This window comes from Arachis ipaensis, chromosome B8 (assembly GCF_059453495.1).
Source record: "Arachis ipaensis isolate K30076 ecotype BB chromosome B8, ASM5945349v1, whole genome shotgun sequence".
Lineage (NCBI taxonomy): Eukaryota > Viridiplantae > Streptophyta > Magnoliopsida > Fabales > Fabaceae > Arachis > Arachis ipaensis.
Window position 1 is genome coordinate 31,648,246 of NC_142443.1, and position 69,570 is coordinate 31,717,815.

Here is a 69,570-nt window from a genome sequence, read left to right on the forward strand (position 1 = left end):
TGCTAATGCTGTTGGATTCTGACCTCCCTGCACTCAAATTGGATTTTCTGGAGCTACAGAACTCGAAATGGCATGCTTCCAATTGCATCGGAAAGTAGACATCCAGGGCTTTCCAGCAATATATAATAGTCCATACTTTGCACAAGGATAGACGATGTAAACTGGCGTTCAACGCCAGTTCTCTGCCCAATTCTGGCGTCCAGCGCCAGAAAAGGATCAAAAACTGGAGTTGAACGCCCAAACTGGCATAAAAACTGGCGTTCAACTCCACAAATGGCCTCTGCACGTGACTCACTCAAATCTCAGCCCCAGCACACACCAAGTGGGCCCCAGAAGTGGACCTCTGCATCATCCATCATAGTCCACTCATATTTTGTAACCCTAGGCTACTAGTTTAGTATTTAAACAACTTTTAGAGACTTATTTTGTATCTCATGACATTTCAGATCTAAACTTTGTATTCTCTGACGGCATGAGTCTCTAAACCCCATTGTTGGGGGTGAGGAGCTCTGCTGTGTCTCGATGAATTAATGCAAGTATTTCTGTTTTCCATTCAAACACGCTTGTTCCTATCTAAGATGTTCATTCGCGCTTAACTGTGATGGAGGTGATGATCCGTGACATTCATCACCTTCCTCAAACCATGAACGCGTGCCTGACAACCACCTCCGTTCTATATACGATTGAATGAGTATCTCTTAGATTCCTTAATCAGAATCTTCGTGGTATAAGCTAGAACTGATGGCAGCATTCATGAGAATCCGGAAAGTCTAAACCTTGTCTGTGGTATTCCGAGTAGGATTCAAGGATTGAATGACTGTGACGAGCTTCAAACTCCTGAAGGCTGGGCGTTGGTGACAGACGCAAAAGGATAGTAAATCCTATTCCAACCGGATCGAGAACCAACCGGTGATTAGCCGTGCTGTGACAGAGCACGTGAGCGTAGTTTTCACTGGAAGGATGGAAGGTAGCCATTGACAACGGTGATCCACCAACACACAGCTTGCCATAGGGGGACGTGCGTGCGTGAACAAGAAGACAGAGGAAAGCAGAGATTCAGAAGACAAAGCATCTCCAAAACTCCAACATATTCTCCATTACTGCACAACAAGTAATTTTTAATTTATGCTCTACTGGTTACTCACAATTCAATTGATAAACATAATTGACTTCCTGACTAAGATTTACAAGATAACCATAGATTGCTTCAAACCAACAATCTCCGTGGGATTCAACCCTTACTCACGTAAGGTATTACTTGGACGACCCAGTGCACTTGCTGGTTAGTGGTACGCGTTGTGAAAAGTGTGATTCACAATTTCGTGCACCAAGTTTTTGGCGCCGTTGCCGGGGATTGTTCGTGTTTGAACAACTGACGGATTATTTTGTTGCATAGATTAGGAAAAATCTTTCTTTTTTTTTGGTTTAGAGTCTTTTATTATTTATCCCTTGTTAAAATACTTTAAACTTATAGCTCAGTTATTTAGAACGTGGTGTTTATGTTCATGGTAATTGGCTATCATATTTTTTAAAACCTTTTTCAAAAATAATTTTTCTATTAAATCCTGTGCCAAACTTTAAGTTTGGTGTTTTCAAAAATAATCTTTCTTAAAATTTTTGAAGGTCCCATAACTCATTTGGCTAGAGCGTTAATCTGTGTTCTTGGTAATTGGGTTAGAATCTTTTATACTCTTTTCAAAACCTTCTTTTTCAAAAATATTTTTTTTTCTATTAAATCTTGTGCCAAACTTTAAGTTTGGTGTTTTCTTGTTGATTTCCCTTTGATTTTCGAAAATTTTGGTTTGGTTTTCTAAAAATTTTAAGTTTGGTGTTCTTCCTTCATGTTCTTGTGTTCTTGTGAGTCTTCAAAGTGTTCTTGAGTTTCCTTGTGTCTTGATCTTAAAATTTTTAAGTTTGGTGTTCCTTGGTGTTTTCCCTCCAAAATTTTCAAAAACAAGGAGCATTAGATCTAAAAATTTTAAATCTTGTACTATCTTATTGTTTTTCTCTCTCCTCACTAAATTCAAAAATATCTTTTCAAAATATCTCTTCTAACTTCCTAACTTCTTATCTTTTCAAAATTTGTTTCAACTAACTAACTAACTTTTTGTTTGTTTCTTAACTTTTTCAAAACTACCTAACTAACTCTCTCTCTCTAATTTTCGAAAATATCTTCCCTCTTTTTCAAAAATTTCTTTTTTTTTTTTTAACTAATTATTTCTAATTTTTTTTACGAAAAAAAAATTTATTATTTCAAAATTCAAATTTTTTTTAGTTATTTTATTTTATTTAAGTATTTACTTCTTATAAAATAAAATAAATAAAAAGATAAATCAGTCCAAGTTATATCCATATATCCATCATGGACATAAGTGGAGATGGACAGTCCAGGAGGACTTTGGGGTCATATTCTAACCCCTCTACTGCTTCGTATGGGAGTAGCATATGCATACCCTCCATTGGAGTTAGTAGCTTTGAGTTGAATCCTCAGCTCATTATCATGGTGCAGCAAAGTTGCCAGTATTCCGGTCTTCCACAGGAAGAACCTACAGAGTTTCTGGCACAATTTTTACAAATTGCTGACACAGTACATGATAAGGAAATAGATCAGGATGTCTACAGACTATTACTGTTTCCATTTGTTGTAAAAGATCAAGCTAAGAGGTGGTTAAATAACCAACCTAAGGCCAGCATAAGAACATGGAAACAGCTGACAGAAAAATTCCTGAATCAATATTTCCCTCCAAAAAGGATGATACAGCTAAGGCTGGACATCCAAGGCTTTAAACAAGGAGATAATGAATCTCTTTATGATGCCTGGGAGAGATACAGAGAGATGCTACGAAAATGCCCCTCTGAAATGTTTTCAGAGTGGGTTCAGTTAGACATCTTCTACTATGGGCTTGCAGAAGGAGCTCAGATGTCTTTAGATTACTCAGCTGGTGGATCTATCCATATGAGAAAGACAATTGAAGAAGCTCAAGAGCTCATTGATACAGTTGCCAGGAATCAGCATCTATATCTAAGCAGCAACCCTTCCATGAATGAAGAGGTTAAAACAGTAACTGCTGAATTCAGTACTGTAAAACAAGCTGCTGAATTCAATCAGCAATTAGATTTTCTAACAAAGCAGCTAGCTGAATTCAAAGACAGGTTACAGGAGACAAGGATAGCTAATATACATATGGAAGAATAGTTTAAGCAAACAAAGCAGCAGCTATCAAAGCAAATAGCAGAAGAATGCCAAGCAGTTCAATTAAGAAGTGGGAAAACATTAAATACCCCACCTCAAGGCATCAAAAATTCAAGAAATGAGCAACCCACCAAAGATTCCCCTGAGGACAGTAAGAGCCCAGGGAAAAATAATTCTGGCACTAAAACGCCAGAAAATGGGTGGAAGGCTGGCGCTGAACGCCCAGACCATGCCCAAAACTGGTGTTCAGCGCCAGAAACAAGGCAGGATTGGCGTTCAACGCCAGAAATGGGCAAGAATCTGGCGTTGAACGCCCAAAGGGGGCATAATCCAGCGTTGAACGCCCAAAATGGGCACATTTCTGGCGTTCAGGCGCCAGGAACAGACAGTGAGTTGGCGTCTAACGTCACTCCAGCTTCTGACTCTGGCATTCAATTGCCAGTGAGGGATCAGACACACACAAGTGCTGACAACAACCCCTCTAAAAAGGCTTCTTTAACCACTAAGGTTGAGGAATATAAAGCCAAGATACCTTATCCTCAAAAACTCCAGAAAGAGGAGCAGGATAAGCAATTTGCTCGCTTTGCAGATTATCTAAGGACTCTTGAAATAAAGATTCCTTTTGCAGAGGCACTTGAGCAAATACCTTCTTATGCCAAGTTCATGAAAGAGATCTTGAGTCATAAAAAGGAGTGGAGAGAAACAGAAAGAGTTCTCCTCACTGAAGAATGTAGTGCAGTCATTCTGAAAAGCTTTCCTGAAAAGCTTAAAGACCCTGGGAGTTTTCTGATACCATGCATATTAGAAGGTGATTGCACCAAGACAGCTTTATGCGATCTTGGGGCAAGCATCAACCTGATACATGCATCCACTATCAGGAAGCTTGGCTTAACTGAAGAAGTTAAACCAACCCGGATATGTCTCCAACTTGCTGATGGTTCCACTAAATACCCATCAGGCGTGATTGAGGACATGATTGTCAGAGTTGGGCCATTCGCCTTTCCCACTGACTTTGTTGTGCTGGAAATGGAGGAGCACAAGAGTGCTACTCTCATTCTAGGAAGGCCCTTCCTAGCAACTGGACGATCCCTCATTGACGTCCAACAGGGGGAAATAACCCTGAGAGTCAACGATGACGAGTTCAAGTTGAACGCTGTCAAAGCCATGCAGCATCCAGACACATCAACAGACTGCATGAAACTTGACCTTATTGACTCTTTGGTAGAAGAGATCAACATGGCTGAGAGTCTCGAATCAGAGTTGGAAGACATCTTTAAAGATGTTCAGCCTGATTTGGAGGATTCCGGGGACATGAAAGAGCCTCTGAACTTTCTTCTGAAAGAGGAAAAACCTCCTAAACCAGAGCTCAAGCCACTGCCACCATCCTTGAAATATACATTTCTAGGAGAAGGTGACACCTTTCCAGTGATCATAAGCTCTGCTTTAAATTCACAGGAAGAGGAAGCACTTATTCAAGTGCTAAGGACACACAAGACAGCCCTTGGGTGGTCCATAGGTGACCTTAAGGGCATAAGCCCAGCTAGATGCATGCACAAAATCCTACTGGAGGATAATGCCAAACCAGTGGTTCAACCACAGAGGCGGCTAAATCCAGCTATAAAGGAAGTGGTGCAGAAAGAGGTCACCAAATTACTAGAGGCTGGGATTATTTATCCCATTTCTGATAGCCCCTGGGTGAGTCCTGTTCAAGTCGTCCCAAAAAAGGGAGGCATGACAGTGATTCATAATGAAAAAAATGAACTGGTTCCTACAAGAACAGTTACAGGGTGGCGCATGTGTATTGACTACAGAAGGCTCAATACAGCCACCAGAAAGGATCATTTTCCTTTACCATTCATAGACCAGATGCTAGAGAGACTAGCAGGTCATGATTATTACTGCTTTTTGGATGGCTACTCAGGCTATAACCAGATTGCAGTAGATCCCCAGGATCAAGAGAAAACAGCATTCACATGTCCATCCGGAGTGTTTGCTTATAGAAGGATGCCCTTTGGGCTATGCAATGCACCTGCAACCTTCCAGAGATGCATGCTCTCTATTTTCTCTGATATGGTGGAAAAATTTCTGGAAGTCTTCATGGATGACTTCTCAGTATATGGAGACTCATTCAGCTCCTGTCTTGATCACCTGAAACTTGTTCTGAAAAGATGCCAAGAAACCAACCTAGTTTTAAACTGGGAAAAGTGTCACTTCATGGTGACTGAAGGAATTGTTCTTGGGCATAAAATCTCAAACAAGGGAATAGAGGTGGATCAAGCAAAAATAGAGGTAATTGAAAAATTACCACCACCTGCCAATGTTAAGGCAATCAGAAGCTTTCTGGGGCATGCAGGATTCTATAGGAGGTTTATAAAGGATTTTTCAAAAATCGCAAAACCTCTAAGCAATCTGCTAGCTGCTGACACGCCATTTGTGTTTGACACAGCATGCCTGCAGGCATTTGAAACGCTGAAAGCTAAGCTGGTCACAGCACCAGTCATTTCTGCACCAGACTGGACATTGCCATTTGAGTTAATGTGTGATGCCAGTGATCATGCCATTGGTGCAGTATTGGGACAGAGGCATGACAAGCTTCTGCATGTTATTTATTATGCCAGTCGCGTTCTAAATGATGCCCAGAAAAATTACACAACCACAGAAAAAGAACTACTTGCAGTGGTTTACGCCATTGACAAGTTCAGATCATACTTAGTAGGATCAAAAGTGATTGTGTATACTGACCATGCTGCTCTTAAATATCTACTCACAAAGCAGGATTCAAAACCCAGGCTCATCATATGGGTATTGCTTCTGCAAGAGTTTGATATAGAAATAAGAGACAGAAAAGGGACAGAGAACCAAGTGGCTGATCATCTGTCCCGGATAGAGCCAGTGGAAGGGACGTCCCTCCCCTTTCTTGAGATCTCTGAGACGTTCCCTGATGAGCATCTATTTGCCATTCAGGAAGCACCATGGTTTGCCGATATTGCAAACTATAAAGCTGCAAGGTTCATACCCAAGGAGTACAATAGAATACAAAAGAAGAAATTAGTTACTGATGCAAAGTACTACTTGTGGGATGAACCCTATCTCTTTAAGAGATGTGCAGACGGAATTATCCGTAGGTGTGTCCCCAGAGAGGAAGCACAGAGAATCCTATGGCATTGCCACGGATCTCAATATGGAGGCCATTTCGGAGGTGAGCGAACAGCCACCAAGGTCCTCCAATGTGGCTTCTATTGGCCCACACTCTATAAAGATTCCCGAGAGTTTGTACGTAATTGTGACAGTTGCCAAAGAGCTGGTAACCGGCCTCATGGTTACGCCATGCCTCAACAAGGGATCTTGGAAATAGAGTTGTTTGATGTATGGGGAATTGACTTCATGGGACCTTTCCCACCATCATACTCAAACACTTATATTCTGGTGGCAGTTGACTATGTATCAAAATAGGTTGAGGCTATTGCCACACCCACCAATGATACTAAAACAGTGCTGAAGTTCCTCCAGAAACATATCTTTAGCAGGTTTGGTGTCCCTAGAGTGTTAATCAGTGATGGGGGCACTCACTTCTGTAATAAACAGCTTTACTCTGCCATGGTTCGGTATAGAATTCGCCACAAAGTGGCCACTCCATATCATCCACAAACCAACGGGCAAGCTGAAGTCTCTAACAGAGAATTAAAGAGAATCCTGGAACGGACAGTAAATACCCGTAGAAAGGATTGGGCAAGGAGCTTGGATGATGCTCTGTGGGCTTACAGAACAGCATTCAAGACCCCTATAGGGACCTCTCCATACCAACTCGTGTATGGTAAGGCATGCCACTTGCCCGTGGAACTGGAACATAAGGCCTACTGGGCAACCAGATTCCTAAACTTAGATGCCAAATTAGCAGGAGAAAAACGATTGCTCCAGCTAAATGAGCTAGAGGAATTCAGATTCACAGCTTTCGAAAATGCCAAGCTTTATAAAGAAAAATCAAAAAAATGGCATGACAGAAAGCTGTCATCTAGAATCTTTGAACCAGGACAGAAGGTCCTGTTGTTTAACTCTAGACTCAGGCTATTCCCCAGGAAACTGAAATCCCGGTGGAGGGGACCATACGTGATTACAAGTGTGTCACCATATGGTTACGTGGAGCTTCAAGATATTGATTCTGATAAGAAGTTCATTGTCAATGGACAAAGAATCAAGCATTATCTTGAAGGCAACATTGAGCAAGAATGCTCAAGGCTGAAGCTAGATTAAAAGCTCAGCAAGTTCCAGCTAAAGACAATAAAGAAGCGCTTTCTGGGAGGCAACCCAGCCGTGGGGCAACAATCCTCTAAGCATTTTGCCCTATTTCTATCTTTATTTTTTATATAGAGTTCATTGACAACAAGGTAAATAATCATTTACAGAAGACCTCGGCACACAAAACAGAGTAAAAGAGCTCAATGGCAAGAAAACGCCAGTAAAGGGGCATTTTGGGCGTTCAGCGCCCAAAATGGGCACCCACTGGGCGCTGAACGCCAGTAATGGCAGCATTTGGGCGTTCAACGCCAGAAATGGCCACCCACTGGGCGTTGAACGCCAGGAATGGCAGCAACTGGGCGCTGAACGCCCAGGAGATCAGCATTTGGGCGCTGAACGCCCAAAACAGGCAGTGTTTGGGCGTTCAAACGCCAGGAGGACAGGGAGGAGCCAAATCCAGTAATCCCACATGTATTTCCATTCTAATTTATAATTTTATGATTCAATACATGATTTTATTTACATAAACATGTCAAGAACCCTGATTTCTAAAAATCCTACCCTCAAAATATCAAATGTATCTTAATTCATAAGCACACACCCTCTTTGCAAAATCAATCCAACTCTTTTCAAATCTTTTCCAAAAACAAATCTATCTTTTTCACCCAAAAATCTTTTCAATATCTTTTTCATATTATCTTTTTCAAAAACCCATATTTATCTTTTTCAAAAATCTATCATATCTTTTCAAAATCAAACTATATCTTCTATCTTATCTTTTTCAACTCAATCTTTTTATCTTATCTCTTCCAATTTTTCAAAAATCCACCCCCTACCCCTTTAAATTGGGTTCGGCCTCCCCCCTCCTCCATCAACAAGTGCACCTCAATCTCCTTCTATCCCTCTCCTTTCTTTTCTTTTGCTTGAGGACAAGCAAACCTCTAAGTTTGGTGTGTTTATCCGAGATCACTACTAAGATTATGGCTCTCAAAGGGAAACAATACACTCCAAGAGGCAAGAAAGAGAGCGTTCCAAAACCACTTTGGAATCAAGGAAAGTTCTTATCTAAAGAACATTCAGACCATTATCTTAAAGTAATGGGTCTGAGATCAGTAATCCCGGAAGTTAGATTCGATCTGAAAGAAGACGAATATCCGGAGATCCAGGAGCAAATTCGAATCAGGAACTGGGAAGTCCTAGCTAATCCTGAAATGAAAGTAGGAAGGAACATGGTCCAGGAGTTCTATGCTAATATGTGGCAGACTGACAAGCAAAGACTATCTGGAACTGCCTGCTACGAATTTTGGACCATGGTCAGGGGAAAAATTGTTCATACCACCCCTGATAAGATCAGAGAGATACTAAAGCTACCTCAGCTAAAGGATGATCCAGACTCCTTCAACAGGAGGATGATGAGAGCAGACATTGGCCTGGATAAGATTCTAGAGGACATCTGTATCCCTGGAGCCAGGTGGACCACCAACACAAAGGGCGTCCCAAATCAACTCAAGAGGGAGGATCTCAAACCAGTTGCCAGAGGATGGCTGGACTTCATTGGGCGTTCTCTGTTGCCCACCAGCAATCGTTCTGAAGTCACAGTTAAAAGAGCAGTGATGATTCATTGCATCATGATGGGAAAGGAAGTGGAGGTTCATCAGCTGATTTCAACAGAGCTCTATAAGATTGCTAACAAAAATTCAAGAGAGGCCAGGTTGGCTTATCCAAGCGTGATTTCTCTGCTCTGCAAGGACGCTGGAGTCAAGATGGGAATAACTGAATATATCCTAATTGAAAAGTCAATCACCAAAGCATCAATGGAGAGACAACAAGCACAGGAGGAACATATCAAGAAGAGAGCACAGGAATTCCTCCCAGAGATTCCTCAAGCGGAATATTGGGAATATCTTGAGACGTTTATCACCAAGATACAGGAAGCTATGGAGCAAATAATAAAACAACAAAAGGAACACAGTCAAATGCTGACCCATATGCTTAAAGAACAAGAGGAGTAGGGACGTGACTTAAGGGAACTGAAGCGCCAAAAATCTTCTGTGATACCAAGCCTCCCAAGGATCAGAGGAACCCCCATACCCCCAGAATAAAGGTTGTTAATTTCCAATTTCTGCCTTAACTCTGTGACAGTGTCCTTATAAAAGTACCTTAGAAGTCATATAGTAGTAATTAGTATCTATTTTGATTTTATCTCCAATTAAGTTATAGTTTATTTTTCTCATCAACATTAAACATGAATAAAATAGTAGATCTTTTGAATAAGAAGCAATAAAATTTCGAGTTTAAATAAAACAAATTCTAATTGGTTAAATGTGGTGGCAATGCTTTCTGTCTTCTGAATGAATGCTTGAACAGTGCACATGTCTTTTGAATTTGTTGTTTAATACTGTTAAATATGTTGGCTCTTGAAAGAATGATGAACATGAGACATGTTATTGATAATCTAAAAATCATCAAAATGATTCTTGAAGCAAGAAAAAGCAGCAAAGAACAAAGCTTGCAGGAAAAAAAAAAAGCAAGCAGAAAAAGCCAATAACCCTTAAAACCAAAAGGCAAGGGCAATTAAAAAGGATCCCAAGGTTTTGAGCATCAGTGGATAGGAGGGCCTAAAGGACTGAAATCCTGGTCTAAGCGGCTAAACCAAGCTGTCCCTAACCATGTGCTTGTGGCGTGCAGGTGTCAAGTGAAAACTTGAGACTGAGCGGTTAAAGTCAAGGTCCAAAGCAAAAAGAAGAGTGTGCTTAAGAACTCTGGACACCTCTAATTGGGGACTTTAGCAAAGCTGAGTCACAATCTGAAAAGGTTCACCCAGTTATGTGTCTGTGGCATTTATGTATCCGGTAGTAATACTGGAAAACAAAGTGCTTAGGGCCACGGCCAAGACTCATAAAGAAGCTGTGTTCAAGAATCATCACACTGAACTAAGAGAATCAATAACACTATCTGAATTCTGAGTTCCTATAGATGCCAATCACTCTGAGCTTCAATGGATAAAGTGAGATGCCAAAACTGTTCAGAAGCAAAAAGCTACTAGTCCTGCTCATCTAATTAGAATCTGAGCTTCAATCAAAAACTCTGAGATATTATTGCTTCTCAACCTATTAGTCTTCTATTTTATTTGTCTAGTTGCTTGAGGACAAGCAACAGTTTAAGTTTGGTGTTGTGATGAGCGGATATTTTATACGCTTTTTGGGGATAATTTCATATAGTTTAGAGTATGTTTTAGTTAGTTTTTAGTCTATTTCTAGTAGTTTTTAGGAAAAATTCATATTTCTGGACTTTACTATGATTTGTGTGTTTTTCTGTAATTTCAGGTATTTTTCTGGCTGAAATTGAAGGAGCTGAGCAAAAATCTGATTCAGGCTGAAAAAGGACTGCTAATGCTGTTGGATTCTGACCTCCCTGCACTCAAATTGGATTTTCTGGAGCTACAGAACTCGAAATGGCATGCTTCTAATTGCATCGGAAAGTAGACATCCAGGGCTTTCCAGCAATATATAATAGTCCATACTTTGCACAAGGATAGACGATGTAAACTGGCGTTCAATGCCAGTTCTCAGCCCAATTCTGGCGTCCAGCGCCAGAAAAGGATCAAAAACTGGAGTTGAACGCCCAAACTGGCATAAAAACTGGCGTTCAACTCCACAAATGGCCTCTGCACGTGACTCACTCAAATCTCAGCCCCAGCACACACCAAGTGGGCCCCAGAAGTGGACCTCTGCATCATCCATCATAGTCCACTCATATTTTGTAACCCTAGGCTACTAGTTTAGTATTTAAACAACTTTTAGAGACTTATTTTGTATCTCATGACATTTCAGATCTAAACTTTGTATTCTCTGACGGCATGAGTCTCTAAACCCCATTGTTGGGGGTGAGGAGCTCTGCTGTGTCTCGATGAATTAATGCAAGTATTTCTGTTTTCCATTCAAACACGCTTGTTCCTATCTAAGATGTTCATTCGCGCTTAACTGTGATGGAGGTGATGATCCGTGACATTCATCACCTTCCTCAAACCATAAACGCGTGCCTGACAACCACCTCCGTTCTATATACGATTGAATGAGTATCTCTTAGATTCCTTAATCAGAATCTTCGTGGTATAAGCTAGAACTGATGGCAGCATTCATGAGAATCCGGAAAGTCTAAACCTTGTCTGTGGTATTCCGAGTAGGATTCAAGGATTGAATGACTATGACGAGCTTCAAACTCCTGAAGGATGGGCGTTGGTGACAGACGCAAAAGGATAGTAAATCCTATTCCAACCGGATCGAGAACCAACCGGTGATTAGCCGTGCTGTGACAGAGCACGTGAGCGTAGTTTTCACTGGAAGGATGGAAGGTAGCCATTGACAACGGTGATCCACCAACACACAGCTTGCCATAGGGGGACGTGCGTGCGTGAACAAGAAGACAGAGGAAAGCAGAGATTCAGAAGACAAAGCATCTCCAAAACTCCAACATATTCTCCATTACTGCACAACAAGTAATTTTTAATTTATGCTCTACTGGTTACTCACAATTCAATTGATAAACATAATTGACTTCCTGACTAAGATTTACAAGATAACCATAGATTGCTTCAAACCAACAATCTCCGTGGGATTCGACCCTTACTCACGTAAGGTATTACTTGGACGACCCAGTGCACTTGCTGGTTAGTGGTACGCGTTGTGAAAAGTGTGATTCACAATTTCGTGCACCATCCTCTCAGGTTCAGAATCGAAGGAAGTTGAAGCCCCGCTTCTTCTCCCTGTCATACAACCATCAAGTGCAAGCAAGAAAAGATAGGTGCAGAAAGTATTTGTGTCAGAATTACTGTTAGTTGTGGGTGATGCAATATATCAAACAGTTAGTGGGTTAGCAAACAGAATTGAAAGTAACAAAGAAGAACAAAAGATTAGAGGGGGAAGGGAAGAAGTTTAACTAAAACAAAAAGTAAATCACTCAAACAGAAAATGAAATTCACAAAATAAAAATGTTCAATCTAGTAATCTTCCAATTTAATCATTGTTGATGCACAATCAATCCCCGGCAACGGCGCCATAAACTTGATGCACGGAAAACTTGTCTCGCAACAAATCTCCCTTCGGCAAGTGTACCAAATTTGTCGTCAAGTAAAAACTCACAATAGAGTGAGGTCGAATCCCACAGGGATTGATTGATCAAGCAACTTTAATTAGAAGAATATTCTAGTTGAGCGAATCCAGAATTTGGGTTGAGAGTTGCAGAAAATAAAATGGCGGGAATGTAAATAACAGAAAAGTAAATGCTAGAATTAAAGGACTGGAAGCAAGTGACTGAAAGTAAATTACAGAATTGTAAATGGGAATAGGGGATTTGCTCATAAAAGTAAATGGCAGAAATTAAAGAGAACGGGTAAGATCAGAGAAGGGGAGTTCATTGGGCTTAGGAGATCTTGCGATTCTCTGGATCAAGTTCATTTTCATCTCTTCCTCAATCAATGCACTCATTGATCTCCTTGGCAATCTTAAGTGATTGAATTACAATTTCTTGCAATTCAATCTCTCAAATCTTGATCAATAGCCAATTCCTTGGTCAATTGCTCATGAGAAGAGATGAAGTATGGTCACTGATTATACCACATGCATTTCCCAAATCAAGTATTGAGAGGGTTATAGTCACATACCCATCCAAACCCAATTTGGTCCAGTATGAGAAAGCATTTCTAGCTTGATCTCTTCATTCCTCTTTCAAGGTTCAAAAGAGATCCAAGTTTGAATAGCTTCTCTTCCAAGATAACTAACAATTGGATGAAGATCGAAAGCTTTCAAGTAAAATCAAGAGAAAAGATAGAAGAAGAATAATGAAAATTAGTATTGATCCATCAAATTACAACAGAGCTCCCTAACCCAATGAAAGGGGTTTAGTTGTTCATAGCTCTTGAAAATGAAAACAAAGATGGAGAATACATCATAAAACTAGAAAATGCAGAGAAAGTAAAATACAGAGAGTAGTTCCCTTTTTCCAGCCTCCAGAACTCCTTTTACAATTCAAAGCTACTCCTATATATACTACTCTTCTCAGCTTCTAGTTTGCTCTTCAAGTCTTGGGCCTTTGGATCTTGAGTTTGAAGCAGTTCTTTTCTTCATTTGGGCTTGGCTTTACTTGCAGAGAGAAAGTGCTAAGTGGGCAGAGACTTCAGCTCAGGGCGTTAGGGGTGTTAACATTTAGTGAAAGTATAAGTTCGAGGAAGTTAGTGACACTTAACATTTTCACTAACGTTCCATTGTACCCCTTTGCCTCACGTTAGACCCCACGTTAACTAGGTTAACGTGGCTTCTAACGTGGCCTTGCCAACCTTCGAGAACGTTAGTGATACTCAACATTGTCACTAACGTTCCAATGTGCCCCTAGATCTCACGTTAGAGTCCACGTTAACTAGGTTAACGTGGCTTCTAACGTGGCCATTCTTAGCCATCCCAACGTTAGTGACAATGTTGAGTGTCACTAACATTGGCTCATCATTCATTCCTCATCGTTAGCTTCCACGTTAACTAAGCTAACATGGCTCCTTGGGGGGTTGTGTGGTTGCTTCCAACGTTAGTGACAATGTTGAGTGTCACTAACGTTGGCGACAACTCTCACTTCTTACGTTAACTCCCACGTTAACCAGTTAATGTGGTGTGTTGCATCCTTAGGCCAACGTTAGTGACAATGTTGAATGTCACTAACGTTGGCTTTTCTTCCCCCTTTAACGTTAGAGGCCACGTTAATTAACTAGGTTAACGTGGGCTCTAACGTGACCACTCATGAGTGTTTGCCAATGTTAGTGACAATGTTAAGTGTCACTAACGTTGGCTCAACTTCCCTTTTCCACGTTAGAGTTCACGTTAACTTAGTTAACGTGACTCTTAACGTGGGCAATGATGGCTATGAGAGTGTCATTGGCAATCACTGTTCTCATTAACCTTGCAAGTTTCCTCCCTTTCCTTGCTTCCTTTGGTCCTGAAATTAAGCAATAGAGTGCATCAAAGTTCTAGTCCAAGTCATGGGCAATGCAACATACAATTTGTCACTAAACTTATGTAAAATCCTCATGAAATAATGTAAAATGTACAATGTATGCTTGAGTCAAGGTGTAAGTGAATATCTACCCAAAACTAACTTATTTCCTAAGGAAATGCATGAAACTAACCTAAAAACAGTAAAGAAAAGGTCAGTGAAACTGGCCAAGATGCCCTGGCATCAACTTCTTTGACACAGGTGGGGCTCTTCATGTTGAGTATGGCTTGGCATTTATCCGGGTTTGCTTCAATTCCTCTTTGCGTGAGCATAAAACCTAGGAATTTGCCTGCTTCTACCGCGAAGGTGCATTTTGCAGGATTGAGTCGCATGTCGTGCTTCCTTATAGTGTCGAACACTTGAGTCAGGTCGGACAGTAATGTGTCTTCGCTTTGTGTCTTTATCAACATGTCGTCCACATAGACTTCCATGATTTTTCCGATGTGGTCTGAGAAGACTTTGTTCATCAGCCTTTGATAAGTAGCACCCGCGTTCTTGAGACTGAAGGGCATCACGATGTAGCAGTAATTTGCTTTCGGCGTTAAAAACGAGGTCTTTTCTTGATCTGGTGGATACATGGGGATTTGGTTGTATCCCGAGTATGCGTCCATAAACGAGAGGTATCTATATCCGGAGGAAGCATCTACTAGAGCGTCGATACTTGGGAGTGGGTAAGGATCTTTTGGGCAGGCTTTGTTGAGATCGGTGTAATCGGTACACATTCGCCACTTTCCATTTGATTTTTTCACCAAGACGACGTTGGCTAACCATAGTGGATACTTGACTTCTCTTATGAATCCTGCCTCCAGTAGTGCCTGTACCTGCTCTTCCACAGCTTGGGATCGCTCCGGTCCAACTTTTCTTTGTCTCTGCTGCACCGACCGAGATCCTGGATAGACCGCCAACTTGTGGCACATTAGCTTGGGGTCTATGCCTGGCATGTCTACGGCTTTCCATGCGAATAGATTGACATTATTGCATAAGAATTGTATCAGTAATTCTTTTGAGTCTCCACTTAGGATTGTTCCGATATTAGTTGTTTTGTCCGAGGTGTCTCCGATCTGAACCTTCTCTATCTTGCCTTCTGGCTGTGGACGGAGTTCCTCTCGTCGCTGCACTCCGCCAAGCTCAATTGTATGAAACTCTTCTCCTCTGCCTCTAAGGTTTAGACTTTCGTTATAACAATGGCGCGCCATCTTTTGATCTACTTTTATTGTAGCTATCCCTTCTGTAGTTGGGAATTTCATGCATAGATGTGGGGTCGAGACTATTGCGCTGAGTTGATTGAGTGTTGTCCGACCTATTAGAGCATTGTAGGCTGAACTTACGTCAACCACAATGTAGTCTATTTTGAGGGTCCTGGATTGGTTCCCTTTTCCGAAGGTTGTATGTAGTGATATGTATCCTAATGGTTGTACCGGGGTATCTCCCAGTCCGAACAGACTGTTCGGGTATGCCTTAAGCTCCTTGTCTTCTAAACCGAGTTTGTCAAAAGCTGTTTTGAATAAGATGTCGGCGAAGCTTCCTTGATATATTAGTGTGCGATGGAGATTGGCGTTTTCCAGTATGATGGTAATGACCATGGGGTCGTCGTGTCCCGAGATGATTCCAGATGCGTCCTCTTTAGTGAACATGATTGCAGGGATGTCGGGTGCTACCTCCTTTCCTTCGACATGATATACTTCTTTGAGATATCTTTTACGAGATGATTTGGAGATTCCTCCCCCTGCGAATCCGCCATGTATCATGTGGACGTGTTTTTCTGGTGTACGAGGTGACCGCGTGGTTCGTTCGATATCTTCGTCCCTTCGTCTTTTTCTTTGATCATCATCTCGAGTTGCTAGAAACCGATCTAGTTTTCCTTCCCTCACCAACTTTTCTATGATGTTCTTTAAATCGAAGCACTCATTGTTGGAGTAACCTCGCACTCGATGGTATTCGCAATACTCATTCCGATTTCTTCCCCCTCTTTTGCCTTTGAGTGGCCGAGCTGGGGGTATTTTCTCCGTATGGCAGACTTCTTTGTATACGTCAACTAGGGATACCTTGAGAGGAGTGTAATTGTGGTATTTTTTATTTTCTCCCCTTACCGATCTTCTTTCCTTTTGGATTCCTTGTCTTTATCTCGGTAGGGGGCCCCAGATTTGGAGGTTTCTCCCAACCGAGCATTTTCTTCCATATTGATGTATTTTTCTGCTCGCTCCTGTACTTCGTCTAAGGAGGTAGGGTACTTCTTTGATATAGATTGGCTAAAAGGTCCCTCTCGTAGGTCGTTGATGAGTCCCATGATGGCGGCCTCTGTTGGTAAGCTTTGTATTCCATGCATGTTTTGTTGAATCTCTCCATGTAGTTGCGGAGGCTCTTCCGATCTCCTTGCTTGATCCCTAGTAAACTGGGGGCGTGCTTGGCCTTATTTTTTTGGATGGAGAACCTGGCTAGGAATTTTTTGGCTAGGTCGTCAAAGTTTGAGATGGATTTGGGAGGTAGGTTGTCGAACCATCTGATTGCTGTCTTCGTGAGAGTTGTTGGAAAGGCTTTACAGCGAACAGCATCTGGGGTGTCAGTGAGGTACATTCTGCTTCTGAAATTGCTAAGATGGTAGTTGGGGTCCGTGGTGCTATCATACAAGGTCATATCCGGGAGTTTAAAGTCTTTTGAAATTTTGGTTTTCATGATTTTCCTGGTGAACGGGTCTTGCTCTTTGCGCGAATTTTCTTCAGGATTGGTCTGAGGAGCTTTCAACATGAGATCGGCTTCCAATTGCTGTAGTTTTTCTGCCAATTCCCGACGTCGCCGTACCTCTCTTTGTAGATCTTTTCCGATCTCTCGTTGTTGTTGGGTTTCTTTTTCGAGTTGCTTTAAGCGATCTTGGAGCGCTTCTATTGCTCCCGGATTTGGTGAGTCTTTGTCCCCGTTGGATTCCGGGGTATCTTTCAGTGTAGTGTCCGCGTTTTTGTGCGGCGTTCTATCTTCTAGATCTGAATCGTGGTCGTTGTCATGGTCGTCCGCCATGGTGTTGGGATGATGATGAGCGGATAATTTATACGCTTTTTGGCATTGTTTTTAGTATGTTTTTAGTAGAATCTAGTTACTTATAGGGATGTTTTCATTAGTTTTTATGTTAAATTCACATTTCTGGACTTTACTATGAGTTTGTGTATTTTTCTATGATTTCAGGTATTTTCTGGCTGAAATTGAGGGACTTGAGCAAAAATCAGATTCAGAGGTTGAAGAAGGACTGCTGATGCTGTTGGATTATGACCTCCCTGCACTCAAAGTGGATTTTCTGGAGCTACAAAACTTAAAATGGCGCACTTCCAATTGCGTTGGAAAGTACACATCTAGGGCTTTCCAGCAATATATAATAGTCCATACTTTGGCCGAGTTTAGATGACGTAAAAGGGCGTTGAACGCCAGTTCTATGCTGCTGTCTGGAGTTAAACGCCAGAAACACGTTACAAGCCAGAGTTGAACGCCAGAAATACGTTACAAACTGGCGTTCAACTCCAAGATTGACCTCTACACGTGTAACATATAAGCTCAGCCCAAGCACACACCAAGTGGGCCCCGGAAGTGGATTTATGCATCAATTACTTACTTCTGTAAACCCTAGTAACTAGTTTATTATAAATAGGACTTTTTACTATTGTATTAGACATCTTTGATCAGTTTTATGCTATCTTAGACTTTCATGGAGGCTGGCCATTCGGCCATTCCTGAACCATTATCACTTATGTATTTTCATACGGTAGAGTTTCTGCACTCAATAGATTAAGGTGTGGAGCTCTGCTGTTCCTCAAAGATTAATGTAAAGTACTACTGTTTTTCTATTCAATTCAACTTATTCCGCTTCTAAGATATTCATTCGCACTTCAACCTGAATGTGATGAACGTGACAATCATCATCATTCCCTATGAACGCGTGCCTGACAACCACTTCCGTTCTACCTTAGATTGAATGAGTATCTCTTGGATCTCTTAATCAGAATCTTCGTGGTATAAGCTAGATTGATGGCGGCATTCATGAGAGTCCGGAAAGTCTAAACCTTGTCTGTGGTATTCCGAGTAGGACTCTGGGATTGAATGACTGTGACGAACTTCAAACTCGCGAGTGCTGGGCGTAGTGACAGACGCAAAAGGAGGATGAATCCTATTCCAGTATGATCGAGAACCTCAGATGATTAGCCGTGCTGACAGAGCATTTGGACCATTTTCACAAGAGGATGGGATGCAGCCATTGACAAGGGTGATGCCTCCAGACGATTAGCCATGCAGTGACAGCGCATCGGACCATTTTCCAGAGAGGATAAAAAGTAGCCATTGACAACGGTGATGTCCTTACATAAAGCCAGCCATGGAAAGGAGTAAGATTGATTGGATGAGGACAGCAGGAAAGCAGAGGTTCAGAGGAACGAAAGCATCTCTATACACTTATCTGAAATTCTCAGCAATGATATACATAAGTGTTTCTATCCTTATTTTCTATCTATTTATTATTTATGTTCGAAAACTCCATAACTATTTTATATCCGCCTGACTGAGATTTACAAGGTGACCATAGCTTGCTTCATACCAACAATCTCCGTGGGATCGACCCTTACTCACGTAAGGTTTATTACTTGGACGACCCAGTGCACTTGCTGGTTAGTTGTATCAAAGTTGTAAATGAAAAACGATTTATTAAGACGTGCGTACAGAGTTTCTAGCGATGTTGCCTGAGATCACAATTTTGTGCACCAAGTTTTTGGCGCCGTTACCGGGGATTGTTCGAGTTTGGACAACTGACGGTTCATCTTGTTGCTCAGATTGGGCAATTTTCTTTTTGTTTTATTTTCAAAAATTTTTCAAAAACCTTTCAAAAATTTCTCATATGTTTTCAAAAAAAATAAATAAATCTTTTCAAAAATATAATTTTCTTCAGAATTTTTAAGAATGAATTCTAGAGTTTCATGAAGCATGTTGAAGCCTGGCTGGCTGTAAAGCCATGTCTAATTCTTTTTGATAGGTGCTTCCAACCATCAGCATAGAGGCAAGTTAATTGGAATGTCAGTCGTGGCATGTCTGAGTTACATACTAAAGCTTGGCTGGCTATTAAGCCATGCCTAACCCTCGGATTGGAGCTTTAGACTAAGAATACAAGATTCCTGGAATTCATATTAAAAAAATTTTGAAATCCTTATTTTCTTTTTCCTATATGTTTTTTCGAAAAAAATATACAAAAATCCAAAAAAAATAAAAAAAATCATAAAAATAAAAAATATTTCATGTTTCTTGTTTGAGTCTTGAGTCAAGTTGAAAGTTTGGTGTCAATTGCATATTCATCTTGCATTTTTCGAAAAATTCATGCATTCATAGTGTTCTTCATGATCTTCAAGTTGTTCTTGGTAAGTCTTCTTATTTGATCTTGATGTTTTCATGTTTTGTGTCTTTTCTTGTTTTTCATATGCATTCTTGTATTCATAGTGTCTATACATGAAAAATTTTTAAGTTTGGTGTCTTGCATGTTTTCTTTGCATTAAAAATTTTTCAAAAATAAGTTCTTGATGTTCATCTTGACATTCAAAGTGTTCTTGGTGTTCATCTTGACATTCATAGTATTCTTGCATGCATTCATTGTTTTGATCCAAAATTTTCATGCATTGAGTCTTTTTCATGTTTTTCCCTCTCATCATTAAAAATTCAAAAATAAAAAAAAAAATATCTTTCCCTTTTTCACTCATAAATTTCGAAAATTTGAGTTGACTTTTCAAAACTTTTTAAAATCTAGTTGTTTTTATGAGTCAAATCAAATTTTCAATTTAAAAATCTTATCTTTTTCAAAATATTTTTCAAAAATCAAATCTTTTTCATTTTTCTTATTTATTTTCGAAAATTTTAAAAATATTTTTCAAAAATCTTTTTCTTATCTTTATCTCCTAATTTTTGAAAATAACATCATCAATTAATGTTTTGATTCAAAAATTTCAAGTTTGTTACTTGCTTGTTAAGAAAGATTCAAACTTTGAGTTCTAGAATCATATCTTGTGATTTCTTGTGAATCAAGTCATTAATTGTGATTTTAAAAATCAAATCTTTTTCAAAACTAATTTCAATCATATCTTTTCAAAAATATCTCTTTATCTTATCTTTTTCAAAATTTGATTTTAAAATATCCTTTCTAACTTCTTATCTTCTTATCTTTTCAAAATTGATTTTCAAATTTGTTTCAACTAACTAACTAACTTTTTGTTTGTTTCTTATCTTTTTCAAAACTACCTAACTAACTCTCTCTCTCTAATTTTCGAAAATATCTTCCCTCTTTTTCAAAAATTCTTTTTAATTAACTAATTATTTTAATTTTTTATTTTAATTTTCGAAAAATTACTAACCTTTTTCAAAAACTATTTTCGAAAATCACTAACTCTTTTTCAAAAATAATTTTCGAAAATTCTCCTTCTATTTATTTATTCATCTACTAAAACCTCTCTTCATCCCATATCTCTGCTCTCCTTACCCTTGTGTTTCTTTCTTTACATTACATTGTTTTCTTCTTCTACTCACACAGGGGAACCTCTATACCTGTGGTAAAAAGGATCCCTATTATTATTTTTCTATCCCTCTTTTTCATATGAGCAGGAGCAAGGACAAGAACATTCTTGTTGAAGCAGATCCAGAACCTGAAAGGACTCTGAAGAAGAAACTAAAAGAAGCTAAATTACAACAATCCAGCAAGCACCTTTCAGAAATTTTCGAACAAAAAGAGGAGATGGCAGCCGAAAATAATAATAATGCAAGGAGGATGCTTGGTGACTTTACTGCACCTAATTCCAATTTACATGGAAGAAGCATCTCCATTCCTGCCATTGGAGCAAACAATTTTGAGCTGAAACCTCAATTAGTTTCTCTGATGCAGCAGAACTGCAAGTTTCATGGACTTCCATCTGAAGATCCTTTTCAGTTCTTAACTGAATTCTTGCAGATCTGTGATACTGTTAAGACTAATGGATTAGATCCTGAAGTCTACAGGCTCATGCTTTTCCCTTTTGCTGTGAGAGACAGAGCTAGAATATGGTTGGACTCTCAACCTAAGGATAGCCTAAACTCTTGGGATAAGCTGGTCAAGGCTTTCTTAGCCAAGTTCTTTCCTCCTCAAAAGCTGAGTAAGCTTAGAGTGGATGTTCAGACCTTCAGACAGAAAGAAGGTGAATCCCTCTATGAAGCTTGAGAGAGATACAAAGAACTGACCAAAAAGTGTCCTTCTGATATGCTTTCAGAATGGACCATCCTGGATATATTCTATGATGGTCTATCTGAATTGGCTAAAATGTCATTGGATACTTCTGCAGGTGGATCCATTCACCTAAAGAAAACGCCTGCAGAAGCTCAAGAACTCATTGACATGGTTGCTAATAACCATTTCATGTACACTTCTGAGAGGAATCCTGTGAGTAATGGGACGCCTATGAAGAAGGGAGTTCTTGAAATTGATACTCTGAATGCCATATTGGCTCAGAATAAAATATTGACTCAGCAAGTCAATATGATTTCTCAGAGTCTGAATGGAATGCAAGCTGCATCCAACAGTACTCAAGAGGCATCTTCTGAAGAAGAAGCTTATGATCCTGAAAACCCTGCAATAACAGAGGTGAATTACATGGGTGAACCTTATGGAAACACCTATAACCCCTCATGGAGAAATCACCCAAATCTCTCATAGAAGGATCAACAAAAGCCTCAACAAGGCTTTAATAATGGTGGAAGAAATAGGTTTAACAATAGTAAACCTTTTCCATCATCCACTCAGCAATAGACAGAGAACTCTGAACAAAATACCTCTAATTTAGCAAACTTAGTCTCTGATCTATCTAAGGCCACTGTAAGTTTCATGAATGAAACAAGGTCCTCCATTAGAAATTTGGAGGCACAAGTGGGCCAGCTGAGTAAAAGGATCACTGAAATCCCTCCTAGTACTCTCCCAAGCAATACAGAAGAAAATCCAAAAGGAGAGTGCAAGGCCATTGACATAGTCAACACGGCCAAACCTGGAGAGGAAGGGGAAGACGTAAATCCCAGTGAGGAAGACCTCCTGGGACGTCCAGTGATCAATAAGGAGTTTCCCTTTGAGGAACCAAAGGAATCTGAGACTCATCTAGAGACCATAGAGATTCCATTGAACCTCCTTATGCCCTTCATGAGCTCTGACGAGTATTCATCTTCTGAAGAGAATGAGGATGTTACTGAAGAGCAAGTTACCAAGTACCTTGGTGCAATCATAAAGCTGAATGCCAAATTATTTGGTATTGAGACTTGGGAAGATGAACCTCCCTTGTTCACCAATGAACTAAGTGATCTGGATCAACTGACATTGCCTCAGAAGAAACAGGATCCTGGAAAGTTCGTAATACCTTGTACCATAGGCAACATGATCTTTGAAAAGGCTCTGTGTGACCTTGGTTCAGGGATAAACCTCATGCCCCTCTCTGTAATAGAGAAACTGGGAATCTTTGGGGTGCAAGCTACTAAAATCTCATTAGAGATGGCAGACAATTCAAGAAAACAGGCTTATGGACAAGTAGAGGACGTGTTAGTAAAGGTTGAAGGCCTTTACATCCCTGCTGATTTCATAATCCTTGATACTGGGAAGGATGAGGATGAATTCATCATCCTTGGAAGACCTTTCCTAGCCACAGTAAGAACTGTGATTGATGTTGACAGAGGTGAATTAGTCCTTCAATTGAATGAGGACTCCCTTGTGTTTACAACTCAAGGTTACCCGTCTGTAAACATGGAAAAGAGGCACAGTAAGCTTCTCTCAAAACAGAGTCAACCAGAGCCCCCATAGTCAAACTCTAAGTTTGGTGTTGGAAGGCCACAACCAAACTCTAAGTTTGGTGTTGAACTCCCATATCCAAACTCTAAGTTTGGTGTTGGGAAGTCTCAACAATGCTCTGAACATCTGTGAGGCTCCATGAGAGCCCACTGTCAAGCTATTGACATTAAAGAAGCGCTTGTTGGGAGGCAACCCAATTTTTATTTATCTAATTTTATTTTTCTTGTTCTTTCATGTTTTATTAGGTTCATGATCATGTGGAGTCACAAAATAAATATAAAAATTGAAAACGGAATCAAAAACAGCAGAAGAAAAATCACACCCTGGAGGAAGACCTTACTGGCATTTAAATGCCAGTAAGAAGCATCTGGCTGGCATTCAACGCCAGAACAGAGCATGGTTCTGGTGCTGAACGCCCAAAATGGGCAGCATATGGGCGTTTGAACGCCAGAATTACACCCTGGAGAAGAACCGACGCTGAACGCCCAGAACAAGCATGGTTCTGGCGTTCAACGCCAGAAATGGGCAACAAATGGGCGTTCAACGCCCAGAACAAGCACCAATCTGGCGCTGAACGCCCAGAGTTGTGTGCAAGGGTATTTTGCATGCCTAATTTGGTGCAAGGTTGTAAATCCTTGAACACCTCAGGATCTGTTGACCCCACAGGATCCCCACCTACCTCCACTCACTTCTTCTCACCCCTCTTTCACACAATCCCATAAACACTCTTCCCCAAAACTCTTCACCAATCACCTCAATCTCTCTTCCCTATAACCACTTCACCACTCACATCCATCCACTCTTCCCCATAAACCTACCTCATAAACCCCACCTACCTTCAAAATTCAAAATCAATTTTCCACCCAAAACCCACCCTTATGGCCGAACCTTACCCCCCCTCCCTTCCCTATATAATGCCCTCCATTCTTCTTCATTTTCACACAACACAACCCTCTCTTCCCCTTCTTCGCCGAATACACCCCTCCCCCCTCTCCTCCATATCTTCTTCTTCTTCTTCATCTATTCTTTCCTCTCTTGCTCGAGGGCGAGCAATATTCTAAGTTTGGTGTGGTAAAAGCATAAGCTTTTTGTTTTTCCATTACCATTGATGGCACCCAAGACCGGAGAATCCTCTAGAAAAGGGAAAGGAAAGACAAAAGCTTCCACCTCCGAGTCATGGGAGATGGAAAGATTCATCTCCAAAGCTCATCAAGACCACTTCTATGATGTTGTGGCCAAGAAGAAGGTGATCCCCGAGGTCCCTTTCAAGCTCAAGAAGAATGAGTATCCGAAGATCCGACATGAAATCCAAAGAAGAGGTTAGGAAGTTCTAACAAACCCCATCCAACAAGTCGGCATCCTAATGGTTCAAGAGTTCTATGCCAATGCATGGATCACTAGGAACCATGATCAAAGTAAGAACCCAAACCCAAAGAATTATATTACAATGGTTCGGGGGAAATACTTAGATTTTAGTCCGGAAAATGTGAGGTTGGCGTTTAACTTGCCTATGATGCAAGGAGATGCACGCCCCTACACTAGAAGGGTCAACTTTAATCAAAGGTTGGACCAAGTCCTCATGGACATATGTGTGGAAGGAGCTCAATGGAAGATTGACTCCAAAGGCAAGCCGGTTCTATTAAGAAGACTGGACCTCAAGCCTGTGGCTAGAGGATGGTTGGAATTCATCCAACGCTCCATCATCCCCACTAGCAACCGATCTGAAGTTACTGTGGATCGGGCCATCATGATCCATAGCATCATGATTGGAGAAGAAGTAGAAGTTCATGAAGTCATCTCCCTTGAACTCTACAAAATAGCCGAAAAGCCCTCTCCTGGGGCAAGGCTAGATTTTCCTCATCTTATTTGCCATCTATGTTACTCAGCTGGAGCTTTCATAGAAGGAGACATTCCCATTGAGGAAGAAAAGCCCATCACTAAGAAAAGGATGGAGCAAGCAAGAGAGCCCATTCATGGATCTCAAGAGATGCATGAAGCTCATCACCATGAGATCCCGGAGATGCCTCAAATGCATTTTCCTCCACAAAACTATTGGGAGCAAATCAACACCTCCCTAGGAGAATTAAGTTCCAACATGGGACAAGTAAGGGTGGAACATCAAGAGCACTCCATCATCCTTCATGAAATAAGAGAATATCAAAAAGCAATGAGGGAGGAGCAACAAAGACAAGGAAGAGACATAGAAGAGCTCAAGGACATCATTGGTTCCTCAAGAAGGAAACGCCACCATCACTAAGGTGGACTCATTCCTTGTTCTTATTTTCTGTTTTTCATTTTCTTAATGTTAAGTGCTTATCCATGTTTGTGTCTTATTACATGATCATTAGTAGTTAGTAACTATGTCTTAAAGTTATGAATGTCCTATGAACCCATCACCTCTCTTAAATGAAAACTGTTTTAATTCAAAAGAACAAGAAGTACATGAGTTTCGAATTTATCCTTGAACTTAGTTTAATTATATTGATGTGGTGACAATACTTTTTGTTTTCTGAATGAATGCTTGAACAGTGCATATGTCTTTTGAAGTTGTTGTTTAAGAATGTTAAATATGTTGGCTCTTGAAAGAATGATGATAAGGAGACATGTTATTTGATAATCTGAAAAATCATAAAAATGATTCTTGAAGCAAGAAAAAGCAGCAAAAAACAAAGCTTGCAGAAAAAAAATAGCGAAAAAAATAGAAAGAAAAAAAAAAGAGAAAAAGCAAGCAGAAAAAGCCAAAAGCTCTTAAAACCAAGAGGCAAGAGCAAAAAGCCAATAACCCTTAAAACCAAAAGGCAAGGGTAAATAAAAAGGATCCCAAGGCTTTGAGCATCAGTGGATAGGAGGGCCTAAAGGAATAAAATCCTGGCCTAAGCGGCTAAACCAAGCTGTCCCTAACCATGTGCTTGTGGCGTGAAGGTGTCAAGTGAAAACTTGAGACTGAGCGGTTAAAGTCAAGGTCCAAAGCAAAAGAAGAGTGTGCTTAAGAACCCTGGACACCTCTAATTGGGGACTTTAGCAAAGCTGAGTCACAATCTGAAAAGGTTCACCCAATTATGTGTCTGTGGCATTTATGTATCCGGTGGTAATAATGGAAAACAAAGTGCTTAGGGCCACGGCCAAGACTCATAAAATAGCTGTCTTCAAGAATCATCATACTGAACTAGGAGAATCAATAACACTATCTGAACTCTGAGTTCCTATAGATGCCAATCATTCTGAACTTCAATGGATAAAGTGAGATGCCAAAACTATTCAAGAGGCAAAAAGCTACAAGTCCCGCTCATTTAATTGGAGCTATGTTTCATTGATGGTTTGGAATTTATAGTATATTCTCTTCTTTTTATCCTCTTTAATTTTCAGTTGCTTGGGGACAAGCGACAATTTAAGTTTGGTGTTGTGATGAGCGGATAATTTATACGCTTTTTGGCATTGTTTTTAGTATGTTTTTAGTAGAATCTAGTTACTTTTAGGGATGTTTTCATTAGTTTTTATGTTAAATTCACATTTCTGGACTTTACTATGAGTTTGTGTATTTTTCTGTGATTTCAGGTATTTTCTGGCTGAAATTGAGGGACTTGAGCAAAAATCAGATTCAGAGGTTGAAGAAGGACTGCTGATGCTGTTGGATTCGACCTTCCTGCACTCAAAGTGGATTTTCTGGAGCTACAGAACTCAAAATGGTGCGCTTCCAATTGCGTTGGAAATTAGACATCCAGGGCTTTCCAGAAATATATAATAGTTCATACTTTGGCCGAGTTTAGATGATGTAAAAGGGCGTTGAACGCCAGTTCTACGCTGCTGTCTGGAGTTAAACGCTAGAAACACGTCACAAGCCAGAGTTGAATGCCAGAAATACGTTACAAATTGGCGTTCAACTCCAAGATTGACCTCCACATGTGTAACATTCAAGCTCAGCCCAAACACACACCAAGTGGGCCCCGGAAGTGGATTTATGCATCAATTACTTACTTCTATAAACTCTAGTAACTAGTTTATTATAAATAGGACTTTTTACTATTGTATTAGACATTTTTGATCAGTTTTATGCTATCTTAGACTTTCATGGAGGCTGGCCATTCGGCCATGCCTGAACCATTATCACTTATGTATTTTCATACGGTAGAGTTTCTGCACTCCATAGATTAAAGTGTGGAGCTCTGCTGTTCCTCAAAGATTAATGCAAAGTACTACTGTTTTCTATTCAATTCAACTTATTCCGCTTCTAAGATATTCATTCGCACTTCAACCTGAATGTGATGAATGTGACAATCATCATCATTCCCTATGAACGCGTGCCTGACAACCACTTTCGTTCTACCTTAGATTGAATGAGTATCTCTTGGATCTCTTAATCAGAATCTTCGTGGTATAAGCTAGATTGATGGCGGCATTCATGAGAGTCCGGAAAGTCTAAACCTTGTCTGTGGTATTCCGAGTAGGACTCTGGGATTGAATGACTGTGACGAACTTCAAACTCGCGAGTGCTGAGCGTAGTGACAGACGCAAAAGGAGGATGAATCCTATTCCAGTATGATCGAGAATCTCAGATGATTAGCCGTGCTGTGACAGAGCATTTGGACCATTTTCACAAGAGGATGGGATGCAGCCATTGACAAGGGTGATGCCTCCAGACGATTAGCCATGCAGTGACAGCGCATCGGACCATTTTCCAGAGAGGATAAAAAGTAGCCATTGACAACGGTGATGTCCTTACATCAAGCCAGCCATGGAAAGGAGTAAGACTGATTGGATGAAGACAGCAGGAAAGCAGAGGTTCAGAGGAACGAAACCATCTCTATACACTTATCTGAAATTCTCACCAATGATATACATAAGTGTTTCTATCCTTATTTTCTATCTATTTATTATTTATGTTCGAAAACTCCATAACTATTTTATATCCGCCTGACTGAGATTTACAAGGTGACCATAGCTTGCTTCATGCCAACAATCTCCGTGGGATCGACCCTTACTCACGTAAGGTTTATTACTTGGACGACCCAGTGCACTTGCTGGTTAGTTGTATCGAAGTTGTGAATGAAAAATAATTTATTAAGACGTGCGTACAGAGTTTCTGGCGCCTTTGCCTGAGATCACAATTTCGTGCACCAGATGACTTCCAGGTTCCCCGGCAACGGCGCCAATGTTCCAAGGGTTACCTGAAACTGGAGGTCGATCTCGGATGAAATCTTCTGTATTGGTTGGAGATGGTGTGTCCGGCTGGCTGGTGGCGGCCGGAGCTGTTGTGTCCGACTTGTTGGACTTGCTGCACTGCTGATCCTTGGTCACCGGAGGGTGGGGGGTACCTGCAAGAGACTCCGATGCTTAAGTTAGCACGGGTATTAAGCAGGTTTATTGTAGAATCAGAGTATGAGTTATACCTGGGTGCTCCAATGTATTTATAGTAGTGAGATGTGACCTTCTTTGGATAAGATAAGTTAGTTATCTTATCTTATCTTACCTTTTGTTGAGGTCAGCTTATCTTCCGTGGAACCGCCCTTGTCTCTATCGGCTTGGGCTGCCTTTGGATCTGGGTCGTATTCCTTGAGTTGGGCCCTTCTTTGGGTTTTTCCTGTCGCTTTGGCCGACTTCTTCGTAAAGAAGTCGGTCCGCTTGACCTAAAGAGGTCGGTCGCTTTGCTACTGAACATCCCGGCTCGGTCATCTCGACCCAGGGTATGAACAGCTGCCAACAATAGTAAATGAGAAAATACCATCAATAAGTGAATACAATTTGTAGATTTAGGAATTTTCTCACATTAATACAGGTAGAGAATATTAATCAAGATTCAATAGCACTTAAATATATAAAGATGAATCTAAAATCTGAAAACTTCAATTTAATAGCAAAATCAATACATTAAAATTGATATCCGCTCAAGCCAGGGGAACTTATTATCTTGCAATACAAAGGTACCCTGCAGCAAGTAGCAATGAATACCATGACCATCCATTCCAATCTAAAACCATATAACAAACACACCACCAAATGAATACAGCTCTAATCTGAACTCACTCTATGGTTTGTTTTCAAGTTGTCTATATGTTTCTTAAAGAGCTCAGTCCAAAAATCCTTGCAGATGAACTTTATGGCTTCCAGATGATCACTGAATCGCGATCGCTCCATGGTGTACCTGACCAGTCACCAGAGTATGTTTAAACACACCAACACTTTCCTCCAATTCATTAAAATTTCATGATTAAACCATTATAAATAGTCATTAAGTAAAATTGCATAGAGAAGCAGAATCATGAATCATAGTTAAAAGGCTTAATTTATTGATGCATCTTAATTTGCAAGTTAACTTTCTAGATCAGTCCAACTAGTGTTAATGAATTTGGCGACAGATCTACATCCAGAATCAAAACACCTTATTCTTGATTTTATAATAAGGCTAGCACCTTATTTAAATAAAATAAATAATCAAAACACCTTATTCTTGCAGCAAAACAGCACAAAATATCAACAATTTAGTCAAGTAGTTTCCAAACAAAATCAGCAGCAATGCTCAGCAATTCAGATTAACAATCTAAACATTTCTCAGCTATTCAGAATCAAAACCTAATCTAATCAAAACTTAAAAATCCACTAATCAGAAAAAAAAATCTAACTAAACTAATTACAAAAATCAAACTAACTAAACAAAATTAATTGAACTTAATAGAAATTAAAAGAATTTTGAAACCAAAACCTGGAAGCATTGATTGGAGGAGATGATGGCTGCGGCGCTGAGAAGATATGTGAGCCAGAACTGAGGGGGATAAAAGGAGAGAGAGAGAGAGAGAGAGAGAGAGAGAGAGAGAGGCGCGGCGGTGGTAGAGACAGACGCTGCTACAGGTGGCGCCGGCGTGCTGGAGCTCACCTGAGACGAAGAGAACAGGAGCTTGAGCTTGATTTGTTCTACGAACGAGGAAGAACGAGAGACAGGGGCTGTATTCTACTGGTTCAGTGTTTAAAAGAGATGAGAAGAAGGAGAAGATAGCTTCGGCGGTTAGGGTGGCCGGCGGTGGTGTTGTGAGTGAGGAAAGGAGAAGAAGAAGCTCGTGCGACAGAGAGAAGAACAGCTCGTTGAAGGAGAGAGGATGAAGCTCGTTTGATTTGTGATTTTGTGCGTGTGTGTGTGAAAGAAGCTCGATAGGGGGCTCGGGGGTTGGTGTTTTTATAAAAAAAAATCGACGGTATCTTTGTCGATTTTAATTTGAAAAAAAGCAACATCTTTAACGTCTATTTTATACTTTAAATCTATACCATTTATCTGATTTTAGAAAGTAATCTGGACTGTTCAAATTTATTGACGGGAGAGTTGTCGATATTTTAAATATAAAAATAGACGCTATGTTTGTCAATTTTAAAATAAAAGTATTATCGACACCATTCCATCGACAATATGATGATAGTTAAAAGGGGTTTAATGCATCATCAAAAAAATCGACGATCAGACCGTTGCTTTTATTATTTTATTTTTAATTATTTCTTTTTTAAATATCGACAGCAAGCTGTCGAAAAATATCGATGGGAGAGATAGCCGTCGATTTTTTGCGTCGATAAATACGCTTTTTCTTGTAGTGTAATTCACAAAAGTGATCAAATTCATTAAAAAACTATTCTTCACCTTGTAGTGATTCAGGGATCACCGCTTGTAGATCACGAAGTCTACTTACAAGGATTTGTATTTCATGAACTTGATCTATAATAGGCATAGTATCACTTATAATAAATTCGAAATATTTTATCATAATAAACTTATCTGTTCCTTGTCGTTTAGTATTGTACTTTTCTTCCAAAGATTTTCAAATCTCCAATGATGTTTGAATTAACATATGACCTCGACATGCAATAGTATCTTCATCACGTTTATTCTTCAATTGAACAATCTTTTCTTCCTCTTTCAGTGTGGAATTTTCAGTAGCATTGGCAATTGGTGTAGTCTTTGAGTCAATCACATATGCAAGATTGAGAACTGAAAGAAGAAACATCATTTTATCCTTTTAACTATTAAAGTTCGTTCCATCAAAGCGATCTAACTTAACAAATTCTTGATTCATGACCTTGAACATGGTGTTTTGATCTTGTGTCATTTTCAACTACTATCTCTCTAAAATTATTGGGTATATTAGTATAAGAAGATGACAAAATCTTATGTTTGTATAATGGTTTCAAGGCACGATTAGATCGCTTTCTTTAGAGAGATATTTGTCTCCACACTTAGTTGCTATAGGGTTGATGACAATACTCTCCCAAGATACAATGAAACCTAAGAATTTCTTAATTAGCAATAGTAAGAAATTCTCAACTCTCTTGATTAAAAAAAATCTCTTAATAGTTGCTTAAAATGTACACTTAGTACTTGTATTTCTGAAATAGTTGATAAGGACTTATTTATACATATTGCACGTAGCAATTATGATTAGTTACGTATACAAATGGTTGTGTCTTTTCTATTGCCAATAGATACAATGTTTTAAACATACACAATTCTTAAAGAGTTGTGTCCCTTTAACCACTAGACACAATATTTTGAACATACACAATCCTTAAAAGGTTGTGTCCCTTCAACCAAATAGTACTAAACGGTTAGTAACCGTTTATTAATATTAATAATAATATTAATAATAATATCAATAATATTAATAATATTAATTAATCAAATTTGTAAATACCCTCCAAATAGTACCGCCTCTTCTATTTTCTTTCGGCTGAACATGTCCATAAATTTCTTTCAACTGCAGTCAATTTCATATGAAGTTGATAACTAAAAATTGTTAGATAAAAATTTAGTTAAATTATTCAAATTATTTAACAATTCTCAACTATCAACTTCACATATAATTGACTGCACCTGAGTTTTCACTACTCTTCAAACATAAACCACTACAAGACAAGTCATAACATCGTCATCCATTATTTTAAGGAAGCATTATTGTTTTATTCTACAATTTATTTTCAAATAAAAAAGGTGAATACGTTTATAAAAAAAATAAATTCATGAGTTGTTCAATTTAACAAAAAATATTCAAATAAAAATTAAAGTATATTGACTTGCTTTTTACTTTGTATTTTAAATTATTGTTACCTTTTAGTGAGTACATATGGACATCAATGATGATTAATAGTAATACTAATAAAATAGCAAATTATTATGAAGATGGTATTGCCACGTCAAAAAAAAAAAAATGGTAGTGCAGAAGAAAACTATCGCAATATATAATTAATTAATCAACGTAATTAATATTTGACACTGACACGTGGGCTGCCCCACTTAGTAAGGCAACAAAAAAGGATCATATTAACTCCACACAACACAAACATTGACAAAGAAAAAACCTCAACCGTGAAAAATTATGAATTTAATATATAGTCCCCATACCCCCCCCCAATAGATCATTTCTTTTGGCCATAGAAATTTGCTGTTACTGTGTTTACATATGAAAAGAAGACTTGGATTATATTTTATAAACTTGTGAGTTTAGGTTTTTTCATGTTGAAAATTTTTTCGTAGCTGGATATATAAATAATGTTTAAATTTTTACAAATATAAACCTCACAAAAAAATTCCGATCCTTATCTTAATTAACAAATTAGTATCACGTGAGCACATGTTTATGCAGCAAATTCTGGAATGGCATATGGAACAGAACGTATGATATGAATCATATGATTGAATAATTAGATAATAGTATATATTTGATTATTTTTATTGTCGTTATATTTTTTTGGTTATATTACGAAATAATGTTTGTAATTAAATCCAATCAGTTTTCCTAAATTATTGTGCTATTTTTCTTTTCGTCTTTTTCTTATTTTCTTTCTCTTTTTTTTTTATAGTTTTTTTATACCTCTTTTATTTTTTAATTTTTTCTCTTCTCTTTTTCTAAGCGTATTATTTTATTCTCATCTTCTCTCTTCTTTTATTATTTTGGTGTTGATTATATATATCTATCTTATTCCCAAACTTTTCTCTTTCTTTCAAATGCTCGACTCTTATTTTTTTCATTCAAATAAACCATTAATGAAAGATCAGATTTCATAATAAAACTAAAAATATATATGACACAGAAATAGCACATAAAAAATTAAAAAAATTTTAGTTAAATATAAAAAATTGTTATGAATTGTCAAATTTTTTATTAGTTGAATAATACAGAAGAATAATACAAAAATTTTAATTAAAAATATAAGTTAAATAACATAAAAATTATTTTGTACTATGCATTTTTTTTAGTTGAATAATACACAAGAAAACACAAATTTTTAGTTGAATAAGATAAAAATTTCTATGTTTATCGTTAAAAAAAATTCACATGTTTGATTCTTATATTTCCCTTAAAAAAATTATGTATTTATCTTCACAAAATGTTTATATATATCATCAATAAGATTATGTATTTGATTCTTATATTCTCTTAATAAATCTCTGTGTTTATCTTTAAAAACATTCATGTGTTTATTAATACAAAATTTGTGTTTAGCGTAAAAAGAGTTTATGTAATATTTTTTTGTTTCTTATGCATTTTTTTTTCGTCTTATTCGTTTTATCTATTTCTTTTCTTTATTCTTCTTTTTCATAATACTTCCAAAAATACATTAAGAAGAAGGAGAAAATGCAAAAGAAGAATGAGAAAAAAAATGGAAGACATACAAAAAGAATTAGAAGACGCAAAAGAAAAAGAAACAGGTAGAAAAAAAAAAAAAACTCAGGTGATTATTAAGCTTGATTACAAAGAAGACTTGCTCACAAAGTATTTTTAATTAAAATAAAAGTTATATTTACTATTATTTTTTTTATATCTAATCTCGTGTATATACTAAAGAAGAATATGATAATTAATTATTTATCTTTTAATACTTAAAGAAATACACTCAAGGCTTACCTCCATTTAAATTTTTACATATAAAAATACAAGAATACTTTATGATATTGATAATGATCTAAGCTAAGACGTGGCACCATGCATAAAGAGTCTATATATAGAAGAGTATTATCGCCATCTATGTTATTAATTGTTCTATAAAAATGAATATGGGAAGCAAAGAAGAAGTAGTAGTAGGTGCTTGTGAGAAAGTTGCAAAGGACAAGTACAGATCCTTCTTGCATGACGAAGGTGAAAGCAATACCCTTTGGAGGCATGGTGCTCCTCCAACCTATCATGATGTTAACCTACTTTTTGAACAAGGAAGAACAAAGGTAATCAATTAATAACAAATTAACAACAATACATATGGATGCATGAATTTTTTACAATATTTGATCAGGTGTGGCCGGAAGGATCATTAGAGGAAATAGTGCAAAATGCTATAAAATCATGGGAAATGGAGCTTTCACACAAGATCCGCTTGCAGGACTTTAAGACCATCAACCCTGAAAAATTCAAGCTTTTCGTTAATGGTATGTAATATGTTTTATTTTATATATACATCTAAGTTAGGAAGAGTTTATTTTGATATCTAATACTACTAATATTATTTCAGTAATTTTAACGGTTAATTTTATGATTGAAAAATAAACAACTAAAACTATTAAAAATATCAGTATTTTTATAATACCGGAAAACTTTTTATGATTTATAGATGCACACCACCTTTGTTTTCTTGGGATAAAACATTAATTTAGTGATGTTATTATATTTTCCTCTATTCAATCAATGATCACATAATCATGCAAAATAATAGATTATATTGTCACCAGTTTAATTTCCCATGCACCCCAATCCCCATCTTGGGAGTTATAATTTTTACTAAAACTAACACTTCCACACAAAAGATCAATTTGGCCTTATCCAACCACCATCACCTTAATTGGGTAGCCATGAAAATTATATTTTGGGAACAAAAAAAAAAATTATAATTTTCACTTTCTTCTCATTATTTTGTGTGGGTTGTTGGATAGTCTTATCATGATGATGATGGCATGTATGGTTCATTATTGTTGTTGATCAAATTCCAATAATAGGTCTTCAGCTTCAATTATAAAATTGGGTTGGGTATATCCGTATATACCTCAAACAGTCAAACAGGGTGTTTAATTGTACTACGCTGTCATTAAACTAAGCACATAGGATAAGCTAAATAAATAAGAGAAATGTTAATTATTTCATTAATTCAAAGTTGTTGGATCAATTTAAATTGGACCAATAAATATATGTTTTAGGAAAGATAAAAGATATAAGACTCACGCTTTTGTTAGTTTAATCCGAAATTGTTTAAATGGAATTTCTCAATAAACATTAGCAGCATCACGTTGTTCGATGTGATACATAAAGTGCCATATTAAAAATAATATTATTATTTCTTCTGTAAGCAAATTATCTGTTAAGATTTTAGCATATATAAATTATTAAGATTATTGCACGTTAATAGTTATATTATTTTGATAGAAAACTATGAATAACTTATTACACTCGAACAAAAATTATTAAGATAATCATAACTAAGGATGACAAAGTAGGTATTTCGTTTTGCTCCGTCAAGACATGCAAAAAAATGGATTGGACCAGTTCGTTCTGCCAAATTTAACAAAATATTAGTCAACTCCGTTACTTTTAGAAGCGGAGACAAAAAATATTTACACAATAAAATAAAATTAAAATTAAATTAAAAAAAAATTAAACTAAAATTTACATATAATTTACATGTAAAAAATTAAAATTAAAAAAAAATTGTTGCTTTTTTTCTTTCCATATAGCTTCCCCCTTATATTTATTTTTATGGACGGATTAGACTACTTTATTTTTTTTAAATTAAATTAATTAAATTTAGTCTAAAATAATAATTAAAAATTAAATATAAATAAAAAATAATCAAATTATAATATATTTTTTATTATATTATCCATTAATAAAATTATCTTTATTTTAAGAAAAGATCACATAACTTAAGTATATATATATGAGAGAATAAAATAAAATAAATAAAATTAATAACAAAAAAAAATAAATTAAAGAAAAAATTAAAAAAAAACCTTTATATTTTTTATAACACTATTAATTTTTATAACACTATCACTTTTATATTTTTATTTAAAAAAAAAAAAAAAAACCTTTAGTCCGATTCAATGGCCTAATTCAGCTTATCCCGTCAAAACCTGCGGGGTCGACGGTGTGAACTAATCAGATTTTTTTAGAAATTTGGTAGGTTTTAAATTAAATCCTAATCCGATCTACTTTTTTGGCGAATTTGGCTAGTCATTCAGCCTGTTTCGCCACTCCTAATTATAACAAGACATTTTGAAAGAAAATCTAGTTAAATTTAAATATAAATTGCATCCAAATTTATTATATCTACTTTTATAATATATAATAGATCATATTATGTGTACACAAAAAATTAACTATTATATAAAATATATATTAAAATTTAAAATATATATTAAAAATATTAAACAAAAGGCTGTACATAAATTTCTTTTTCAAAATACCTTTCATCATATACAATTTATAAAAATATATTTTGTTAACTTCAAGATTCATCCATGGCCTTTTAATTTTAGTATAAGATTCTTACTATCTTAGCTAATATCAAATTTGTTATTATTAGTCACATTTAATTTATAAAAAGTGAATTAATAGGTATGGTAATACCTATTAATACAGTAAATTTATAAATTTGTTAAATTTCAACTTTTATAATATATAATATAATGTTGATAAGATGTTTGATTGTGTATGAATAGGGAGAGAGGGATTAAACGCAGAGGAAACATTAAAGGTGGGAAGTTACAATGCTCTGTTGGGAAGTTCTCTGCCAAAGGAATTGAAGGCTTACAGATCAGAAGAAGAGACATTTGAATCATCACATGAAGCATTCAGATCAGCATTTCCACGTGGATTTGCATGGGAAGTGATTCAAGTGTATAGTGGACCACCTCACATTGCTTTCAAATTTAGGCATTGGGGCTTCTTTGAAGGACCTTTCAAGGGACATCTTCCTAATGGCAACATGCTTCACTTCTATGGCTTAGCAACTCTCAAGGTTACTTATTTCCATTATTTTGAAACAAACAATGCTTTTTATTTCAAAACTACAATCTTTTTTCTACGTATACTCTAATTCGATAAGTCAAAAATTAATTTATCGTAAATTTGAGTTTTATTTAAGAGTCTGCCACGAATTAATAAACTACTGCATATATAAAGAGAAATTCAAAATCCAAATACTTGTTTAAACGAACAAGTGAATTGATAACTCAATCAACTCAGATTTATTTTTTTGTTTTTTTGAACTACATATAAGTGAGGAATACTAGAATAATCGTAGTCCCAATTAAAGCAAGACATATACCATAACACAAGACATCACTTCAATTATTTGTTATATTAACTTAACTATCTCAATCTCTATGATGTTGGCATTGTCATCAAGAGAAGGATGGGCCACCAAACCTAGACACCTTTTGAGCATAATGACGTAGAATATGCCAATACAAAATTATTAAACTAAAGTATTTGACGTCGTCTTTTATAAATTCTTTTTCATTCAAAAAGCTGAGAGATTTGACTTCAGAACATAATATGAGTAATTTTGATATTCTGAAATTATATGTTACTTAAATATTATGTGACAACGTCTTTTGTTTAATTAGTACACACTAAAAATGTTAGAGTTTTATATTATTGTTTAATTAGATATTTATATTTATTAGACTAACTTGGTAAATGATTTATCAGTTTTTTTTTTCATATGAAAATATATGATTGAAAAGAATATTTTAAAAAGGTCCATGCTTTAATTTCCATCATCTTCTAAAATGATTAACACACTTACTCATTATTTAGTAATGGTTGTATACAATTTTCTACCTTGCCTACCTAAAATTACTCTTAATCCAAGCACACAATATGTAGGCACCAAAAGTGTCTATCCAAACTCATATTCTTCAATTATTTGCAACGTATATAATAATCATAAATATAAAAATGGCATTGTATATGAGAGAATAATTTGCACCATTTATTGACAAATACTACTTGGGAATTTCACTATTTATGATGATGATGAAGAATTATGTAATGTCAAATTAATGAGTCATAATTTATTAGCTCTAATTTCACTTGATATATATATATTTATATAGGTGGACAACTCTTTGAGAGTTGAAGAGGTGGAAGTTTACTATGACCCTGGGGAGTTACTTGGAGGCCTTATTTCAGGGGCGCACACAGAAGAGAAAAATAACACTAAAATTTCAGCTGCTTCTCAAGGATGCCCTTTCTCCACCAAATAATCTTTTTAAATAAAGTTTGTCTATCTTATGTGTGAATTATATCTGCCATTTGATCTAGCTATATATATGCCTTATTGAATTGATCAATTTTATGAGGAGTTATAGCTGAGAATAAGAGAAGAGAAAAGGTTTGGAATAATGACAAAATGATTTCCTTTCCATGAGTTTTAATTATTTTTTGAACGACAAAGTTAGAAAGGTAAAAAAAAAAATAGTCAAAATTTATTTTATTTAATATTTATTAATTCTTACGACAATTAATGAATATTAAATGAAATAAATTTTAGTTATTTTTGATTAATTTATTTTGATTACCAAATACCGTTTGTTAAAAATACGCAATTATATATCATATGTGTTATGTACTTGTATGTGCTGTCTTTTCTTTATTTATTATTTCATGTGTCATTATCCTAAGAGCACATGTTAAGATTATAAAAAAAAAATTATTGAAAATATAAAAGATTTAGATTGTCAATGCATTTATTTTATATTTATTAAATAAAAATATTTAAAATTTTTTATTAATAATAAATTTATCATATATCTTTATCATGTATTCTTATTACGAGCTATAAAGACACATATTAGCTAAATTTTTTATTTATTATTATTTTATTTTATTTATTGTTATTTCATTCTACAAAAATAACAACCATTTAATTTATCAAAATATAAAAAATAACCACTAATCAATTAAGTTATTACATAAAGAGTAATACTAGAAAGAGAATAATTTAAATTAATTTTATTTAAATTAACATTTAAAATTTTATGTGTGTAATATACACATATTATATTTAATATTATATATTTATTTCAACTATAATTATTAATAAATGCAAACAAAAATTAAAATAAAGCAAATTATGACTACCTATACTTTTTAAAGTATGACTCCCAAATAATTTTGTATATAAAAATGTGTATTTAAAATTATACAATTTTTTTTAGCAATTGCTCTACTGTAGAAGGAAAAAAACCTTATACATCTATAGAAAGGTATTGGTTGGATAGAATATGTAACATCTTAGTTCTCTTTAATCATGTTTTTTATTCAATAATTAATTAAATTCATAATAATTTAAATTTTAACTTCGTAATAAAAAGTTAAAAGATAATATACTTAAAAATTAATATATCTAATTTAAAAGTATAAAAATAGTAGTTATAATAAATTTGTAATTAACAATAAACAACTTTTTTACGAGATAGCCATAATTAATTCCATACTTATTAGATTTAAATAATCTTTAGCTACATGAAGAGATAAGTAAATTAGCTATATTCTTTGAATTCAGTACAAAAATTCAAATTCAATTAGATAGACAAATCTGTTACAAGTTCATAGTAGAAAATTACGTTGTAACCAATCAGTCTGACATACTAACAATATTTCATAAATATCTCAAGTTACAGGTATTCGATTAATGTTGTTCAAAGTTCGTTTTAAAGTTAACTCAATTCTATATAAATTTGTTTCTAATAACTATTTTCAAATTCTAAACATAGAAAACTTTATAAGGTTTCAAAGTGACGATTCAGATTAAAGATTCCACCTAAACACGAGTTAGATTCTTCTAACACAGTCTGCATATACTTAAGAGCCATTTAAATCTTTCATTTCTCATTTTATTCCTATTTTCTATATAAAAATGCTAAGTGACATATTTCTTCCATCTTCTATTATTGTCATTCATATACTTTTTCATTTCATTATAGAAAAAATTCTTACCTTTTTTCACTTTCTTACCCTCATTCTAAATCCTCTGAACTATACTAACTACAGAGACCAGAAATATAGAATTTTTTTTCTATAATAAAGCCAACACAGACTTAGATATTTGCATAGGATTTATATCTTTCGAAACTCAATATTTACATTAGTTTAACAAATAAGACATTTTAGTTATCATAACTTATTATTTATTTGTTTCTCGTATTGTCCTTATTAATAGTCTATGATCTATGAGTTTCTATCAAATTTTATTCACCCCAAATCTTAATCTCATGCATGTATTAAGAATAATGAAATCTATCTCTTAGCTAGAGATTCATACCTACATTAAAACTTACACAAAGACTAGTCATGAAATAAATCTCTTTTTACTAGCGAATTGTGCCTGTTTACATATATATATATATATATATATATTTACGTGTCATATCTCATTTTTGAATATAGATGCTAGCGTTACATGTCATGATATAATATATCTTTATTACAGACACATAATCATCTTAATTATGTGCATTAAATAACCGAGGAAATGATTCTTTGATAAGAGAAAGTGACCCCCAAAGACAAGATAATCGAAGTAATCCTTTAGTAAAGGGAAGGTAAAATTAAAGAAGGTGATCGACAAGCTTTTGGGATAAGAACCTAATGCAAGGAAACTTCCATCAATTTTATACACGATTTGAGTTCAATACCCTTCAAAGTCAAAATAATGTTAAAAGAATATTTAAAAAAAATTAAAGTCAATTTCATGCGTTGCATAAGAGTGTATGTCAAATAAGGAATCGTTTTCTTTTTATGTTAAGAGAAGTTAGGAGAATACCAAGAGAAACCAAGTGAAGGATGATGTGTTTACATTTTGTATGATTAATATTATAAGCATTCAGTCATGAGTCACATGTGTCATGACATAAGTAAATGATAAACATCTAAAAATCACACCATTCTGACTAACAAAGACTTTTGAAAATAATAATTGAATAACATTGCATCATCACTGTTTTTATTTTAAAACTCGAAATGATTGGGGATAGATATGATGATACCATATAGAACTACTGAAAAGCTTTTGTTTTTCATCCCTCCCTTCGTACCATCTTCATAAACGACGTGGTACAAAATAATACGCTACTCGATTGAGCTAAAAAGACTAGAATACTATAAGATGATTAGGAACGAGATATCAAAGACATAGATACAGAATGTTAAGTACTTGCTCAAATTCATATTAAAAATGGAGGATAGGCGATTATTTTTAGTCATAGTAATACAAAGTGAGAGAATTAGAATTCTCTATGTGTTTTGTTTAACTTTATTGAGTGACTATGTAAGACCCGGTTAATTAACGGCTAATTAACCCATAAATGATAATTTATTCTAGAAAGCCAAAAATGTTATTTTTATGGCTAAATGTGATAGAGGAGATTGAGACGAGAATTTTGGTACCAATTTTATAGAATTCGGACCAAGATTGGACCGAACGGGCCAAACCGGGCCAACCGGACCCAAAGTGGGCCCTTGGCCCAACTAAACTAAACCAAAACCCTAGTTTTCAGCACTCTCTCTCCTCACAACACTCATATTCACGCTGAAATGGAGTAAGGGAGGGGAAGAACACTCTCTCAAGTTCTATCTCTCACTTGATCTTCAAACCACCATAACTTTTGATCTAGAGCTCCGATTGCCGCTCCGTTTATGGCCACGCGTTCACCGTGGAGAGCTCTACAAAACCCATACAATCAATCTTGAGGTAAGCCACATTTTACTGTTCGAAATTCCAGCCCTTGATTTCGAGTTTCATGAGCAAAAATGTTGAGATTTTGGGTTCTTTGATGTTATAGGACCCAACTCTCTTGAAGGAGAAGGTTAATCTTGTCTCTTTGGACCTTGGGTGTGGTAAGATTCTCAATCCTAGTGTAATTTATTGTTCTATGATGTTTGGGTATTGAGATGTTGTGTATGGATATGATGATTGTGGCTTAGGTTGTGTATATGTGAATATTGGAGCTTGATTGGTGATTTTTGAAAGCTTGGAAAAGGGTTTTGTGTGATAAAATCTGTTCTTGGAGGTGTTGATATCTTGAGAGCTTGTGGACAAGTGGTTTGGAAGTGCTCCGGTTGAGCGTGGAAAATCGGCTAAGGTATGGTTTCGGTTTCCCGTATCTAATATGTAATGTGGTAGGAAATACTTAGGCTAGAGGCCCTAAGATAGGCATTGAATTGATGATGTTGTTGAATGATTGAGATATATGATGTGATCATATATGTGATTATGAATATTGATGCCTTGATTGTGTGATATATGAGAAAATGCATGTTGTGATATATGCTTGATAGATGATTGAGGTTGAATTGATGGGTGGTACCATGTTGATGGTGAGTATGATGTTGATCATGTATAATGATGGTTGATTGGAAATGGTATTATTGGAAATTGGGATGAGGAAGGATGTATGACATGATATTGTGTTTGTCCTTTAGCCATTTGATTGAGAAGTGTTAAAATGGTTAGATGGTGATTTTGGGAATTTTGGGTAAAGGGTCAATGTGTGAGTTGAGGATGGCTTGTTGTTGATTTTGGTACATTTTGAATGATTTCTAAGAGAAGGGTTGAAATTGGCATGTTTTGATTGATTTTGAAAAGAGTTGAAAGTGGCTTGTTTTGAAAATGGCACTTTGTGGTTTTCTATGAAAATATGGTTTTTGGGCATAATTTGACGGGACATAACTTGGACTACAGATCTCTGATTTGTGCCAAATCTATTTAGAAATGAAATTGGATCCGGGATGTCCATGCCGTTCGAAGAACGGGTGAAAAACGATTTAAAATGAGGAAGTTATGTCCGTCGGAAGATTGGGGGTTGAATCTGTAAATTCTACAACTTTTTAACTTAGAAAATTTTTAGCAGAATGACCCTCCGCACGTAGGCGCACTTGGCGCGTACGCGCCGTTCTTCGAGAAAACGCCATCCACGCGTACGCGTGGTGTGCGCGGGCGCGTCGATGCGCTGCACCAAATGCCCAGCCATTTTCCCAAGAGTTGTGCCTGAGTTGTGCCAGTTTTGTGCCTGGAACGCAAGAGCACCCACGCGTACGCGTGGCTGACGCTTGCGCATCGTTTGGCTAGTTTTCAACCCACGCGTTCGCGCGTATGACGCTTGCGCGTCGATGAGTTATAAGGCCATCCACGCGTGCGCGTGGAGTGCGCGTACGCGTGGCCCTGTTTTCATCCCAAAGTTGATTTTTGAGTTTTAAAAGCCAAATTTCATACTTCTAAGCCTCCGATCTCACCACTTATGTCTTAAATCATTATGATATGCCTAGCATGAGAAAAAGGGCTAGTGAATGTGGTAACTTGCGAGTGAAGCAAGGGGAAAAATGAATGATCATTGAGGATCATAGATAATTTATGTGAGATGCGGAGGATGGCGGTGGAAGTGCTTGTTATGCCATGGGCCGAAGGGCCGTAAATGTTAATGAATTGGCTGGTTATGGATTTAACCGTGAGCCGGATGGCTAGATTATTGCCGTGTTACGGCGGAGCCATGTTTATGGCCAAGTATAAATGCATATATGCTGTTGATTGAATTGTGAATGTTTGCACTTCCACCATTGGAGATGAGGGTTTCCCTGGGTAGTAGCAATGGCTAGCCACCATGTGCTCCAGGTTGAGACTCGAAGCTCTGTTAACCCAATGTCGTAAGTGTGGCCGGGCACTGTGAAAGGCCCGGATGAGCTCGCCCCCGTAAATATTCACCAGTGATGGTGATGGATAAATATTCACCAGTGAGGGTGATGGATATGGATCATGATTATGATCAAGTTTATGATGAGTATAACTCGAGTTGGGGATGCACGACAGAGGGACAGTCCAATGGTTAGCTACCAGGACTTGTCGGGTTGGCTCTATAACCGACAGATGATATCATCAGCCACTAGGGACAGGCATGCATCATGAGCATACTACATGAATTGTTTGAGATTGCCTATTTGACTGCATATTACTTGCTAATTGTCTAAATGCCCTATCTGTTCCTATTTGTAAATTTCTTGTCTGATATAACTGTGTTTGCTATATTATACTCCTGCTGGTGGTTGGGAGGTCTGAAGGAATTGGAAAGGGAAGTATTAGTTAGACTGAAGAATCTTTAGTCAGTTGCCACTTACGGTTTAGCTTGTTTATAAGCTTTGATATTATCTGGAGGAAGTTCCAGGATTGCCTTCGGCTTTTCTCTATTATTATGTATTATATATGTGGAAGCTGTTACCGTACTGGGGACCTCTGGTTCTCACCCATGCGGATTTTGTGGTTTTCAGATGCAGGACGCGAGGCTTCTCGTTGAGGCATGTTGGAGACTTCTGGATTTAGCGAAGATCCTTTGTTCTCGGGACTCTGTTTTGGGTTATATATCTTGTTTAGATACTTTTATCTCCATTAAATAATACAAACTGTGATGACTCCTCTTATAGGAGGTTTTGGAGAATAGGTTTCTGTATTTGTGTCCCTTTGGGTTTTCCTTGGGGTTTTTCTTATTTTATCATATGTATATATTACTATGCTCGGACCGGTTATCTTCGCAGCCGGATTTTGAGTCTTGATATTCCCGTTTTTGACACTCTTTATATATATATGATCTTGCGTTAGCTTATCCTTTGCTCGTTACATTATCGATCGGAGTGTTGCGCGTTCGAGTTACGATTTTTGTTTACCCCTTTTTCTACAAAGGCTCCTAGTTATAATCAATTATTCATACTACTATACGTACTAAATTTTTGTTTTAGAGGTCGTAATACCTTGCCATCTCTGAATTATGACTTAAGCATAAGACTCTGTATGGTAGGGTGTTACAGACTACAATTGTGACTATAATGTTTTTTTATATGACTATTTGATGAGTAAAGTTCGTTATTGTTTTTAGCTTTATAATTTAGTACGTCCATTTTTTTTATTAGTATCACGAGGTCCATCTATATTTTTCAACTGGTAACGATTCTAATAATCAAGGCTCTCATTATTTTTAATTGACTTTCAAAAATAAAACTAGTTAAGTATTATTTTTTTATAAATTATTCTTTATAAATTACTTTATATAAAAATGTTGTAAAATTTGTGAATCAATAATCAATGTAAATAGGCATCAATACTTAACATACAGCAGCATCAAGTGAACCACAATTAACACACAAATGAACCGACAAAATTAGTTCAGCTTTGAACAAGTAGTAAAAAAGACTCAATCATCAATAAAAATACATCCATTCCATTTCTAGATCCAAATGAACCTCAATTAAATTAAGAAATGAACCAAAATTACTTAAGGAATTAAAAAACTTGGTCAATACTTAACAGCAGCTTCAAGTAAACCTCAATTAACACACAAATAAATCGAAATTAGTTCAGTTTTGAACAAGTAGTCAAAAAGACTCAATTATAAATAAAAATACATCCAATCCATTTCTGAATCTAAATAAATCTCAATTAAACTAAGAAATGAACCGAAATTACTTAGGGAATAAAAAATTTGGTCAATACTTATCAGCAGTATCAGGCCAGGTGAACCTCAATTAACACAAAAATAAACTGAAATTAGTTCAGTTTTGAACAAGCAAATAAAAAGACTCAATCATCAATAAAAACATATTAAATTCATTTCTGAATCCATATGAACTTCAATTAGGGAGAAGAAAAAGTAACAATAACAGCAGCAATAAAAGAACAATGATTGAGAGAAAACATGCGAAGAAGAAGACGGAACGCGACGAAGAAGAAGGAAGAATGCGAAAAAGAAGGAGGAAGAACGCGAAGAAGAAGAAAAAGGAATGCAAAGACGAAGAAGGAGGAATGCGAAGAAGAAGAAGGAATAACGCGAAGAAGAAGAAGGAACGCGAAGACGAAGAAGGATATGTTTGCGTTAGTGAAGTGCGTGTGTACACGCTGATGTAATGAAAGTGGTTTTTGTTGAGTTTAGGCCAATTTGGTTAGACTTGGTTGCCAAAAAGACTTGGATGTGTAGCTGGACTGATAACATATATGAGATATTTGCCAAAAAGTCTTGATTCGATCCGATCACCCAGTTCCTAACCAGTTTGACAATTAATTGACGGTTTTTAAAATTGGTGGTTTAACTTATAAACTGAATCAGACTTTTGAATAATTATCGGTTTGACCGTCTAACCAACCAGTTCGAATTGATTTTTAGAATATTATGTACGTACTAACATTTTGTTTGGATAGAGGATGGAAAATAAAAGAAAAAAAATAAAAAAAATAGAATTTTTTTATGTGTTGTTTGAATAAAGAGAAAATGAATGAAAAAAAATAATAAGATTTTTTTTATTTGGACGAAGAAAAGTGAGAAGAGATAAAATCACAATGGAATAAAATTATATTAATACTCTAGGTGTTTTATTTTTTTATTAATCAAAGAGTGAATTAATAATTTGAGTAAAGTAACAATTAGGTGCCTGAAGATTTTGATCTCAAACTAATTAGTCCCTGAAAAAAAGTACTAATTTGATCTTCCAAAACAACAAACGATGGACATGTTATGTCCTTCTATTAATTCATCATGTAAAACTTAAAGATGGTGTTTATATGTACCATGAACTATTGTGACGTGTTTATTTATAAAAGATTATTACGCAGATAATACTTTTTGGAGTAAAACTTCACCTATTTTAGTAAGATTTGTGGTAAATAAAGAGTAGTTGATAAAGGTTATATAGAAACTCAAAAGATAATGAATGTTTCGTTATCTAAAATTATATAGTTTCTATGCTCATGTGGCAGCAATAGGACACGCACTATTGTAGATAACGAAATATATGAGCAACTCTATTTTGTTTCACACTATTTATTATTGATAGAAGGACATACATGTCCATATTTTGCTATGGTTGAGGACCTAACTGATACTTTGTTTTCTTCAAGGATTAATTAATCCGAAATCGAAATTCTTAAAGATGTAATTGTCACTTTAATAATTTTTTTTATTATTTGCACATTTTCTCTTTGTTTTCATTTCATCTTTGAGAAGAAAAAATTTTAGTAAATCCCACACCAATTTTTCTTTTCAACTCATTTTTCTCTTTTCTTTTCAACTCAATTAAAAAAAAAATTTACTTTCTTAATTTATTTAACATTTTCTTTTCTTTCATATTCCCTTAATCCAAACAATGTATGAAGAATAGAAAAATTAGATGGAGTGAACCAAGTCAATCTCCTTAATGAATGGGTTAATTGCTTTAATTAACTAAAATCAAATTTAGAAAAATGACTATACACAGTCACAATCTCATATACTGTGATAAGAAGTATAACGGTATTATTATATATTAAAATTAACTACTAAAATAAATTATTAGTATATATATTAAAATATAAAATTTATATTAAAAATAAATTAAATTATACATATATTTATTTATAAATATATAATAATTAATTTTAATAACTAATTTTAGTATACAAATAACATTTTTAATTTTTTCTATTTGTATGTAAATAGCACCTATATTAGAGAGTTCGAATAACTATTTCCACTCTCCATTCAAGTGCTCATGCCTTTATAAATGACTATAGAGCCTCTCATCTCATAAGTCATAACACAAGACATTATGCATAACACATCCACTCATTATGACGTCTGAGTCCTGCAGGTACATCCCTCATCATAGGGAGCAAAAGATTTGGAGTAAGAGGATCGACAATGATGTGTGTCTCTTTCCTACCTTTAGGTAACTCTATACCAAAACAAAAAGCTAAGTAAATAAATTGAAAAAAAAATTATTCGTTGTACTGATTGTGTAGAGTAAATAGATAAAAATATATGAAAGAGTTTGAATGGATACAAATATACACCAAAATTCGTAAATATTCAAATACATCTAAAAGATTAAGTTTGATGGATAAAAATACATTTTTAGACTTTACAAACTTATTAATAACATGACATTTCTATTCATCCAAAACAATATTTTAGATGTACTTTAATATTTACGATCTTTTATGGGTACTTTTATGCACTCTAAACTTTTTCATATATATATTTTCATCCATTTATTCAATTGTGTATGACATATTATATTGAATCATTCATCATCTAGAGATTATCAGAGTTTTTAACATAACGAAGCACTCATCTAATCTAATGAGATGGTGATGAATGAACCAATACTTAGCACTCATAGCATAACTCTATCATTTCCTAGAACCACTTGGATACAACAGCTGGTTCAATAAGTAGTATGAATGTTGTAAGGAAACTAGCCCCATGAACTAGCACCTAACTATACCTTCTGGAATTGCCATTCCATTTATTTGAGTTCTGAATTTGATTGTCCCTACAAATCTATTATATCATCATCATTGACTGCCTTATAAAGGCAGTAATGAGAGAAATGGCGAACCTCATCTGAATTGTTTTGGTAGCTAGTCAGTATAAGATGGACTTTAGGAGTTAGGACATTTATGAAAATGGTCCAACTATATCCAAGGAAGGGAGACAATTATTGATATTACACAAAAAGAAAGTTGTACAAATAAATTAAAAACTTAATGATAAAAATATAATTTGTTCACAAATATGACAAATAAATTGATTGGAAAATGTTTCGTTAGTCTTTCCTCTCTCTACCCTTTCTTCAGCTTTCAGGTGTTGAAGGAATGCATTGCACAGAAGAATGTTCCTTGAAAATTGTTTAATAGAATAAATATAATATTTTATAACCAATACTTGTAATCCGTTGTAGTCTAGTTGGTCAGGATATTCGGCTCTCACCCGAAAGACCCGGGTTCAAGTCCCGGCAACGGAAATCTTTTTGTTAACAATCTACGATTCTCTACAGATCTTTACCTCTTCTTCTGCTATATACATTATTTTCCATTAATATTTCTTGGAAAGATAATCTTCCCTGTACCTTATGACTATTTTAAAATTATTATCACTAACAAAAAAATCTGTCATAATCAGAATCTGATTCTTCACCTAATAATAGGTTAATAACCCTTGAATGAAACAATTTGAGTTGGAAGAAAAATGTATATATGTTAATATATAGTTCTTAAACAACTTGATTGTAAATTACAAAAGAAAAAAATACTCTTAATAAATAAGGACTTGGAAGGAAAATGTCTCGTATAAATATTTATCCTCCATTCAAAAGTGTGGAAAATGAATGTCCAAAAATAAAGAATAATAAACAAAATGGACAATGATTGTTAAAGATGTTCTCATGTCAAAAGATAACGATTTTTCAAACGCATCCATAAATGTTTACAAATACCTATTCATAGGTAATAATTATCTTAAAAGGAAAAAATATGCATCCAAACCAACTCTGAATTAATCTCAAGCTTGAACCTTTGCAAGTGAAAACATTTCAAAACAATACACTACAATAAATAAGACTACGCTGCTCAGCAATCAATTTGCTTCACCAGCAGCTCCTACTGGACATGAAAAAACATGGTTTTAATTTTAAGGTTACACATAAAGGTCTAACATGCTATGAAAAATTAAATTCTTTTCTTTGTTTTTTTGCTACTAAATTTGTATCTCAGAATATTACAAGTACAATATAGCCGGTAAGAACCAATTGAATTATGTTGTTCCAACCTTAGCTTGAGCAGCAACCAACTCTTTTCAATGCAGAAACATCATTTTTAAGATCTATTTTCTCCCCTTTCGCGGGAACGGCAGCAGTTCCATTCTCTGCAGCCTCTACCGCTTTCTTGCTCACAATTCGGTAGATTTGAGTTAGAACTTCAGCGAATGCATTCTCTACATTGGTGGCCTCCAGAGCTGAGGTTTCCATGAAGTACAGTGATTCCTTCTCCGCATAAGACTTGCCGTCTTCGGTTGACACCGCTACAAGGTGGCGGAGATCTGATTTGTTACCAACAAGCATCACAACTATGTTGGCATCTGTGTGGTTTCGCAATTCTTTAAGCCATCTGTCAACATTCTCGAATGTTGCATGGCGGGTGACATCATACACAAGAAGTGCACCTACAGCCCCACGGTAGTAAGCGCTGGTTATGGCGCGATACCTGCAAAGAGAAACAATGAAAATCAATAACATGCAAAGTTAGGATATTCATTAAATACAATTTATCCATAACAATCGATTGTTTACTTTTATGCAATAATGCAAACTTGTGTTAATTATGATGGTAAATGACAAAATAAGCATAGTCATGTCATTGGCTACAAGACATGAACAAGATTGCAACCAAGAAGCAATGTCACACCCAACATTTTTAAGTTGGAAACTAATTTCACAATTACTCTAAACAAAAGACTAGAGTCCAAATGCAACATATCCTGGATTTCTACTTCTGAAAAATTGTACATACCATCATACCCTTCTAACAAGTATCTCTCACAATTAAGGTTTTCTGATTACCTCTTTTTTTACAAGGTAATAACTAATAAGCAGTATATAAGAGTAATTTAATTATTAATTTAACTATTTAAGTGATATGGGTAAGAATAAATGAATAATAGTAGTCAAAGAGCCATGTCCAAAATACGGTAATGATGTGTGCAACACATTCTTACAGCTATGTGATTTCAGAGTTACAGTTGCAATATCATATTTCCCGCTGATACACTATCCAGGAATTTCTGCAAGTAAAATTTCAATAACAGCTTAGTTTTACCTGACACAATTTTCGACATTCACATTAGGTGAACTAAGAGAGAGCTCAAAAGTCAAAACTTTGACCTCTTCAAGGTACATGTCATTTGACAATTTGTATCAAATGGATCGCATATGCTTCATTTAGACCATCATTCACCACAAAGAACGCATAACAAAAATTAAGCCTAGTAACAATATCTATTTACGAATCGGGCCATCAAACCTAAACAACCTGGTCAACCAAATCTCTGACTTGGATAAGGTATACCTTGAATCTAGAATATGACTGCCATGATTGAGAACATCTTCCACAAAGAGTTTGGCTGCTAATATACCTGTATTCTCACCTAGAAGAACCATGGAACCAAGAAGTTCGGGTTCAGTCCACACCACTAAGCAAAAACCCGAAGTTACATTTCTCCAAAACTTCCTAGTTCCTATATTAAGCGTATAACAACAGTATCTACGGTGTGCTTTCACTCTAGAGCACACACACTTAATTTTTTTACTCTCATTACTCAAAGAACATTCGAGTAACTTCACAAATACTTCCACCTTGCAAAATCCATCAAATTTACACAGATGCAGAACAATGCAAACTTTTCTAAAGAAGGAAAAATCCCATTATAAAGAAGTATGACATGTGCATTTGCCATTGTAAGAAACAAATGCAACAAAATCTATTCAGCAAGACAATTATCGGAGTCTAACAGAAAATATTTTCACTTTTTTTCTAATACACCGTGATTCAACCACGACATGCCTATGTCATCTTTCGTAATAATAATCAATTGAATTGCTGACCTAACTTAGTTAAATTCAGTTAAATAAACAAACCAGATTACTTTAGCCTCAGTTCCCTTTTTTTTAATAAGTTAATAATGACATAAGAGTAAGACAAGGATGTTTTAGATCGCCTTACAACATTTCCAGTTTCGCAAATATAAATAAAGAAATAAAATAACTCTTTGGTTCCAACTCTCCACAAATTGAATCTAACAGAATTACTGAAAAACTTATCTTTTATTTTTTTAAAAGATTAACAAATATTTGACACAAGATCACGATCCAGCCAACCGGCTTAGCAAAAGATAAATAAATAATAATAAAAAAGTGTATACCAACTTATCTTGATTTCAATTTTGAAATCAGCTCATAGTAATAAATAATTTAATAATTACCCAAAAATAAAAAATATGGTACGACCAAACATGGCTCAGATCCATTTTCAAAAGAAATTCAAATTGTTTCAGTCTAGATCGAATCTGAACCCAAGTAACCGACCTAATTATTTGCCACGTCAGCACGATCTTCTATTCGTCTCTTCCCATTGAACCCAAACAAAAAGAAAAAACACACCGAACAGAAAAAAAAGGAAAGCCAAAGAGAGAAAGAAGAAGAGAAGGGAGGAACCTTTCTTGACCGGCGGTGTCCCAGATCTGAGCCTTGATGACTTTGGAATCGACGTTCAAGGTGCGAGTAGCGAACTCGACGCCAATGGTGGACTTGGACTCAAGGTTGAACTCGTTCTTGGTGAACCGCGAGAGGAGGTTGGACTTTCCGACGCCGGAGTCGCCGATCAGGACCACCTTGAAGAGGTAGTCGTAGTCGTCGTCGGCTCTATAACCCGCCATTGAAGAGAGAATAAAGTAGGAAGATAGTGGTGTTGGTGTTGGGGATGAAGAGAGAGAGAGAGAGCGAGTGAGAGAGTGAAAGCAGTGGGAACTGAAGAACTGAGATGCGTGAAAAGAAAAGCGCTTAAAAAAGCGCCATAAATAAAATCAAGTGAAAATCAATCCCATCTTATATCTTAGTATTTTAAGTTTTTAACGCTGTATTAAATACTACTTTCAAAAAAATAAAAAAGGTAAATATCTAGGCTAAAAATTTTTAATATGGATTTTAGAAGTGTGCTTTACCTGAAAATATAAGTTTTTAGTGTATAAACAGGTGAGTAATTATTGCAGGCAAATAACGTACTGAGTTAACACACAATTAACGTGTTGGAGACGTGGCATAGTCGCATGCAACTAGGGGTGGCAACGGGGCGGGTTTTTACTCTATCCGACTCCGCCCACCGTACAACAACCCGCATAGAACCCGCCCCTCTTCTACCCGCGCGTAGTAAAACATTGAACCCTAACCCGTTTCTGCGGGTACCCGCCCCGTTCGTACCCACCCCTATAATTATTAAAATCTAATAAATAAAATTAAATTTCAAAATGTATATAACTATCATCACATACATAACATAAATTAAAGTAAAAATTTAAATATGATACAATATTATTAATCATTTACTAATTATTTTACATATATTATACATATTATATATTAAAATTATATATATTATATATATAGCGGGGCGGGTAGGGGCGGGTATTACCTAAACCCGACCCCGCTCCCGCCTCTCTCAAGAACCCGCCCCGCTAAAAACCCGCTCCGAGCGGATAGGGGTGGGATGGGTACCTGCGGATTCGAGTGGCATTGCCATCCCTATATGCAACACGCAGGTAATGTGTTGTCACGTGTCGCACATCCATTCAACACGCAGGTAACGTGTTGGACTATTTTTTTGATACCTCCACAATTTTTTAAACATCTATATTTAAACAAAACACCATTCTTTTTTTATATCTAAAATAATTTCTAAAATATCTATTTGATTCTATTTTTTTTTAAGAATAAATGTACTAAATTATTTAACCAATCATATGATATGCATATTAAAAATTAATTATTAAATTAATTTTTTATATAAAATATATATTAAAATATAAGATATATATTAAAAATAGATTAAATTATATAATTAATCTTTATATTTTTATTGAAATTATAATTTAGTTTTTACACTTAAAAATTATTTTATAGTTAAGTTTTTACTCTTCAAATATTATTAAAATTAATTGAATATTTTTTAGTATATTCACAAATTTGACCATATAGATTTGCAGGTGATTAGGGCTAAAGATGAGTCGAGCTGAGTTGAGTTAGACCAAGCTCAAATTCGGTTCACGGTTCAACTCTTTAACAATCAAGCCGATTTCATAAGTTCAAACTCGACTCAACGAAACATGAGCTTACTCAAAAAATAGGAATATAATCTATAATTCTATATTAATAAATTATAACTTATATATATTAAAAAATATTAAAAAAAAGATAAATTTTATATATTGTCTATCTATTAGTTATAAATTTTTTATTTATGTCCTATATCAAAATTATATATAAAAAATGACTATAAAATTTTAAATAATTAAGAACATTAATACATATGTAAAATTATATATTACTATTATATATATTAAATTATTAATACGCATATCCTATATGCATTTAATCTATATTTTTAATATTATATATAATAATCGAGCCCGCTCACGAGCTAATGAGCTGAGTTTATCTAAGTTCAAGTTCGGCTCATTTAATTTATGAGTTTAATTCCAGGTTCAAGCTCGCCTCACCAACTCATGAGTTCAACTTATCGAGCTATTAACGAGTCGAGTTCGAGCTGGCTCATGAACTAACTTGACTCACCTCCAGCCCTATAAGTGGCTCATAATAAAAGGCGAATATTAATACATTTTAAAGTTCTAAATTTAAGAATGACAAAAAAATTCACAGGCATCCTCTTCGTCTTTTTTACTCTCTTTGCACTCTCCTTCCTCAAGCTCTCTCTTTGCGCTCTCTCCTTCAAGCACAAATGTTTTGAGGTTCTTTCATAGTTAGAGATGCACATGGGTTGAGATTCTTATTCAGTCTTAGATCCATAAAATCATACTACTTTCAGGCTACACTAACCAGATCTAGATTGGGTGAAGTCCGAGTTTTGATAAATTTTATGTCAAAAAATTATGAAGCATTTATTTATAAAAAAGGAAAAAACATACTTATTATCGAGAAATTGATATTCATACTTAAACTTGAGTTTATCCATAAGTTCTAATTTTCATGCTTCTTTGATCTATTTCCTAATTCAACAAATGTGATTAAAAACAAAATAATAAGCTTATAATATTTTTTATTGGGATAATAAGTTTATAATTAATATAACATAATATTGGAATTACTTTAAAACATATATACCTTTTTTAGTCCTCTTAGGGTGCACATGAGTCGGGTGAAGCCATATTTGTCTTGACTCGGATCCGACTCTAAATAATAACCGGATCTATTTTTGATACCCTTACCCGACCCTAAACCCGGTAAAATCACAGCAAATTACAGTACAAGAAAAACGCTGAGTACCGTCGGATTTAGCATTGCAGAATAACAGCGGATTTACCGTTGGTAAAGACGTCAAATTCGTTAGTTTAAATTATTACAGCGAATTTATGTTTTTTATGGTAAATTCGCCGGTAATAATTGGAGGAAAAACAAAAAAAAATAGGCGCGTACTTTAGGATCGAATTTACCATCGGAAAAATTCGCTGGTAAATCCATTTAGTGAAACGCTGCGTTTTGGTGACCCGCAATGGTAGTGCAAATGCTCTCCCCATTCATTTCGAATCTGTTTCTCTCTTTCTCTCCCGTTTCTTCTCCCATTCTCTCTCTAACCCTCTCCCTTTCCGCCACTCCGTCAGCCCCGCCGCCGCCTCCTCAATCCGTCTCTCTCTCTCTCTCTCTCCCATTTCTTCTTCCATTCTCTCTTTAACCCTCTCCCTCCCAGCCACTCCATCAGCCCCGCCGCCACATTCTCTCCGGTAGCCCCTCTCCCTCTCGCTGCCATCCACTTTTGCCAGCCACTACCAACATTCTCCCGTCCACTTTTGTGTCTGCATTTTTTGGTAAATAAATTTTGGTTTTTGTTTTCGTTAAATTTAGGATTAATTTAGGTTTTTTTTATAATTAGTATTATGATTTAGTTAGAAATAATTTTTATGTTTAGTGAATTTACGTGGTTAAGATAGGATTAGATTATGTTTTTAGACTTTTGTGAGTTCTAATATTGTAATGATGTGATATTATTGTTGTTGTGCTATTGATTTTGAATTGGAATTGAATTTAGTAAATTAGTGATACTCAAACTTGAATGCATATATTTCACATAGTTCAAGTTATTCTATTCAAATAGGCATATTGTTTGATGGTAATCAGTGACTAAGAGAAGGGGGTTGAATCTTGGCCTCCCTTTCTACTTTGCATATAACTTTACTTTCTGATGTAGAATATAGGAGAAATTTTGGTTTTGTATCCTGACACAAGAAAGGCAAAACACTATGGCCTTTTAGAACAAATATAGTGAGACGTTGTTGAGTTGATAAATCAGAAGACACTTTTGTTTTTGTCTCCTAAGTTGCAGAATCAGAAACAGAGAGAAGAGTAGAAAGTGACACACAAATGTATCCTAGTTCGGTTACTCAGTGCAATGTAGCCTACATCCAGTCTTCATCACAACAATGATAAAATTTCCCTATCTATTCAACAGTTTACATTCACCAATTCTCTCTAAAATTTACCCCAATCCTATCTGGGACAAGTCCATATTCTAACCCAACCTAAACTTGACTAGGACTCACCCTAGCTTTCAACAGCAAAGTGCTAACCCAACTTGCAAGGAAATCCACTCAAGATCATGACACAAAACAGAAATTGCCTTTTTTCACTCATTGGCTTCTACTTACAAACCTCACCATGTTTGCCTTTTTTCTAATGAAACTCAGATAAACTAAACTGAGAAAAATAATTACTAAATAAAAACCATGAAGGAGAAGAACAAGAATAGCTCAGGGAGCTATGGGAACCGAAACAAGTGCTCTTTCTCTCTTGCTCAATCCTTGGCCGTTCACCCCTATTATAGAGGAATGAAGCTTCCAAGGTTTGAACCAAGTTCAACACTTGGGTTGTCTTCTTCTCCAACATCAGAACCAGCAGCGGCGTGGTCAAAGGAGAGAGAAGGCTGAGACATTGACATGCATCCTTACCATTCTCTTTCATCATTTTTCTTTAGGCTCCTTGAATCTAGACCGTGTATCTTTTCTTTGGTCCCAAGTTTGATTTTTTATCATTAATGAGCCACTGAGTACTTTTGACTTCATTCTCTTCATAGTTGCTTGAATGGTGCTTGTAGCTCAGAGAATTTCTTCGCAGTTTCTCGTTGAAGCACAAATGGGAAAATCACCTTTTTGTGATCTTCTGTTGCGTTGAGATCTTTCCTTTGTTGTAGCCTTTTTACTTTCCCTTCTTACTTGAAAATGGAAGCTATCTTTTTGTTCTTCTTCTTGCCCTAGCTTCGGATCTTTCCTCTTTCTTGGTTCAGAGATTGATGTGATAATGAATAAAAGGAAAGAGAGAGAAGAGAGAGTTTGTAATTAGTGAAAGTGAAGGAAGATTCAAATGCACTTTAATTTGTTTACCAGGTTGGTGACTATGTTGAAGAGAGATGGGTTTGTTTGTGTTCACCGAAATGGACTTGGATCTTTAATTGGGCCAAGTTTCTTTTTTTTCTTTCACATTATTTCAACAACATATTGAATCAAATATTGTTTATGTTGAACTTGATATTGGGCCAGTGTGCGTGTGGGCTTGTTTTATTTCAATTTAATTTCTGCACACTAAACAAAATACATCACAAAACCAATTTGATAATAATCCAAATAATGTTTGTTAATCACTTTTATCATGTTCTAGTTTTCTAAACTCAACATTGTTAAAGTTTATGAAGTTGGAATATGCACTTATCTCTTTTGTTTAATTTGATTTCAATGGATAATATATTTCTTTAACTAAGTTTAACATAGTTTATTTTGATTAAGCATTTTAAATGATGTTGTGAATATGTTTAGCATTTTTTTATTGGTATCTTCTTTGCAGACATGACGACGGATAGAGGTGTTGTGGATTAACCTAGTGGTTGTGGTCATGGTAGAGGGAGGATTTTTGCTGGTACTCCTGAAAATTCAGGATCCTCTCCCTCTACTTGTGACGTCATAGGTTACGGGTGCATCGGAACAACCGTTCATCATGGTCCTAACCTCAACTACGTCCCTGCATCAACGGTGACGACGCCGCCTCCATTCGCTCAGCTGCCCCTGTCTCAGCGACGCCGCCTCCAGCGATGGACATCACGGTGCCATAATCCTCTCACAAAATCCAGCCAGCCAATGTCCCTCCACCACCTCCCATCGTACGGATGATGATTTGGTCTAATGACAGAATGACGTAAGTACTACTTTAAGTCTTTTATATGCTAAAAGTGTTTGATAATTCGTGATTAGTGATTCTTGATTATTGATTCTAGTTTTAATGGATTTAGGGTTGTAGGTTTGAATTGCTGAAAGTGTTTGATATATCCTGATTATTGATTCTTGATTATTGATTCTAGTTTTAGTGGATTTAGGGTTGTAGGTTTGAATTGCTGAAAGTATTTGATATATCCTGATTATTGATTCTTGATTGTTGATTCTAGTTTAGTGGATTTAGGGTTGTAGGTTTGAACTGCTGAAAGTGTTTTATATATCCTAATTATTGATTCTTGATTATTGATTTTAGTTTAGTGGATTTATGAATGTTGCTTCTTGATTATTAACTGTTGTTCATTGATTGTTGACAATTGGTGTTGTTTAAGTTAATTATTGATGGATAGAATTTGTGGCACATTCTAGTTATAGATGAATTCGCATACGCATACAAGAAGTCGCGTACGCATGGGTGCTGAACAGAAAGCATCGTTCGCGTACCAGATCATGTGGTTGTGTACGCATACTCAAGTTTTTCACATTCCGCGTACGCATGCAAGGTGCCGCGTACGCATAGGTGCCAAACAGAATTGCACGCTTGTGTATGGGGGACCTGTGTACGCATACCCCTTCAGATTTGCAAAATTTTGTATAGTTACATAAAATCAATTTTAAACACCAAACTTTAAACGTTCATAACTTTCTCTACAAATATCCATTTTCATCAAACTTTATACCACCTTAAAGATCTTTAAATGAACTTTAATTTAAGACAATTTCAACCAACTTCAAAAACAGAGGCTCAAGTTATGATGCGTAAAAGTTCACTAAAAATTGATTTTTACAAAAAATTTGCTAGGTCCTCAAACTTCCAAAATTCACAGTCAAACTGTTCCGAGGGTTACCTGAAACTGGAGGTCGATCTCGGACGAGATCTTCTGTACCGGTCAGAGATAGCATGTCCGGCTGGCTGATGGCGGCCGGAGCTGTTGTATCCGACTTGTTGGATTTACAGCACTGCTGATCCTTGGTCACCGAAGGGTGGGGGGTACCTGCAAGAGACTCCGATGCTTAAGTTAGCACGGGTATTAAGCAGGTTTTTATGTAGAATCAGAGTATGAGTTATACCTGGGTGCTCCAGTGTATTTATAGTAGTGTGGGCTGACCTTTCTGATAAGATAAGTTAGTTATCTTATCTTATCTTATCCTGTTTTGGATGAAGTCAGCTTATTTTCAAGGGAACCGCCTTTATCTCTATAGGCTGGGATTGCCTTTGGATTTTGGTCGTGTTCCTCTATTTGGGCCCTTTATTGGGCTTTCCTGTCGATTTGGCCGAGCTCTTTAGAAGAGGTCGGATAGTCTGACCTGAAGAGGTCGGTCGCTTTGTTGTCAATCATCCCGAGTCGGGTAGCTCGACCCAGGGTATGAACAGTGCCCCTGCTTGAGCTCGGACTTCTTTTTTGAGGTCGACTCCTTTGACTTTGATCTTTAGTGAAACCGAGTTCAAGCATTTTGTCGATTTCTTCCTTTTGTAGACTCTTTTTGAATGTAGAACATTTTCCTCTAAAACCGCGCGCTTTTATATCAGCGCTTTGTTTTTTGGGAATGTGAGAGGGTTTAATACCTTCATTAATTGGTATTAATTGTCCCGTTTTCTCTTGGCTTTTATTTTGAATCTCTCAATCAAAAAACGGTTTCTCTTCTTCGCTCTTCTTCGTAACTTCTTCCTTTACTCTCTCATTTTCTGTTTCTTTCGTAGTTCCTTCCCGCAACGCCTGTTCAGCTACTGCTTTCTGAGGAAGAGGGGTGATTTCCAAATTTCTCCTTCTATCTTCGCAGTTTTCCGCTTCGAGGGGTGGCTTTGGTGCTTCTTCTCTTCAGCTTCCTTTTTATTTTCCAGGTTCGATTTTCTTCCTCTCTTTCTTTATATGTCTATTTTTTGAATTTTGCTCAGAGAAAGTTTGAATCTTTTCTGCTTTTACTGCACCTGATGTGTTCTGGATTTTCTTCGTTTTTAGTGTGAATCTTTTTTCTTTTCTTGTTGCCTGAATCTAAAAATTGGGGCTTTTGCATGTTTGTTGTTGTTGTTGTTTCTGCTTGTGCCTTCGATGGTGGTTTTGCTTGATTCTGAAAAAGTTTGCGTCTTTGGTGATTTTCTGCTAGGCATTTTTGATTTTGACAATGCTTTGGCTGATAGACTGCAAAAAGGTAGTGACTTTGTGTTTTTTACTTTGTTTTCATTTTGAAACCTTATTTTCTCCTTTGATGAGTGCCGGGACGTAAGCTGTAGAATTTTCTTGAAACCTTGCTTTGTTACTGCCTCCAAAGGATGCCCCAGGGCTTTGGTTTGAGTCTTGGGGTTTTCCTTTCCTGTTTGTTCGTCTGTCGAGTTGTTTTGCCCCTCATCCGAGATGTTTTGTTAGTAATCCACTCTTCTTTTCTTATTGTAGTATTTAATTGGCCTCATGTCTTCTCGCAATAACGTTGTAGAGATGTCTTCCCAGGTTCCCGAGGGCATGGCCGATTGGGTGGACTCGATGGTTCTTATGTGTGTCTCTTTGGTTGATTCCGAGTTTTGCGCGCAGCTTAGGCAGTTTCATAGGGTCTGTAGTAATCCTAGTGATGAGAAGAATTATGAACTTGTCCCTCCCTCTTCTGAGGAGAGAGTTTGTTTCTCTACTCGGGTTGTTAATGATCGCCTTTTTTTCTATGCTTATGACTTCTTCTTTGGTCAGCTGGGTATCACCCTTCCTTTTACTGAGTTTGAGACCGACCTGTTATGGTCCTGTAATGTTGCTCCCTCCCAACTTCACCCTAATTCCTGGTGTTTCATTAAAATTTTTCAATTGTTGTGTAATGGTTTTGGTATCCCTGCCTCGCAATCTCTCTTTTTCTACCTATTTATCTTGACAAAGCCTGGAGTAGTAAAAAAGAAGGCAGCGTGGGTCTCCTTCCGATCTTCCCAGGAAAAGAAGGTCTTTTCCATGTTTGATGAATCGTTTCGCGATTTTAAGAACTATTTTTTCAAGGTCCGAGCTGTTGAAGGAGCTCGGCCCTTTTTCCTAGACGAGAATGATGAGCCCGCCTTTCCCTTGGAATGGCAAAAAGATGTGAGAGTGTCCAGATATACGTGGGAAATGTTGGATGAGGCTGACCGAGCTTTTGTGACTGTCTTGGAAGAACACTGGGGTCAATCCCCCTATCTTGATACAAAGAAATTTTTAACCAATCCCTCTCTTCTTCAAACTGAGCTGGGTATTTTGAGTTTCCTTTGTTATTTGTTTATATTGCTTGTGAATGCCTTTCCGACTTGTAGCTTAATTTCTTGCTGTTGTGTCTTATTTGCAGAGGCGATGAAGAATAATGAATCCATGAAGGCTTTTAAGAGGGCACAGAAGGCGACTGCTGCCAAAAACATCTCGGCTAAGGCGGCCGGGGAGGGATCTTCCCAAGTGCGTGTGAAGCCGTCCATGCCGAGTTCTCCCGGGATGAGGAAGGAGATCTGATGAGCGGATAATTTATACGCTTTTTGACATTGTTTTTAGTATGTTTTTAGTAGGATCTAGTTACTTTTAGGGATGTTTTCATTAGTTTTTATGTTAAATTCACATTTCTGGACTTTACTATGAGTTTGTGTGTTTTTCTGTGATTTCAGGTATTTTCTGGCTGAAATTGAGGGACTTGAGCAAAAATCAGATTCAGAGGTTGAAGAAGGACTGCTGATCCTGTTGGATTATGACCTCCCTGCACTCAAAGTGGATTTTCTGGACCTAAAGAACTCAAAATGGCGCGCTTCCAATTGCGTTGGAAAGTAGACATCCAGGGCTTTCCAGCAATGTATAATAGTCCATACTTTGGCCAAGAATAGATGACGTAAACTGGCATTCAACGCCAGCTTTCTACCCAAATCTGGCGTCCAGCGCCAGAAAAGGAGCCAAAACCAGAGTTGAACGCCCAAACTGGCACAAAAGCTGGCGTTCAACTCCAAGAAGGACCTCTACACGTGCAACACTCAGGCTCAGCCCAAACACACACCAAGTGGGCCCAGGAAGTGGATTTATACATCAATTACTTACTCATGTAAACCCTAGTAGCTAGTTTATTATAAATAGGACCTTTTACTATTGTATTAGGCATCTTTGGATTACCTTATGATCCTTTGATCACGTTTTGGGGGCTGGCCATCTCGGCCATGCCTGGACCTTCACTTATGTATTTTCAATGGTAGAGTTTCTACACTCCATAGATTAAGGTGTGGAGCTCTGCTGTTCCTCAAAGATTAATGCAAAGTACTACTGTTTTCTATTCAATTCTTCTTATTTCGCTTCTAAGATGTCCATTCGCACCTAAGAACGTGATGAAGGTGATGATTATGTGTGACGCTCATCATCCTTCTCCCTTATGAATGCGTGCCTGACAAACACTTCTGTTCTACATGAAATAAGCTAGAATGAGTATCTCTTAGATCTCCTAACCAGAATCTTCGTGGCGTAAGCTAGAATGATGGCGGCATTCAAGAGAATCCGGAAGGTCTAAACCTTGTCTGTGGTATTCCGAGTAGGATTCAATGATTGAATGACTGTGACAAGCTCCTAACTCGCGATTGCAGGGCGTTAGTGACAGACGCAAAAGGATAGTAAATCCTATTCCAGCATGATCGAGAACCGACAGATGAATAGCCGTGCCGTGACAGGGTGCGTGAGCATATTATTCACTGAGAGGATAAGATGAAGCCATTAGCAAGGGTGATGCCTCCAGACGATTAGCCGTGCCGTGACAGGGCATTGGATCATTTTCCCGAGAGATGACCGAAAGTAGCCATTGACAGTGGTGATGTATCACATAAAGCCAGCCATGGAAAGGAGTAAGACTGATTGGATGAAGATAGCAGGAAAGCAGAGGTTCAGAGGAATGAAAAGCATCTCCATTCGCTTATCTGAAATTCCTACCAATGAATTACATAAGTATCTATATCCCTATTTTATTATATAATATTCAAAAACACCATTATCACTTTACATCTGCCTGATTGAGATTTACAAGGTGACCATAGCTTGCTTCATACCAACAATCTCCGTGGGATTCGACCCTTACTCACGTAAGGTATTACTTGGACGACCCAGTGCACTTGCTGGTTAGTTGTATCGAAGTTGTGACAAATTATGAATGTGTAATCATGATTACGCGTACCAAGTTGCTCACATGCCAGGAATTGTTCGAGCCTGGACATCACAATTTCGTGCACCAAGTTTTTGGCGCCGTTGACGGGGATTGTTCGAGTTTGGACAACTGACGGTTCATCTTGTTGCTCAGATTAGGTAATTTTCTTTTTGTTTTATTTTCAAAAAAAAAAATTTTCAAAAATCTCTCATCTGTTTTCGAAAAAAAAAAGAAAAAAAAATAAAAAAATAAAAATGTTTTCAAAAATTTTATTCAAGATTTTTAAGAATGAATTCTAGTGTTTCATGAAGCATGTGAAGCCTGGCTGGCTGTAAAGCCATGTCTAAATTCTTTTGGACTGAGGCTTCCAAACCATCAGAGGTAAGTTACATACTTGATAAATGATGAGCAGCAATTTGTTATCAAGAGCAATATACTCTGGTGTTAAATGCTGAAGCTTGGCTGGGCATTGGCCATGTCTAGTGTTTTGGACTGGAGCTTTCTTTGAAAGCTTGGCTAGCTAGTGAGCCATGTCTAATTCCGGGACTGAAGCTTTAGACTAAGAATGCAAGATTCCTGGAATTCATATTAAAAATTTTGGAATCCTTATTTTTTTTTTCATATAATTTTCGAAAAAAAATCCAAAAAAAAATTAGAAAATCATAAAAATCAAAAATATTTTTCTGTTTCTTGTTTGAGTCTTGAGTCATGTTATAAGTTTGGTGTCAATTGCATGTGCATCTTGCATTTTTCGAAAATTCTCATGCATTCATGGTGTTCTTCATGATCTTCAAGTTGTTCTTGGTAAGTCTTCTTGTTTGATCTTGATGATTTTTTGTTTTGTGTCTTTTCATGTTTTTCATATGCATTCTTGAATTCTTAGTGCCTAAGCATTAAAGAATTCTAAGTTTGGTGTCTTTCATGTTTTCTTTGCATTAAAATATTTCAAAATTGTGTATATGATGTTCATCTTGACATTCATAGTGTTCTTGGTGTTCATCTTGACATTCATAGCATTCTTGCATGCATTCATTGTTTTGATCTAAAAATTTCATGCATTGCATAATTTTCATGTTTTTCATAAAAATTTCAAAAATCAAAAAAATATCTTTCCCTTTTTCTCTCATTAAATTCGAAAATTTGAGTTGACTTTTTCAAAAATTTTTAAAATCAAATTGTTTCTCATGAGTCAAATCAAAATTTCAATTTGAAAATCTTATCTTTTTCAAAATCTTTTTCAAAAATCAAATCTTTTTCAAAATTCTTAGTTATTTTCGAAAATTCCAAAAATATTTTTCAAAAATCTTTTTCTTATTTTTATATCAAATTTTCGAAAATAACATAATCAATTAATGTTTTGATTCAAAAATTTGAAGTTTGTTACTTGCTTGTTAAGAAAGATTCAAACTTGAAGTTCTAGAATCATATCTTGTGATTTCTTGTGAATCAAGTCATTAATTGTGATTTTAAAAATCAAATCTTTTTTAAAACTAATTTTATCATGTCTTTTCAAAAATATCTTCTCATCTTATCTTTTTCAAAAATTTGATTTCAAAATATCTTTTCTAACTTCCTAACTTCTTATCTTCTTAAAAATTTGTTTCAACTAACTAACTAACTTTTTGTTTGTTTCTTAACTTTTTCAAAACTACCTAACTAACTCTCTCTCTCTAATTTTCGAAAATATCTTCCCTCTTTTTCAAAATTTCTTTTTAATTAACTAATTATTTTTATTTTTATTTTTGATTTCAAAAATTTTCGAAAATCACTAACATTTTTCAAAAACTATTTTCAAAAATCACTAACTCCTTTTTAAAAATAATTTTCGAAAATTCCCTCCTTCTCTCTCATCTTATTCTATTTATTTATTCATCTACTAACATCTCTTCCTCACATCATCACCAAATTCGAACCCCCTCCTCTATCTGTGTTCGAATTTCTTCTTCTTTTCTTCTACTCACACAGGGATCCCTATACTGTGGTATAAAGGATCTCTATTATTATTATTATTTTTCTGTGCCTTCTTCTTTGTCATATGAGCAGGAGCAAGGATAAGAACATTCTTGTGGAAGCAGATCCAGAACCTGAAAGGACTCTGAAGAGAAAATTAAGAGAAGCTAAATTACAACAATCCAGAGATAACCTTTCAGAAATTTTCGAACAGGAAGAGGAGATGGCAGCCGAAAATAATAATAATTTAAGGAAGATGCTTGGTGACTTTACTGCACCTAATTCCAATTTACATGGAAAAAGCATCTCAATTCCTGCCATTGGAGCAAACAACTTTGAGCTGAAACCTCAATTAGTTTCTCTGATGCAGCAGAACTGCAAGTTTCATGGACTTCCATCTGAAGATCCTTTTCAGTTCTTAACTGAATTCTTGCAGATATGTGATACTGTTAAGACTAATGGAGTAGATCCTGAAGTCTACAGGCTCATGCTTTTCCCTTTTGCTGTAAGAGACAGAGCTAGATTATGGTTGGATTCTCAACCCAAAGATAGCCTGAACTCTTGGGATAAGCTGGTCACGGCTTTCTTAGCCAAGTACTTTCCTCCTCAAAAGCTGAGCAAGCTTAGAGCTGATGTTCAAACCTTCAGACAGAAAGAAGGTGAATCCCTCTATGAAGCTTGGGAAAGATACAAACAGTTGACCAAAAAGTGTCCTTCTGACATGCTTTCAGAATGGACCATCCTGGATATATTCTATGATGGTTTATCTGAGCTATCAAAGATGTCACTGGACACTTCTGCAGGTGGATCCATTCACCTAAAGAAAACGCCTGCAGAAGCTCAAGAACTCATTGACATGGTTGCTAATAACCAGTTCATGTATACTTCTGAAAGGAATCCTGTGAGTAATGGGACGCCTATGAAGAAGGGAGTTCTTGAAGTTGATACTCTGAATGCCATATTGGCTCGGAATAAAATATTGACTCAGCAAGTCAATATGATCTCTCAGAGTCTGCATGGAATGCAAGCTGCATCCAACAGTACTCAAGAGGCTTCTTATGAAGAAGAAGCTTATGATCCTGAGAACCCTGCAATAGCAGAGGTAAATTACTTAGGTGAACCTTATGGAAACACCTATAACTCAACATGGAGAAATCATCCAAATTTCTCATGGAAGGATCAAAAGCCCCAACAAGGCTTTAATAATGGTGGAAGAAACAGGTTTAACAATAATAAACCTTTTCCATCATCCACTCAGCAACAGACAGAGAACTCTGAACAAAATACTTCTAATTTGGCAAACTTGGTCTCTGATCTGTCTAAGGCCACTGTAAGTTTCATGAATGAAACAAGATCTTCCATTAGAAATTTAGAAGCACAAGTGGGCCAGCTGAGTAAAAGGATCACTGAAATCCCTCCCAGTACTCTCCCAAGCAATACAGAAGAGAATCCAAAAGGAGAGTGCAAGGCCATTGACATAAGCAAAATGACCGAACCCACTGAGGGAGAGGAAGGCGTGAATCCCAAGGAGGAAGACCTCCTGGGACGTCCAGTGACCAATAAGGAGCTTCCCTCTGAGTAACCAAAGGAATCTGAGGCTCATCTAGAGACCATAGAGATTCCTTTGAACCTCCTTATGCCCTTCATGAGCTCTGATGAGTATTCCTCTTCTGAAGGAAATGAGGATGTTACTGAAGAGCAAACTGCCAAGTTTCTTGGTGCAATCATGAAGCTGAATGCCAAGTTATTTGGCATTGATACTTGGGAAGTTGAACCTCCCTTGTTCATCAATGAACTGAGTGATCTGGATCAACTGACATTACCTCAGAAGAGACAGGATCCTGGAAAGTTCATAATACCCTGTACCATAGGCACTATGATCTTTAAAGCTCTGTGTGACCTTGGTTCAGGAATAAACCTCATGCCCCTCTCTGTAATAGAGAAACTGGGAATCTATGGGGTGCAAGCTGCTAAAATCTCACTAGAGATGGCAGACAGCTCAAGAAAACAGGCTTATGGACAAGTAGAAGATGTATTAGTAAAGGTTGAAGGCCTTTACATCCCTGCTGATTTCATAGTCCTGGATACTGGAAAGGAAGAGGATGAATCCATCATCCTAGGAAGACCTTTCCTGGTCACAGCAAGAGCTGTGATTGATGTTGACAGAGGTGAACTAGTCCTTCAATGGAATGAGGACTCCCTTGTGTTTAAAACTTAAGGATCTCCCTCTGCAATCATGGAGAGGAAGCATGAAAAGCTTCTCTCAAAGCAGAGTCAACCAGAGCCTCCACAGTCAAACTCTAAGTTTGGTGTTGGAGAGTCTCAACAAAGCTCTGCACATCTGTGAGGCTCCATGAGAGCCCACTGTCAAGCTATTGACATTAAAGAAGCGCTTGTTGGGAGGCAACCCAATTTTTATTTATCTAACTATATTTTTCTTAGTTATATGTCTTTATAGGTTCCTGATCACGTGGAGTCACAAAATAAACAAAAAAAAAAAAAATCAAAAACGGAATCAAAAAAATAGCAGAAGAAAAATCACACCCTGGAGGAGCATCTGTCTGGCGTTCAAACACCAGAACAGAGCATGGTTCTGGCGCTGAACGCCCAGAATGGGCAGCATCCTGGCGCTGAATGCCCAGAACAAGCATGGTTCTGGCGTTCAACGCCAGAAATGGCAGCAAAGGGGCGTTGAACGCCCAAAATGGGCACCAACCTGGCGCTGAACGCCCAGAGTTGTGTGCAAGGGCATTTTACATGCCTAAATTGGTGCATGGATGTAAATGCCTTGACACCTCAGGATCTGTGAACCCCACAGGATCATCTCAGGATCTGTGGACACCACAGGATCCCCACCTACCTCATCATCTCTCTTTCCATTCATGATCATCCCTTCTATTTTCCATTTACCACTCACATCCATACACCCACTACCTTCAAAATTCAACATCTCTCTCCCACCCAATCCCACCCATATGGCCGAATACACACTCCCATCCATCTCCTCCATATCTTCTTATTCTTCTATTCTTTCTTCTTTTGCTCGAGGGCGAGCAACATTCTAAGTTTGGTGTGGTAAAAGCATAGCTTTTTTGTTTTTTTCCATAACCATTGATGGCACCTAAGGCCAGAGAAACCTCTAGAAAGAGGAAAGGGAAGACAAAAGCTTCCATCAAGGGTCTATAGCTCAGTGGTAGAACATTTGACTGCAAATCAAGAGATCCCTGAGATACCTCAGGGGATACATTTTCTTCCACACAATTATTGGAAGCAACTAAGGGTGGAATATCAAGAGCACTCCATCATCCTTCATGAAATCAGAGAAGATCAAAAAGCAATGAAGGAGGAGCAACAAAGACAAGGAAGAGACATAGAAGAGTTCAAGGACATCACTAAGGTGGACTCATTCCTTGTTCTTACTTTCTCTGTTTTTTTTTTCGTTTTCTATGTTATGTGCTTATCTATGTTTGTGTCTTCATTACATGATCATTAGTAGTTAGTAACTTTGTCTTAAAGTTATGAATGTCCTATGAATCCATCACCTCTCTTAAATGAAAAATGTTTTAATTCAAAAGAACAAGAAGTACATGAGTTTTGAATTTATCCTTGAACTTAGCTTAATTATATTGATGTGGTGACAATGCTTCTTGTTTTCTGAATGAATGCTTGAACAGTGCATATGTCTTTTGAAGTTGTTGTTTAAGAATGTTAAATATGTTGGCTCTTGAAAGAATGATGACTAGGAGACATGTTATTTGATAATCTGAAAAATCATAAAAATGATTCTTGAAGCAAGAAAAAGCAGCAAAGAACAAAGCTTGCAGAAAAAAAATAATAGGCAAAAAAAAAATAGAAAGAAAAAGAAAAAGCAAGCAAAAAGCCAATAACCCTTAAAACCAAAAGGCAAGGGCAAATAAAAAGGATCCCAAGGCTTTGAGCATCAGTGGATAGGAGGGCCTAAAGGAATAAAATCCTGGTCTAAGCGGCTAAACCAAGCTGTCCCTAACCATGTGCTTGTGGCGTGTAGGTGTCAAGTGAAAACTTGAGACTGAGCGGTTAAAGTCAAGATCCAAAACAAAAACAAAGAGTGTGCTTAAGAACCCTGGACACCTCTAATTGGGGACTTTAGCAAAGCTGAGTCACAATCTGAAAAGGTTCACCCAATTATGTGTCTGTGGCATTTATGTATCCGGTGGTAATACTGGAAAACAAAGTGCTTAGGGCCACGGCCAAGACTCATAAAGAAGCTGTGTTCAAGAATCATCATACTGAACTAGGAGAGTCAATAACACTATTCGAAATCTGAAGTTCCTATAGATGCCAATCATTCTGAACCTCAATGGATAAAGTGAGATGCCAAAACTATTCAAGAGGCAAAAAGCTATAAGTCCC

General features: G+C 36.4%; 2 protein-coding genes, 1 long non-coding RNA gene and 3 other non-coding genes across 6 annotated transcripts; 3 read left to right on the forward strand and 3 right to left on the reverse strand.

Moving 5' to 3' along the window:
* Positions 1–21,608: 21,608 nt before the first annotated feature.
* Positions 21,609–21,716, reverse strand: LOC148547608 (small nucleolar RNA R71). The gene has a single exon (XR_015898862.1). It is a non-coding gene; the product is annotated as a small nucleolar RNA R71 (small nucleolar RNA).
* Positions 21,717–34,205: 12,489 nt separating this feature from the next.
* LOC107614404 (pathogen-related protein) lies at positions 34,206–38,661 on the forward strand. Its single transcript, XM_016316615.3, has 4 exons — positions 34,206–34,467; positions 34,536–34,668; positions 36,952–37,250; positions 38,353–38,661. The coding sequence occupies exons 1-4, from the start codon at positions 34,297–34,299 to the stop codon at positions 38,500–38,502; spliced, it is 753 nt and encodes a 250-aa protein (XP_016172101.1). The 5' UTR covers positions 34,206–34,296; the 3' UTR covers positions 38,503–38,661.
* Positions 38,662–41,850: 3,189 nt separating this feature from the next.
* On the forward strand, positions 41,851–44,831 carry LOC148547609 (uncharacterized). The gene is made up of 4 exons (XR_015896442.1): positions 41,851–41,990; positions 42,082–42,136; positions 42,224–42,381; positions 44,558–44,831. It is a non-coding gene; the product is annotated as an uncharacterized LOC148547609 (long non-coding RNA).
* Positions 44,832–48,981: 4,150 nt separating this feature from the next.
* TRNAE-CUC (transfer RNA glutamic acid (anticodon CUC)) lies at positions 48,982–49,054 on the forward strand. The gene has a single exon. It is a non-coding gene; the product is annotated as a tRNA-Glu (tRNA).
* Positions 49,055–49,563: 509 nt separating this feature from the next.
* LOC107613485 (ras-related protein RABA1b) lies at positions 49,564–52,667 on the reverse strand. The gene is made up of 2 exons (XM_016315499.3): positions 52,298–52,667; positions 49,564–50,291 (listed from the first exon to the last, which is right to left on the reverse strand). Exons 1-2 carry the CDS (start codon positions 52,516–52,518, stop codon positions 49,859–49,861), a joined length of 654 nt encoding a protein of 217 aa, XP_016170985.1. The 5' UTR covers positions 52,519–52,667; the 3' UTR covers positions 49,564–49,858.
* Positions 52,668–65,797: 13,130 nt separating this feature from the next.
* Positions 65,798–65,905, reverse strand: LOC148547610 (small nucleolar RNA R71). The gene has a single exon (XR_015897402.1). It is a non-coding gene; the product is annotated as a small nucleolar RNA R71 (small nucleolar RNA).
* Between the last annotated feature and the right edge of the window lie 3,665 nt (positions 65,906–69,570).

Bases quoted from the DNA above. Each gene is read 5' to 3' on its own strand.
- LOC107614404 (XM_016316615.3), top strand. From the start codon at position 34,297: ATGAATATGGGAAGCAAAGAAGAAGTAGTAGTAGGTGCTTGTGAGAAA. The intron at 34,468-34,535 runs GTAATCAATTAA...ATATTTGATCAG, and splicing joins TTGAACAAGGAAGAACAAAG to GTGTGGCCGGAAGGATCATT. The intron at 37,251-38,352 runs GTTACTTATTTC...ATATTTATATAG, and splicing joins ATGGCTTAGCAACTCTCAAG to GTGGACAACTCTTTGAGAGT.
- LOC107613485 (XM_016315499.3), bottom strand. From the start codon at position 52,518: ATGGCGGGTTATAGAGCCGACGACGACTACGACTACCTCTTCAAGGTG. The intron at 50,292-52,297 runs GTTCCTCCCTTC...TTCTCTTTGCAG, and splicing joins GACACCGCCGGTCAAGAAAG to GTATCGCGCCATAACCAGCG.